Source organism: Microtus oregoni, unplaced genomic scaffold (assembly GCF_018167655.1).
Source record: "Microtus oregoni isolate MIOR12 unplaced genomic scaffold, Mior012 000054F_ref0000373, whole genome shotgun sequence".
Taxonomy (NCBI): Eukaryota; Metazoa; Chordata; class Mammalia; order Rodentia; family Cricetidae; genus Microtus; species Microtus oregoni.
The window spans coordinates 3,763,488-3,835,219 of record NW_024543830.1 but is presented as its reverse complement, the minus strand read 5'-3'; the positions used below and the strand labels follow the sequence as shown (position 1 = coordinate 3,835,219).

Here is a 71,732-nt window from a genome sequence, read left to right as displayed (position 1 = left end):
CTAGTAGTGTTTGATTTTATCCTAGGTCTCTGGACTGTCTACTACTGGGCTATCTACTATCTCTCTAACTATCTATCTATCTGAAAGACCTCTAGAGCAGGGAGACTCTCAAGTCTCAGGATAACATGACCCCCCAGGAACTCACGAGAGACCGTCCTTGCTGCAATCACACGAGGTTTATTCACAGGACAGGAACCAGTGCACTGGGGCCAAAACTCATTTCCCACACATGGGTAGAGAGTTTGAAACCGAGTAACTGGGAGAAGGAGTATTTAAGGGAAGAAACGATCCAAAAGGGATAGGGAGGGCGTCATTGGAAAATTACAAAAATACCAGTGGTCATTGAAGAATTTTGAAAATACCAGCGATAATCACAAGGCGGTAACTCCCTGTTTCTCAGGAATATAATCTAACTTTATCTTCACTGAAACGGTTAATCTAGATTTTTTGATTCTTCTCTCCCTGCTTAGATTTTTGGCTCTATTTTTTCTGTTAGAGGGTTCTGAATTTATCCAGGTTTTTCATATCTTTTTATCTCTCTATCATATATATATATATATATGTGTGTGTGTGTGTGTGTGTGTGTATAAACATATATATATATATATATATATATATGTAATAGCTACTCTGGTTCTTGGCTATACAAGCAAGTGCTGGATGTGGGTTCCTTCTTGTGGGGTGGGCCTTAAGTCAAATCAGACACTGGTTGGCTATTCACACAAGTTCTGTGCCCCGATTATCCTTCTTATTTTGGAGGCAGGACATTTTGTAGGTCGATGGTGTTGTGAATGGGTTGTTTGGTGTCTCCTTTTCTTTTTCTATAAAGACTAGAAGGTGGGATGCAGGATTCCTGTATGACTAAGCTTGACTTCCCCATGTTCCATGTGTGGATGTTACCTCAGCAATGGGACCCGCTGGCAGTTTCTGGAGAGCAGCCCTGTGTCTTAGCAGCAGCCTGGGTGGTTTGGAGATTTCCATGGGGCACCCTTGACCAACAACTGAATAGAATGCAGCCCAGTCCTACCACTGGAATCCTTGCCTGGTGAAGGAGATGGCCAGTTGAGACTCCATTACTAGGAGCCATCACTAGGAATGGGGAGGACACATAAAGGGAGGGCAGGACATAGAAAACAAGATTTCCCACTAACGTGTTATTACTAAGACAAATACCAGATAGGAACATTCAGACCCTGCATCATGCTGACATGACCAAAACCTGGGCTAGGGGTGTTGCTCAAAGATGGTGCTTACTACGCCCTGGGCCTAGGCTGATTGACAGTGAAGGTGGTTTTGTGAGTCCACCTGAGACAGCGTGACTGACAGTGAAGACTCCAAGCAGCAAACTGTACTAATAGTGTTTTAGTTCCTCCATGTCAGTGGGAGTTGAACTAGGGATGCTGGAGTCTGTGTCAAGACATTAGCAAGGCTTCGGTGCATGGGAGCAAGAAAGCAGCATTCCAGACCAGACAGGAAGGACGATAATTCCCATGACTCGGATTCAAACCATGGTTGCTCAGACCACAACACAGAGTACGACATGCCAAGCAATGAGCCCTAAAGTGGGTGCTCACACAAGCCTCAGTAAAACTCATCCTGGCCCGGACCGGTTTCCGAGGCTTCCTTCAACCGGCCTGTCCTGCAGAAGTGATTTCTCCAAAGCTGCTGGGCTTATGATGCTGCCAAGTGCTCGCGTCTGTGCCATGTTTGGGTGGTGAGGGCAGTCGCTAACTGTGAAGTCGGTGGGGCGCTGCCACTCTTGCAGGTGCAGTATTTCCTCCAACACCTGATAGCCCTCCATTGCCCTCTTCTCTGTGTTGGCTGTGGCAGGTGGGGAGGGGAAAAGCTGCTCTGGGGTCCTCCTAAAAAGCTGGGGAGCAAACCAGCTGTCCAGAGCCTTCCCTAGACGTCCCCGTCTACAGAGTCCAATGCCGTCACTGCCAGTCCCTGGACTCCTTACTAAACACGTCTTGGCCTGCGACTTTCTGTGGTTTATTTTGTTGTTTCCACAGTACATGATGTTTGAAATAAATCTGTTCTAGGGTTTTTGATTACGAATACGTTGTTGTTTCCCTTGTTATATGCATATCTTTAGCCAGTCGTGTAAAGTTTACCCGTTTTTTAAAAATCTGGTCCGTTTCCTGTGCTTTAGTGACTTGTTTTTCATAATTTTCTTTTATTAACAACGGATTCCCGCCAGATGGTGCTGTCTCACGCCTTTAATCCCAGCACTAGGGAGGCAGTGGCAGGCGGATTTCTGTGATTCAAGGCCAGCCTGGTCTACTAGAGCTAGTTCCAGGACATGCTCCAAAGCCACAGAGAAACCCTGTCTCGAAAACAAAAGAAAAAAAAAAGGTATTCCCATTCATTTCATCCCCAAATAGGCCAAAGACAGAAGGTGGGGGTTTTCACAGGTGTCCTCATCCCCACTCTACCATCCAAAATAAAAATTGCCTTTATTGATTACCCTGCCGCCGGACAGGCCATAAATAGACAGGGTGTGACAGAAAGGTAAGGCCTTAGGTACCTTAAGTCCTTAGGGGGTGTTTCTTATCTTTATATTTAATGGGCTTGCGGTATTTAGGGAAGTAGGGGAATTTCCATTTGCCAAGTCACCACACAAGGACTGTAAATTTAGAAAGCTGTTTGTTAAAAGCCTAAAAATTGTGGCGTCTGGGAGGGCTCGACCTCTCGATTAATAGCATAACACACTAAACTATTGCTCCACAGAGTCCTTAAAAAGATCAAACCCGGTCTCCTTGGTGAGCCAGACATCACCATGGCAGTCACACCTGTGATGTCCACTTTGTCGAGGCCAAGCTAAGGCAACCTGCCGGGCTCCCTGCCGGCCCCATGGCCGCTTCCAGATCTCGCGCGAACTTTATGAACCCGGCGCCTCCAGGACACTTTGACCCCTATGCCACCGGGGGTCGGGGCCGTCTAGGATTCCACACCTGTGGAGTAACGTTCCGGCCGACCATCAGGACGCTGCAAAGGAGCCCAAGTAAGCATTAGGGTCGGGTTTTTTACACACCCCAGCAACTGACGCGCGAGGGGTGGTCGCCCCAGGTGTGTGCTGGAACCTCAGCGGGGCACCAGTGGGAAAGGCGGCAAGTGAGGTGCCAGTGCTCAGGGAGTCAGGACAGGAGGGAGATGGACGAACTTGACCCGGAGTGGAGAGGGACCCACGGGGGGGGGGTGTTTTGGGGGTGGGATTGGGGGCTGTGCACCACGGAGACTGGGTCTCTCTATCTATCTCCATCGGTCTCTGGACAAAAGTTCAATGGTCATATTAAGATAGTCATCAGTCTGCCTACAGGACAACGCCAGTTGAGGCACCCTCTCCTCCACTGCCCAGGGTCCTAGCTGGGGTCATCCATGTGGACTCCTGGGAAACCCTCAAGAGCCAAGCCTCTTGCCAAACCCAAAATGGCTTCCTCAATTAAGATATCCCCTTCCCTGCTCCCATATATGTCCTTCCTCCATCTCAACCATCCCACTCTCCCAAGTTCTCCCCAACCTTCTCCTTCTCCCTTCTCTCTAACCCTCTCTCCTTCCCCCCACCCCACTCACACACCCATGCTCCCAACTTTTGCCTGGCAATCTTGTCTGCTTCCAATTTCCAGGAGAATCTATATATGTTTTTTGTGGGTTCACCTTATTTTTTAGCTTCTGTAGGATCAAGATCAATAGGCTCAATGTCCTTTGTTTATAATTAGAGTCTACTGATCATGAACTATAGGCTTAATGTCCTTTGTTTATGGCTAGAATCCACTAATGAGTGAGGAAATACCATATTCATATTTGGGGACTGTGTTATCTCAATCAGGAGAGTGTTTTCTATTCCCATCCATTTGCATGAAAAATTCAAGATGTCATTTTTTTTAACCACTGAGTAGTACTCTAATGTGTATATGTGCCACACATTCTGAATCCATTCTTCCATTGAGGGGCATCTAGGTTGTTTCCATGTTCTGGCTATTACAAATAATGCTGCTATGAACACATTTGAACAGATTCTTTTGTAGTATGATTGGGCATTCTTGGGTATATTCCCAAGAGTGGTATTGCTGGATCCTGAGGTAGGTTGACTCCCAACTTTCTGAGAAACTGCTACATTGATTTCCAAAGTGTTTGCACAAGTTTGCATTCCTACCAGCAATGGATGAGTGTTTTCCTTACTCCACATCCTCAACAACATAGGCTACCATTGGTGGTTTTGATTTTAGCCATTCTGACAGGTGTTAAGTTGTTCTGATTTGCATTTCCCTGATAGCTAAGGAAGTTGAACATGTCCTTAAGTATCTTTTGGCCATTTGAAATTCTTCTGTTGAGAATTCTCTGTTCAGCTCTGTACCCCATTTTTTATTTGGGTTAATTACAATTTTAATATCTAGTTTCTTGAGTTCTTTGTATATTTTGGAAATCAGACCTTTGCCTGATATGGGGTTGGTGAAGATCTCCCATTCAGTAGGTTGCCTTTTTGTCTTAATGACAGTGTCCTTTGCTTTACAGAAGCTTTTCAGTTTCAGGAGGTCTCATTTATTCATTGTTGCTCTTATTGACTGTGCTACTGGGGTTATACGTTGGAAGTGGTCTCCTGTGCCCATATATTGCCGGCTACTTCCCATTTCCTCTTGTATCGGTTTCAGTGTGGTCTCTAATCCATTTGGACTTGAGTTTTGTGCATGGGGATAGGTATGGATCTATTTTCATTCTTCTACAGGTTGACATCCAGTAATGCCAGCATCACTTGTTAAAGATGCTTTCTTTCTTCCATTGTATTGTATAATTTTAGCTTCTTTGTCAAAAATCAGATGTTCATAGGTTTTTGGAATAATATCGGGGTCTGTGAATTGATTTCATTGGTCAGTGTCTCTGTTTTTTGTGCTAATAAAAAGCTCTTTTCATTACTGTAGCTCTGTAATAGTGTTTGATGTCATGGATGGTAATTAGCCTCCAGATGATCCTTTATTGTATAGAATTGTTTTGGCAAGCCTGTGTTTTTAGTTTTTCCATATAAGTTGATTATTGTTCTCTCAAGGTCTGTGAAGAATTTTGTTGGGATTTTGATGGAGATTACATTGAATCTGTAGATTGCCTTTGGTAGACTTGCCATTTTTACTGTGCTGATCCTACCAATCCAAGAGCATGGGAGATCATTCCATTTTCTGGTATCCTCTTCAATTTCTTTCTTCAAAGACTTAAAGTCCCTGTCAAGTAGATCTTTCACTCTTTTGGTTAGTGTTACCCCAACATACTTTTTGCTATTTGTGGCTATCGTTAAAGGTGATGTTTCTCTGATTTCCCTCTCTGCTTCTTTATCGTTTGTGTATAGGGTTGCTATTGATTTTTTTTTGAGTTGATCTTGTATCCTGCCACATCATTGAAGTCACTTATGAACTGTAGGAATTCTCTGGCAGAGTTTTTGGGATCACTTATGTACACTATCATATCATCTGCAAATAATGAAAGTTTGACTTTTTCCTTTCCAATTCGAATCCCCTTGATCTCCTTATATTGTCTTATAAATATTGCTAGAACTTCAAGCACTGTGTTGAAGAGATATAGAGAGAGTGGATAGCCTGTCTTGTTCCTGACTTTAGTTTTTCTCCATTTAATTTGATGTTAGCTGTTGGGTTGCTGTATATTATATATATTATTTTGCTATTATATTATACATTCCTTGTATCCCTAATCTCTCCAAGACCTTTATCAAAAATAGGTGTTGAATTTTATCAAATGCTTTTCAGCATCTAATGAAATGATCATACGTTTTTTTTCTTTCAGTTTACTTATATGATGGATTACATTGATAGATTTTCGTATGTTGAAACAGCCCTGCATCTTGATCATAAGGGATGATTTTTTATATGTTCTTGGACTCGATTTTCCAGTGTTATAATGAGAAGTTTTGCATCGAAGTTTATGAGTGAGATTGGTCTGTAATTCTCTTTCTTGGTTGAGCCTTTGTGTGGTTTAGGTATCATGGTAACTGTAGCTTCATAAAAACAGTTTGGCAATGGCTCTTCTGTTTCTATTATGTGGAACACATTAAGGAATATAGGTATTAGCTCTCCCTAATTCTGGTAGAACTCAGCATCAAAACCACAACATCTATTTCCTCAAGACTTAGAGGTCTATTGAAATTGTTTAGCTGGTCTTGATTTAATTTTGGTGTATGGTATTTATCTAAAAAAATCTTCATTTCTTTTACATTTTCCAATTTTGTGGCATACAGGCTTTTTTAATAAGACCTAATGATTCTCTGAATTTCCTCCGTGTCTTGTTCTCTCTCTGCCTTTTGATTAGTTTGGATAGGGGTTTGTCAGTCTTGTTGATTTTCTCAAAGGACCAGCTCTGTATTTCACTGATTGTTTTGTGTGTGTGCGTGTGTTTTTTTTTTTTTTTTTTTTTTTTGGTTTTTCAAGACAGGGTTTCTCTGTGGTTTTGGAGCCTGTCCTGGAACTAGCTCTTGTAGACCAGGCTGGTCTCGAACTCACAGAGATCCGCCTGCCTCTGCCTCCCAAGTGCTGGGATTAAAGGCGTGCGCCACCACCGCCCGGCTGTGTGTGTGTTTCTATTTAGTTGATTTCAGCCCTCATTTTGAATATTTCCAGTCTTCTACTCCTCCTGGGTAAGTCTGCTTCTTTATATTCTAGATCTTTCAGGTATGCTATTAGTCTGTAATGTGACCTTTCTCTGTTTTCTTTATGGGGACACTTAGTGCTATGAACTTTCCTCTTAGCACTGCTTTCATAAAGCCCTATAGGTTTGGGTATATTGTGTCTTCATTTTCGTTGAATTCAAGAAAGACTTTAACTTCTTTCTTTATTTCTTCCTTGACCCAGGGGTGGCTCAGTAGTTGACTGTTCAGTTTCCGTGAGTTTGTAGGCTTTCTGGGGATTATATTGTTGTTAAATTTTAACATTACTCCATGGTGATCTGATAAGACACAGGTGGTTTACTCCAATATTCTTGTATCTGTGGATATTTGCTTTGTTAATGAGTATGTGATCAATTTTCGAGAAGATTTCAGGAGGTGCTGAGAAGACGGTATATTCTGTCCTGTTTGTGTGGACTGTTCTATAGCTGTCTGTTAAAGTCCATTTGATTCCTTACATCTATTAGTTCTCTTATTTCTCTGTTAAGTTTATGTCTAGTTGACCCTCCATTGGTGAGAGAGAAGTGTTGAAATCTCCTACTATTAGAGTGTGGGGTTTTGTATATGCTTTGAGTTCTAGTAATGTTTCTTTTACGTATGTGGGTGCTTTTAGTTTAGGGGCTTAGATATTCAGGATTGAGACTTCATCTTGATAAATTGTTCCTGTTATGAGTATAAATGTCCTTCTCCATCTCTTCTGATTGATTTTAGTGTGAAATCAATTTTGTTAGGTATTAGGATAGCCAAACCCGCTTGTTTCTTAGTTCCTTTTAATCAGAAAACCTTTTCCCAGGTCTTTACTCTGCGGTAGTGTCTGTCTTTCAGTTTAAGGTGTCTTTCTTATAAACAGCAGAATGTTGGATTCTGTTTTCGTATCCATTGTCTTAACCTCTGCCTTTTTATAGGTGAATTGAGTCCATTGATATAAAGCAATATTAATGACCAGTGGTTGTTAAATATGTTTTTGTTTTCGGTTTGTTTTTTTCTTTTTTGGTGTTAGTGTTTGTGTGTTTCCCTTCTTTAAGTGGTGTTGGTGGAGGGTTATCAGATGTCTGTGGGATTGTGGGTATTTTTGGCTTCCTTGGGTTGAGGTTTTCCTTCTAGTGCTTTCTAGTACTTTCTAGACCTTCTGTAGGTCTGGGTTTATGGATACATATTGCTTAAATCTGTTTTTGTCATGGAATATCTTGTTTTCTCCATCGATGGTGAAAGAAAGCTTTGCTGGGTTTAGTAGTCTGGACTAGCATCCATGGTCTATTTGTGTCTGCAGCACACCTATCCAAGACCTTCTGACTTTCATGGTTTCCATTGAGAAGTCAGGTTAAAATTCTGATAGGGTTACCTTTATATGTTACTTGACTGTTTTCCTTTGCAGCTCTTAATATTCTTTCTTTATTCTGTATGTTATGTGTTTTGATTATTATATGGCAAGGAGATTTTTTTTGATCCAGTCTATTTGGTGTTCTGTAAGCTTCTTATACGTTCGTAGAAATATCCTTCTTCAGGCTGGGAAAGTTTTCTTCTCTAATTTTGTTAAATATATTCTTTCAATATCAATTTTCTTAACAAATACCAGGGAAAAAGCAGGGTGTGTGTGAAGAGCAAAATAAAAAGTGTTCTTTGTTTATGGGATTTGTGGGATGACAAAATAAGTCTGGTGAGCTATATATTTCTCTTGTCTACCTCTGACTTTTTCCCGACATCTTAGGGAGGCTGCAGTGTCCTTTCCACTCTCCGAGCTCCATCATGCCGCCCAAGGGTGGCAAGAAGAAGATGACGGAAAGTCGGCCCAAAAGGACAAAGGCCCAGTAAATAAGTCTGGTGGCAAGGCCAAAACGAAGGAGTGGTCCAAAGGCAAAATTCAGGGCAGGCTCAACAATCTAGTCCTGTTTGACAAGGCTCTATATGAGAAACACTGTAAGGAAGTTCCTAACTGTAAGCTTATTACTCCATCTGTGGTCCCTGAGAGACTTGAGAGAGCAGTTCCCGATGTTTGTAGAGCAGAGGAGAGCTTTCTGGACTTTCTTCCTTGCTGAGAGCTGGATGGAGTGTTGCAGGACCAGAGACAAATCATCTTGATTTTTCTGTAACCCACAAATAACCAATGGATGCTCCCAGCCGTGTACTAACAGCCTTGTCGCTGGTTTTTCTATTGGCAGACCCCTATCTTCTGCCAATAGGAAGTCAGAGAAGCCAGGCAGCAAGAGAGCCAGAACTACAGCAGAGGTCTCTAGCTACCCTCGAACCAGCCTACCTCATGTCTCCACCACTGCATTTTACAAGGCTCTTGATGTATGGATTTCTCTGCTCTCTTCTACAGAAACACCATGAAACTGTCACTACCTTGGGACATGGCATTCGGAGTTACCCGAGTCTGTGTTCCTGGTCCAGGGGATCCACTCTGCCCTCTCTCGGCCTCCTCAGGCTCCTGCATGTGAGTCGTGCACACATACAGTCAGGTACAAACTCACATACAAAAATAAGTAAGTGCTTTTTTCTGTGTTGTGTATGTGTGGGAGGGGCAGGTGTGTGTGTGCCATGACTCGCGTGTGGAGGCCAGCGGACAGTTTGCAGCAGTCGGATCTCTTTCTGCTGTGCCTACTCCATGGATCAAGGTCTTGGATGATCAATCCTGACAGCAAGCCCTTGCCTGCAAGCCCTCTCTATGTCCCTTTAAAATCTCTCCCTCTCTGTCCTTCTCTGCCTCTCTGCATTCCCCCCACCAGACCCCACCCCCACCCCAGACAGGGTCTGTCTACATAGTGATGGCAATAAGCGCTTTGTGCCCCCTTAAAACCTCTTTAGCCCACGTGCAGACATAATACAGCAATTTATGGTTTTCAGATGATCGTATTGTTTATCAATGTATCATACACGGCAATTTCTCTTCTATAGTGTGTTTGGGTTGAGGCAACACCTCAGCCCCTGGCATCCATAGATACAAAATTCTGGAATATTTGAGTGCAAAGTTCTACCTCAAATCCCCTCCTCTGGGAGTTGCCTCTGTCCAGAATTCACCTCAGAGAAAGCCTGCCAAAGGCTGACCCCTCCCCAGAAATGCTCAAGACCACTCACACAGGGTGTTTAAACTGCCCCCCCTCAGGGACAAACTTGTGGTTTCTCTCTCTTATTTCCTCATCTCCCCTCTGAGGATCTGGAAGGCCACTGGGAGCATTAGCACTCATTCAAAAACATGGGTTTTTTCTGATACAGTTTGACTTGGTCTGATTATGGGTTATTGCATTAGTGGAGAGGTTTATTGGGTCCCAAAACCTTTTCACAATGTTTTTGAAACAAGAATTTATATGTAGCTTCACATGCAAATAAGTATAAAATGATTCAGCCGAAATACTCAAACAATGATGAACATACACATCACAAATAAGAAGTTACTGCATTAGAATCCCTGTAGGAGAAATTCTGGAAGGCAATATGACTAGGATGCAGCTAAGATTTGGGTTCACCCTATCCACATGTGCCTCCTGTAATTTTTCCTCAATCATTGTCAGTTCCTTTTCTGCTTCAGCTGTCAGTTTTCTTGGACTATTCAAATCTTTATCACCATCTAAGGTTTTGTTTAAATGAACTATTAGATCAGGTGTTATCCCAACAGCTGGTCGTAGACTGGAAATGTCTCCTAACAATCTTTGGAAGTCATTAAGAGTCTTTAACCGGTCTCTCCTAATTTGTGCCTTTTGCGTTTTAATTTTCTCTAACCCTATTCTGTAACCTAGGTAATTAATAGAATTTCCTCTTTGAATCTTTTCAGGGGCAATTTGTAATCCCCACCTAGGCAAGACTTTCTTTACTTCTTCAAACATCCTTTCTAAAGTATCTTTATTTGAATCAGATAACAAGATGTCATCCATGTAATGATAAATTATGGACTTGGGGAATTGTTTATGAATTATTTCCAATGGCTTACTTACAAAATATTGGCACAATGTAGGACTATTGAGCATACCCTGTGGGAGGACAGTCCATTGATATCTCCTATTAGGCTGAGAATTATTATAAGTAGGCACTGTGAAGGCAAATTTTTCTCTATCCTTTTCTTTAACGGTATAGTGAAAAAACAATCTTTCAAATCAATAACTATAAGAGGCCATCCTTTTGGTAACAGAGAAGGCAAAGGAATTCCAGATTGTAGTGGGTCCATAGGTTGAATTATTTTGCTGACAGCTCTTAGATCTGTCACCATTCTCCATTTACCAGATTTCTTTTTTACAACAAACATAGGAGAATTCCAAGGGCTGGTTGATTCTTCAATATAGTGAGCATCTAGTTGCTCTTGCACCAGCTGTTCCAATGCCTGTAGTTTATCTTCAGCTAGAGGCCACTGTTTGATCCATATTGGCTTCTCAGTTAGCCATTTATAGGTAAGGCTGTTGGTACCTCTAAAGGTTTGGTATTTGCTGTATGTTCTTGTACATCCTGAATGGCTGGTGACCTTTTTCCATAATACCTCATCATATCCTTCCCAGAATTATGAGTTCCTGGAACTACAGGAATGTTAATCTGGATATTCCATTGCTGTAGCAGGTAATGGCCCCATAAATTTATGGCAATAATGACTATATATGGCCTTAGTCTTCCTATTTGTCCTTCGGGCCCTATGCATTCAACCCATCTTGTGCTTTGTTTTACACGAGATAGGGTTCCAATTCCCAGGAACGGAACATCTACCTCTTGAAGAGGCCTATTTTGGATGCCAAGATTCTGGGGTAATGATACTTACATCCGCACCTGTGTCTAATAAGCCTTCAATAAAAGTGCCATTTATACAGACTCTTAGCTTTGGTCTTTGATCGTTAATAGAAGTCTGCCAAAATATACGTTTACTCTGTCCTACTGGGTTTTTTTTTTACTCATCCTCCACATGTAATTCATCATTTAGACCAGTATTACTTTTTACAGCAGAAATTGGAGCTTTTAATTTCCTTGGTGAGGCATGTTCTCCACTGTGACTGGGAATGACTGGGCCACTGTTGGCTTGGGGGCCTGCGAGAGGCCCTTCAAGGAGTTTCCCAATATTATCGGGTTGCCTTGTTTGTCTGTTGTTGACCTGCATTCGTTGGACCAATGTAGGCCATTACCGCATCTCCTACATATACCTGAAGGCCTAGGTCTCCTATTTTTGTCATTCCCAGAGGAGATATTATTTCTAGAAATTCTGTGCCTGCAATCCCTTTTCAGATGTCCTAATTTACCACAGTTTGATGTCTCCTCATTATTGTGGAAATCGCTTCTCCTACCCAAGATTCATCGTTATAGCTAAACGTCTCAACATTCATCGTATGCTGAATCCATTCATCCATAGGTGCTGATCTAGACTTTAAAGTCCCAATTATCTTTTTGCATTCTATGTTTGCATTCTCAAAAGCTAGAGATTCAAATAGTATTCGTCTAGCTTCTGGGTCTGTTACCCCTATGTCCAGAGCCTTAATTAATCTTTGCAAAAAGTCAATAAAGGGTTCTCTCTGTCCCTGCCTAATTCTGATATATGATTCAACCCTTTTTGCTGGATCTTGTATCCTATTCCAAGCATTTAGAGCTGCTTGGTGACATAGACACAGTACTTCATCGTCATAAAGAGCATGGACCTGTGGATCAGCATATTCTCCTGCACCAAGAATTTGATCTTGGGAAACCTCGACACCTTTTGTTCTTCCTTGCTGCTCCATATGTTTGGATTCTTCTCTGAAATAAATTCCAAACATCAAGGAAGGTCCATTATCTAAAACTGCAGACACTAACTGATGGAAATCATGGGGGGTAGCTCTAGCATTAGAAGCCAAAGTCCTTATCATTTCCTTTACATATGCAGAGTGCAAGCCAAAATTAACAATAGCTTGCTTAATTTCATTTAGCTCATTCATTGCTATTGGCGTCCATCTCACTTCTCTGACTCCCTTTGAGCCTTTAGAAGTTGATGCTTTGTCAGAATTAAGTATAGGGTATGCCGCTAAAACCTTGGGTAAGCGAGTTCTAATAGCTGGTGTTGGCATTGTATCCTGTCCTTGTGCCTTATTACTCTGTTCACCAGCTCCAATCATTTCTTCAATCATTTCAAGTCTTTTTATTATTGTCATTATTATTGTCTCTTTTGAATCCTGAATCTCCTGACCTGCATGAGTTTCTAGTAAAGATTGTATGGTTCTTAGGAGTGCCATATTCTTCCTAAATGATAGAATATGCAAAAGAATACTGAAACCTAGTAACTAGTAAATCAAGTTATCCCCATAGTCATATAAACCAAGCATGATATAACCCATTGTATTGGTAACCAGAACAGTAAAATTCGCGTTGGAAACGAAAACTGCCATATTACCTATTATCCAGCAGGTGGCGCTGTTGCCAAGTCGCGATAAACAGAGTCCTGTTTCAGAGTCTGCCTAGAATTTGTTAAAAACTGGAAAATGTAAGTTGCTCAACAAAGTAAATGTAATTGTATCAATTCCAGAGACCGAACCAGAAAAACAGAATCCAGAGGTAGAAAAGAGCAACCTGGAAGCCGCTTATGCCTCCACGTGACAGAGTCACCCTGAGGGGTTGCAGCTCTCGGTAACCGCATGCTCTGGTTCGCGCCACATAAGAGCTGTGCTTGCAAGGGAGATTTAAAAATGACTCAGAAAAGAGCAAACCATGCGGGCGGAGACTACGCAGGCCTGTGGAGTTTAAATCCATGTGGGGAGGCAGACGGTAGGGTGCGTGGAGACTGGAAGTCAATCTGAGGTGTCTAAAGAGAAAATATAAAGAACTGCAGCAATAAAAGCCAGTGTGTGATGATTGCTGTTAAGCTGCTGGCTCCAAGCCCAAGACACAGGCCACAAGGCCGCTTGCCGGCCGCGGCAGCTGAGGAAGGGAGGCTCGCACCAAGCCAAACTCACGGCCGGCAGCCGAGCGGGGTAAGGAGAGGTCCTAACACCAAACATTGGGTGCCAACTGAAGGCGTAAGTCATAAACAATGCCACACCAGTTTGGAATTAGGATTAATAGGGTGGTATTTATTTAAAGGGGAAAAAACTTACAGATCACTGTCAGCCCTCTGCGAAACCAGGAAGGGAGTCTAGTTGCCGGCGGAGCAGGGAGTGAAGAGAGAGAGGAGAGGGAAGTGGCCACTTTTTTAAAGAGAGAAAGAGACCACGCCCCAATGGGCTGGTATCTCAGCAGCTATAGGCTGGAAGAACGGGAGGACCTCCCGCAACAAGGGCCATTGATTTTTTTTTCTTAATCTTCTGTCCCACTACACTACTGAAAGTATTTTTGAGTTGTAGAAGTTCCTTGGTAGAACTTTTGGGGTCACTTATGTAAATTACCATATCATCAACAAATAGTGAGAGTTCGACTTCTTCTTTCCTGATTTGTAGCCCCTTGGTCTCCTTCTGTTGTCTTATTGCTCTAGCTATGACCACAAGAACTGTATTGAATAGATATGGGGAGAGTGGACAACCTTGTCTTGTTCTTGATTTCAGAGAAATTCCTGGGAGTGTCTCTACGTTTAGTTTGCTGTTTGCTGTTGGCTTTCGGTGTATAGCCTTTATTATGTTTAGGTTTGTTCATTGTATCCCTGCTCTCTCCACGACCTTTATCATGAAGGGATGTTGTATTTTGTAGAAAACTTTTTCTGCATCTAATAGTCCATCTAATTATCATGTGGTTTTCATTTTTGAGTATGTTATATGGTGGATTACATTGATAGATTTTTGTATGTTGAAGCATCCCTGCAACTCTGGGATGAAGCCGACTTGATGCTGGTGGATGATGGTTCTGATGTGTTTCTGGATTCGATTTTCCAGTATTTATTGAGTATTTTTGCATTAATGTTCATGAGTGAGATCGGTCTGTAATTCTCTTTCTTAGTGATGTCTTTATGTGGTTTGAGTATCAGGTAATTGTAGCCTCATAGAAAGGGTTTGGCAATGTTCCTTCTGTTTCTATTGTCCCACTTTAAGAACTTATTAGAGAGAGGAAAAGACCCATGCGCAGGTTGGGGAGACCTGGTGCTGAGAAGAAAACATGAAGTGGAAGAGTCCAGTTTTGAAACTGCTTAGTGCATGTGCATAGGGACTTGGCTTACATAGCTGTAACTTCTGCAGGGTAGATCAAGATCACACAGTGTTTGAGGCCCTGGATGACTATGTAAGTTGCTACAACACTTGATGGCGCATGCCTGGCTCTGGAACCCAGAAGTGCCAGTGCTTGGGGTAGCTAGACATTTTGGAAGAATGATGGTTGATGGAAATGATAACATTTCACCCTTATGTTTACTATAAAAATTCGGGGGTTAAGAGCAGCAGATGGGCAAGAATAGGGCATCACATGTATCGAGAGTGGTTCTTGCTGATTTGTGGACATCAGAAAGTTAGGGTCTTGGCCACATCTTGGGGTAGCGGGTTACTTCAGTGTGTTCTGGTCTTTGTGGAACTGGCTGACTAGCACGCCAGTACCAATCTATTCCGGAGAGAATGTTGAGCCTCGATGACACTCCACCTGGAGTTTGTTTTCTTCTTGACACAATTGGCCTTTGGGCAAGAAATTGCCCATGTCTCAACCACTGACAAGGTACATGATGTCTGGACTGGATAAGCAGGACACAAGGAAAAGGACTGCCAAAGCTTGCCAAGACAGGGGAAGACGGCTCTGAAAATTTTTCTACCTCTGAAAATGGTCTGTCAGTTATGCTTGGTCTTAGCCAAAAATTGATTGCTTCAACATTGCAAATGAGACTTTGGGTGATTGCTCAGGTAGCCAATTTCTCTGTCATATACTGCTTGCTTGGATTCTGCTTGATTACACTTCCTGCCTACTCAAGTAACATTATCTCCCTTCTCAGGCCTTCCATGGGGTTGAGGATTACATAGTCTTAGTCACCTTCTTCTTATGATTTGGTTAAGCCAATTTCCGATGCAAGACTTAGACTCTTTAAAATAGAATGTTTATTAAAACATTTATCATGTGTTCCTTGCTTAATATTGTATATGTTGGTTGTAATTTTGTACTTGATATCGGTTCATATTGTGTATAGTTTTGTATTGGGTTTGTATAGTTCTTATTTAGACAAAAGGGGGAGGTGATGGGGAATCTTTGTCAACCATTTATCTTTAAGAGGCGGGAACAAGTAAGGTTGTGACTTTCTGAGACCAGGAGAAAAATTCCACATGGCTCAGATGCACACACTTTGTGGTTCCCTGAAGAACAGCTGAGTTTGGACTTCTTATTCCTGTTTCGTGAGTTTGACCACTATAACAAATAAAAAATATAATTGTTTTATCTTTTAGATAGCCTAGTTATTTATCAATCCAAGAAAATTCAACAAGTAAAAGTTTTGCTATGAGATTAGTGAATCCACTAAGGGAGGCCGTCAGGCTTGGCACCTGTGGGAGTTACAAGAATTACCTTAAAGAGGCCATGCCATTTAGGGGAAAGGGATAAGGGAGGTTGGTCTGGAGGAGAGAGAAGGACCTGATCCCCGATGTTAACTGGAGGTGGACAGGGCTGGCGCATGGTTAGGGTAGTGAGTAAAGTCCCATAAGAGGGAGCCTAGGTGATGAAACAATAGGGTGAGCAGCTGAGCAGGGATGGCTGAAGATTTAGGTGAGAGGCCCGCAGTCAGGAGGGGTTGCCCATACATGAGTTCAAAGGGCAAGATGGAAAGGGGTCTTTTGGGGAGAGCCTGTGGCTTGAATAGAGCCAAAGGCAAAAGCTTTTCCCAGTCAAGAAGAACATTTTTTTGGGGGAGACAGGGTTTCTGTGTAGCTTTGGTGCCTGTCCTGGAACTAGCTCTTGTAGACCAGGCTGGCCTCGAACTCCCAGAGATCTGCCTGCCTCTGCCTCCCGAGTGCTGGGATTAAAGGCGTGAGCCACCACCGCTGGCCAAAGAACATTTTTTAAGAAATGCTTAGTTCATTCTAATTCCCTGAGGACCTAGGATGGTATGGGATATGAAAATGCCAGGGAATGTTAGGAGCCCTAGATAGTGTGAGAGATCTGGGAGGTAAACTCTTGACCATTATCCGACTGAAGCGAGGTTGGGATTAGAAACTTTGGACTAATTTCCTGGAGCAGGACTTCAGCAACTATCAGGACCCTCTTATTCGTGATGGGAAACCCTTCAGTCCACCCAGACATGGTATCTACCTAACCCGGGAGATATTTAACCCATCTGACTGTGGGCACATGAGTAAAATCAGGCTGTCACTCACTTCCTATAAGGGAGCTCATTTCCTGGTGGGTGTGAAAAGGGCAGCTACAATACCTGGACTTGGAATATGACTTTTGATAGATTTTATAAGAGGCAATGATAGTTTTTGAAACTTTAAGTTCTACGGGGTGTGTTAGAGGTGAGCTTTGACAAAGTAGACAGAGCCTGACTATGTGGATGAAGAGTTGACGTAGGTTGGGCAGAATTGGTCAAGTGTCAGTTGGTGACTGTGAGAATGTGGGCCGTACTGTATGAACCCCCTGAGGTGATTGAGGTAAGTCTGGGCCTGGAAGGCTGCTGCCTTGGCTGCTTGGTCAGCTCAGTTATTTCCCTTAAAGATGATGGAGTTTGATCCCTTAGAGATGATTAAAGTCTGATGAAACCAGCAGTTAATGATTCCAATAGCTCTGCGGAGATGGGAGGTCTTTAACATGGCCATAATGAGGTCTAGTTAGTTATGAATCCTCCTTTTGTTGTAAGAAGCCCTTGCTCTTTCCAGATAGCACCATTGGTAGGGAAAATAACAAAGCACATTTTTATCTGGTGTGGGAAGAGAGGGGACTTCTGTGGACAACCTCCACCTGCTGTCTGGTTTATTACGACAAGTAGAGAGTGGGAATCTATTCTTAATAAAGGAAAATTATGGACAAGTCACCAAAGCACAAGAAATAACCTGAATTTAAATAAACAGGTAAATTTTAAACCACTGGCTAAAGATATACATATGGCAGAATGACCAAAATGTAATTCATAATCATAAAACCCTAGAACCAAGTTATTTCAAAAACCACTTGGTGTGTAAACACCAAAATAAATCCAATAAACGGCCAGCCTCTGTCTTGTTTGCTAAGGAGTCCAGGGACTGGTAGTGACTGTTTTGGCCTCTGCAGGTGAGTAGCACCTGCGGAAGGTGCAAGATGGCTGGTTTGCTCCCCAGTTCTTCAGAAGGAACCAAGAGCAGTTCGCCTCCTCTCCAGGTACCCCATCCACCATGGAGAGAAGAGCCATAGAGGGTTCTCACGTGCTTGGGGAAAATACTGCACACCTACAAGAGTGGCAATGACCCATGGACTTCTCAGTAAGTGACTGCCCTCACCACCCTACCAAGGCACAGAGGCATTTACTCGGTGCAGCTCACAATGCATAGGCGTTGGAGAAATCACTTCTGCAGGACAGGCCAGTCAGAAGGAAGCCATCCGGTCTGAACAGGGCTGTACTTGACTGAGACTCTGGTGAGCACTGAACATCTGGTGCATGGCTGGCCGTGATCATACAGTGGTTAGTATACTCATCATTGTGGACGCAGCAACCTTGATTCGAATCCGAGTCATGGCAATCATTGTCCTTCCTGTCTGATGTGCTGCTTTCTTTCCCCATAAACCTACGCCTAGCTAATGTCTTGACACAGACTCCAGACTCTCTAGTTCAAGTCCCGCAGACATGGAGGAACTCAAACACTATTAGTACAGTTTGCTGCTTGGAGTCTTCACTGTCAATCACGCTGTCTCATGTGGACTCACAAAATCACCTTCATTGTCAGTCACCCTAGACCCAGGGCATAGTAAGCACCATCTTTGAGCAACACCCCTAGCCCAGGTTTTGGTCATGTCAGCATGATGCAGGGTCTGAATGTTCCTATCTGGTATTTGTCTTAGTAATAACACATTAGTGGGAAATCTTGTTTTCTATGTCCTGCCCTCCCTTTATGTGTCCTCCCCCATTCCTAGTGATGGCTCCTAGTAATGGAGTCTCAACTGGCCATCTCCTTCACCAGGCAAGGATACCAGTGGTAGGACTGGGCTGCATTCAATTCAGGTCAAGGGTGCCCCATGGAAATCTCCAAACCACCCAGGCTGCCGCTAAGACACAGCGCTGCTCTCCAGAAACTGCCCTCAGGTCCCATTGCTGAGGTAACATCCAAACATGGAACACGATGAAGTCAAGCTGGCTCATACAGGAAGCCTGCATCCCTATGTTCTAATATTTGGGTGTGGGAGGGTACTCTGTGGCCTATTGAAAGAGAAAAGCATACGCCAACCAACCGAATCACAAAGCCCTTGACCTTCAAAATGTCCTGCCTTCAAAATATGAAGGACAATGGTGGCACAGAACTTGTGAGAATAGGCAACCGGTGTCTGAATTGATTAAGGCCCACTCCACAAGAAGGATCCCACACCCAACACTTGCTTCTGTACCCAAGAACCAGAGTAGATAGCTAGATAGATTGATAGATAGATAGATAGATAGATAGATAGCCCAGTAGTAGACAATCCAGAGACCAAGGGAAAACCAAACACTACTGGTTTATAAAATATACATATATATATTACCATATGTCTCTGGATATCTACTGCTGGGCTATCAAATATCTATACATCTATCAATTCACCTATCTACTGGGCTATCATCTATGTATCTATCCACCTATCTATTGGGCTATCAACTATCTATGTACGTATCTCTTGGGCTATCAACTATCTATCTATCTATCTATCTATCTATCTATCTATACCTATCAACCTATGAATCATCTTTCTCCCTTTTTTATAGTCTTGCACAGAAACACTCTCCACAGGAGGTATGTGGCCACTGATACAGGCTCCTTTTACTCCAGCTAGTCATAAGGCTCCTCATAATATTGCTTAGTTAGACTATCAAGAGGGGTTCCTTATGCCTCCTCTACCCATAGAATGTTTGTCTCAAATTCTGCATGTGATTAGACAGTCCTAACCTGTATTGTTAACCTAGATGAAAGTGAAGAAATCCATTCCAATCAGACAGTCAGTGATGCTGGGGCTGGGTCCTGAACCTCTGTGAGCCCTGCATGGATATGTGGCAGCTTAAGACAATTAGCATGCCTACTTCATGAACCTGTCCCTACAGGTCTCAAGAAACTTGTGTCTTTGGTTGGAGCTGATTTAATCTATTGATGGAGCACACAGGACAGGGAGGACAACGTCAAGTGCAGGGACTGGAGAGATGGCTCATGCATTAAGAGCACCAGCTGTCTCCAGGGACCCACATGACAACAAACAAACCTCTTTAATGTGCTTTCCAGGTGGAATCCACTGTCCTCATCTGGTCACTTGGGGAATTGCATGTACGTGGTGGCAAAACACCCACAAGTAGAAATAAAAGCACCACAAAATGACCCAACATGTCTTGAAGGACATTAATTCTACTGTGCGGTTGTCATTTTTGCGTATCACTCACATTTCAAGAAAACCAGAGGCAGATTGCTTTGAATTTCCTGATTTCTGTTGTACATTCCTTTGTTGAATGTTCTCATTTCCTGAGAGGCCAGGAACAATGTAGTTGTGTGATATAAGACGCCCCATCTGTATATTGTGAATATGTTTTACTATCATTTCTTAATAAAGAGGCTGATTTGGCCAAGGGTAAGGGAGAATATAGCTATGCAAATCCTAACAGAGATACAGAGAGAAGGAAGGCAGAGTCCAGGAGATGTAATGAAGCCACCAGAGGAGTGGGATGTCAGAGAATTAGTGGTAAATCATAACCATGTGGCAATACACAGATTAATAGAAATGGGTTAAAGTAAGAACTAGCTAGTAATAATCTGAGTCACTGACCGAATAATTTTAATTAATATTAAGCCTCAGAGTATGCTTTATAAGCAGTCATGGGACCAAGCAGAACACAGAAAAGCTTCAGACTACAGTTAGTTGTGTTTCCCTTCAGTTTGCTCTGCATGATGATGTCATGAACATGTTGTACAGTGTGTACCACATTTTAATGGTAGCAAAATATATGACCTCAGGGATGCAGTTTGTCTAATTTTCTATAGACTAGTGGGAATACAAGGAGGAGGCCATGCCATCCGTATCCATATCCAAGGTGCCATCTGCCTGTGTAGACCATGGTTGGAAAATCATTGTGTATTCCAAATTGCCTGGAACTTGCTGATATTGATCCATGCTTGTGAGTTGTGTGTTTGCAGGATTGTGACAGCTTATCTGACCAAAAAGAGTCTTAAGAGTGAAAAGTTGAAAACTGTTTTTTATTCATAAAACATTCATTGTATTCTATGGGCGCTTCAAAACAGCGGTCATTACAGACAGTGTATAGCCTTAGCAAACTACTAAAACTATGGAAATAATAAAAGAAATGACAAAATATAACAAAAACTTACACTAAAATGGAGAAAACCAAAAAACTAATGCACAGATATCCCAAGATATAAACCAAACCCAAACAAAAACAATCTAAAACATAACAAAAACAACCAACCAAACAAAATGAAAAATTCCCACTTTCCCTTGAAATATTCTTTAAGAAAAAAACAAATCAATAACACGAGACACGAGGAAGTGGATTAGTCTCTGTAGTGAATTATCATCACCAACACTTGTGTGTGATATGGGGTCAGCGTCAGCTCTGCACTAGAGAGAGAATCCTGGGCTTTAGGGTGTGGTCTGTCTGGATAGCAGTGTGACAGAGTCTTCCTTGTCAGATTCCACATCACATACGCAGTCAGCTTACCAAAGCCCTTGACAGTAGCTGACAGAATGACTCTTGCTCACCCAAGTATCTCCCTCCATGTTGTTTTGCCAACACTGGGGCCACTTGGTGATGGATGTTCAGCTTCTGAGTAATTTGTGGGGTGTCGTCTGAATCTCAAGCTTATTTCTGATGCAGTCTTTTCTCTGGAAATCGTGAGCCAACAGAGGTGGATCAGATTGTGGCTGGATCCTCTAATGATTGGTTGATATTTGCATCAATGTTGTGCTCACAGCAGAAAGGGACATGGCTTTTTCAGAGGAGGCCTGGATCCTGGAGTGTAGAATGTCATGCCTTCAAGGTGTCTCTGGTTTCCCTCAGGCTTCTCAGTTCTTTTACGAGGTGCTGAAAGAAAAGAAGAAAAAGTCTCTCTGGGGCCCAGGCAAGAAGAATATCAGGGCCTATTCAGCCCTAGTAAGGAAAAATCAAGGAAGAAAACCCACACCGTGAATCCCCTGGTTGGTGGGAATGGGCTCAATGGTGGCTCGCTTGCCTGGCACATAGTGCTCCTGCTGCAGCAGCTCCATCTGCAGGAGGCTCTCCTCCTGGGCTGTGGCCTGTTCCAGTTCATGCTGGAGATGTTCAAACCTAGAGGAGGAAGGCAGCTGGGACACAGGCCTGGTGGGGCCCTGCCATGTCAGTTTTTGAGCCCCCACCAGCTAGAAAATCCACTGCCTTTTAGCTGAGCTCATTGACTGCTTCCCTAAGGAAAAAGTCGTAGTGTCCCTGGGATGGTTTTTTTTTCTCAATGTCTAAAAAATGCTGTTCGTTGAACCAAAAAATACACTGTGCTGGACCTGAAAAACACAGCATTTTTTCAACATTCCAAAAACATTATTTTGAAGAAATATCAATATCTGAGTCACAGTTCAGAAAACATATTCCTGGCTTTAATTAGATACCAGGTGAAAATGAGCAACCTGTCAAACTCTATGTCTGCCCTCTAGTGGAGCCCACACAACACTGCAGAGAAGGCTCTGATTATCCCTACAGCCCAGAACCTACATGGGGTTAATTTGACAACTCCTAATCTGTTGATGGCCAGAGTAAATCTTCTCACTGGAAACTGATGAACCCTGCAGAGAGCTTGCAGTCAGCAGGAGTGTGCTGCATCCAAGTTAGCAAGAAGACTAGAAACTTCTCTGTAAATGTGATGTTCCTGAAGGAAAATAAAGTGGCAGAGGACACACTGTCCCTCACAATTGACCTCCTGCTTCTCACAAGAGAAGAAGGGACACAATCCACAGGAGACTAATAACCAAGCATATTGTTTTGTGGACAAATGTTTCTGGAAATTAGCCAAATCATATTCTGAGGTATTTTGTACCAGGGTGTGGGTGTGAGCCTTGCCAAATAGACTAAAACCCAAACAGGTCAGAGACCCCGAAACAGAGAATCCACTAGACTACAACTGCTTCTGTCAGTCCGTGCTCCTACCTCGTCTGGGACTCAGTGAAGCGATGCTGCTGCTTTCCTGCCAAGTCCATTAGATGGGTAACCAGTTCCTTCTGCTTCAGCAGGAATTGAAGGTTTTCCTCCAGTCTTTGATGTTCCTATCATTAGAGGATTGTGTTCTTAGGGCAGGGTTGTCTGCGCACACGTACACATGTGTGCATGCATGTACACAAACACAAACAAATGTGTTTACACAGTCTTAATCATCACAAGGACATGGATGCTCACAAACAAGCACACTGCACATGTGTAGTTCCTAGCTAACAAGATGGAAGAAGAGATCACCTGGGATGCTATAAAGAAGAGAGTTAACTTTCATTAGCCCACACCCTCTCCCCCCGTATTCTAAACCAGGCACAGGGATGTGGTGATGTGGTGAGGATTCTGTACTTTGTCTCTGTTTTGATGAGTTTTCATTCTATTTCCACTTTATATGTGTGGGGGTTTTGCCTGCCTGTGTGTCTATGCACCACATGCACGCCTGGTCCCTGGGAGAAGAACACAGTGGGCAGAGCAGTCAATGTAGTGCTTGCCTTGTACACCCAGGCCACCAATGGTGGATGCCAGGGTTCCTTGATCTATTAATTAAGCTTGCATAGGTAGTTTTACAATCTGTACCTTATAGGCCTAATTCTGTGGTGCAGGACCACTGCCTGATGGTGGACCAGCTCCTTCCTCTCACTCAGTGTTTCCCCGTGGCTCCAAAGAGGGCAGCTTCCTCCAATAGGAGCGCTCTAAACTACAGGTTACATCATTTTCAGCCCAATGAGTTCAAGAAAAGAGTTCAGAAAACCAGAAAATCTCTACAACCAGATTCAAATAAATCTGTGCATCCAGTAAGATGATTATGTCAGGAATTTGTCTAAGTAAGAGAAGAAGGCTGACTCACGGCCTAATGAGGGCATGTATTGCTTCATGCTTAACAATATTCCATGGAAGGGCTTGACTTCATTGAATGTTTACTCATCAATGAAGGGCATTTGAATATTATCTGGTTTGGTGGTGCTATGAGGAATACTTCTATAATCTGGGTATCGCCTAGATTCTCTGTGCACCCTTACTTCTGCTTCTGGAATCACAGAGTCATCTTGGAATGCAATCCATGTTTCTGAAAAATTATACATAGCTCAGCATGGCTATGGGACTTTGGCTGGGGGGGGGGACACCTCGGCAGTTCAGAATATCTTAAATGATAAAATCCATGCTGAGCTGTGAGAACAGGCTGTCTTTGTGCAGCCCGCTCAGGCTCATCATCGTCTAAAGCACTCACTGAGTGTTGTGTCTGCAGCTCAGAAGCTGCTTTCATTCCAACCATCTTTACACTGTGTTTAAATTGGCCTGATGGGGGTTGGCAGAAATGAGGCTCCTCAGTTATTGCTAGTGGTGTAAAACGGTGCAGCCCTGTGAGAAACTATGTATAGTTTTTGAGAGAAGACCGCGATAGCACCAGAGAATGAGACTGACCCATGGTCATGACCCAACAACTTTGAACCATAACACAGAACATATAATATGAAAATAGCCCCAGATCAGTCAGTAGGAGCCCAGTGAGGTCAGCACAGTGTTGTTCTGAAATGCAGCTCTCTGTACAACTATGAGGGATCTGTACTAAGACATAAGCATGTGCATGATAGAGTGAGCATCGCATGTCAGGAAAGAGACTGACTGCAGGTTCTGTGTTGTGAAGCCAATGAGACAAACGAGACATTTCCTGGGAGGTTACCTCAGTTCAGTGAAAGGAAAGAAGTCTACTTTTTACTTTCAAAATAGCTCTGGGGATTGAATTTTTTTATTACAAAACTCATTAATTCCAAAGTAGTAAAAATGTGTAAAAATTGAGAGAAAACACCTAGTCCTTTCTCTTTCTTACCAAACACACCAGTTAGCATAAGATGAGAGAAAAAATGATAGGAGACAGAAGATCCAAAGAACTCTGGCCTAGTAGCTTAAGCCGAACAAAAATCTTATGTTCTAGCATTACAAATGATCCCCAGGCCCTTGTCCTCACTTCCTAACTCACACAAAGCTCTGTGATTCTCTCTTGTGGATCCCAGCATAGAACCCTTCCTACCATACTGACATGTAGGTGTGTGATATGTGATTTACCAATCTCCCTAATGGACTGCAGCTTCTACCAGAGCAAGATGGTTTGTTTGCCAGTCAGGTTGTGTCTTCCAAGAGGTGAACTCTCCAGAAAGACTTGTGAAGGATCCCAGAAATGAACTCTTAGATGAAATGGAGGTGGTCAGCTGGGTAACTGAGTGGATGGTTACATGACGGTGTACATGGGTGTGCGTGTTGTTAGATATGTGGGCAGCTTGCTCCTGCTGGCTCAGCTTACCTGCTGCTGCTTTGTCAAGAGGTCACAGATCTTCTCAAGGGCCTCCTCACAGAGCCTCTTTGTCTCCTCACAGGACTCTTGCAGGAGGATCTGCTCCTGCTGCAGCTTTCTGTTGTCCTCTCTCAACATGCCCACTTTTTCCTTCATCTGTGTCCTTTCCCTCAGAAGCCGGCTGTGGAGGGTGCTTAACCATCACAAACAATAATGAGCTCCAGTCCATCTCCATCTGCCACTCCTACCTACTAATACCACCTTCCCTGCAATGTTTCATGTTCTCAGCCAGCCCCAGACTGCAGCCCACATTAGCCATGAAAGTATCACAAGGTGATTTCCTCTGAGAACAGGATTCTGCACCCCAACATACACCGGTCCTACACTGATCATGGTATTGGGAGACCATCAACAGGTATAGAGCAAATATGGTCTGAGGGAGGACAGAGAATCCAAGAGGAATACATTCCACATCTGTGTCCCTTAACAAAAGGATCTGAAAGCCCCTGTCAGAGTCCCAGAGACCATTCATGGTGCAAACCATGTTTACTATCTAGAAGCTCAGGAAGCTGACAGGACAATGTTGAGATCAGACTCCTTGCACTGGGGGCACAAGGACAAGGTAAACAAGCTAGAAGTACAGCCCCCACTTTTGTTCAAAGAGAAATAAGTGCAGCAGCTGTCCTTTCAATGTGCGGGGTCCCATCCAATCAGACGACACTCACCTGTAGGAGTTGGTCTCAGTCAGCTCCTTGCACTTGGAAGAATCCTCACTAATTTCCTTGGGGAATTTCTCCAGCTCTGACATCTTCTGATGATCCATTTTCAGCTCCTCAAGCTCAGAATTCAGCCTGTGGTAGAACATGGGCCCAGGAACAAGGAACCTCATGAAAACATGAATTAAGGCTGTGTCTCGGATTATCCTAGTGCACTGGCTGTCACATCCTGAATCCCAGGTACTAGGACCTGTTGATGTTATTAGACTTACTAAGCTGCCCCAGTGGCAGAAAGGCAGAGCATCAAGAGGGAGAGAGACAGAGCTACGTGAGCTTCCACTTTAGGCCTGGAGGAACAAACTAGCTCTTTTTAAGATGTCCCAGGATTCTGTGTTATGGGTTTGGGCCTACCTGAAACCTGTGATGTCATGTCTCCTGTCTTCAGAAAAAAAAATGTTTATTCTGTGTTCCTTTTATCAAAAGGATACTCAGAACTCATAATCAGGATTTCCATGGAGGAGAGCGTACAGTACAATGACTTTATAAACTCTCCAGGGAATTCCATTCCATCACCAAGCATAGCACAAAGAATGAGGGCAGGGATGCTCAAAGTGAGACTCCAGGGCCTCATCACTCATATCACCTGAGACTCTGAGACAGACAAATTCTCAGCCCTGCCACCAATCTCTGACTCACAGGATGTGGATCTCTCTCTCTCTCTCTCTCTCTCTCTCTCTCTCTCTCTCTCTCTCAGAAGAGGAATCATGGAACTTGGTGGGGGAGGGGGCTTCCTCTGTATCAGGCAAGTGCTGAGAGCAAGCAATGGGTTTTATTTTTCAGCAGTGGGTTTTTAAGGAAACAAAGGGAAGTCTGTGCTAGGATGAGTTTCTGAGAGCTAATTGGACAACTAAGCCAGAATAGCCAAATAATGAATTTTAATTGCTGGACCTTAGTGTTTGTTTGGAGTCAAATAAGGGTATGAACCTTGGCGACAAATTTTAGGAATTCAATTTTATGTTTTATCAAGGGAAAAAGGAAGTGAAAAGGGCAAAACCCACCACTGCCATATTGGCAATGCTTGGGCCTGTTAGCTTTCACTCACATAAACCCATACACAAGTAGGATGCCAGAGACATGTAGGTAAGTCGCATTATTTCAGAGTATAAGGAAGAAGGGCAGAGACGTGCAGGGTTGAGATCCAGGTCCTCTGGTCACACATTGAGAAAAACCAAGTGGGCCCAGACCCTGCTCACAGAGAAACCAGCAAGAAATACCCCAGTTAAATACAAAGACTCCCATGAACTCAGCACCCAACATCTCCCACAAGCCAACACCTGTCAAGGCCTCTTTGAAATGCGTGTTGTGAGCTCACACACTGGTGCTCCATCCATAGAATGTGACTCAGGACGCAGGCTCTGCTTTTCATTGGGAGGAAGCAGAACAGCCTGTGTCCCCATCTCACTCCTACCCAGGCTTCAGTTCTGCCTCTCAGATGCACTTGGGAAAAGTAGTTTGGGCAGGAGAACACCTTGGAGGTGCAGCCTCAAGTGCCATGAGGAATGCTGGGGTGGACACAGGAGGGTCAAGACATCACCAGAGAACTGGACATAATGACTACCTGTTGTTCACATCATTGTTGGTATAATTGGCCAGGACTGCACGAAGTTCATTCCTCTCGTTGGTCATCATCTGAAGCTGAAGGCTCAGTTCATCAACCTTGTTCATCTGCTGCTCAGTGAGGGAGGCTGAGGTCCGTGCCTTTCCAGTACTTTCTGTAGGTAGACAAACATCAGTGAATTTGTACACTTAGATGGTACGGGGCCATGAGAGACCATGTTGAGTCCCTAGAAAAGGCCTGAGATGTGTTTCTTGTAGACAGCAGAATGTTGGATCCTGTTTTCGTATCCAATCCATTAGCCTGTGCCTTTTTATAGGTGAGTTGAGCCCATTGACATTAAGTGATATTAATGACCAGTGGTTGTTAACTCCGGTCACTTTTTTAGTAGTAGGGTTTGTGTGTTTCCCGTCTTTGAGTTGCGCTGGTGAAAGGTCTCTAGATGACTGAGTTATTGTGGGAGGAGGGGGAGGGAAATGGGAGGCTGGGAGGAGGTGGAAACTTGTTTTTTTTTTCTCCTTTTCTCAATAAAAAAAGAAAAAAGAAAGAAAAGGCCTGAGAAAGAGGGAATACATTAAACCCACTGAAGACCTCACAGAGTAGACAGCTATCCTCTAGTTGGGACCCATAAGCCAGGTCTCCTTTCCCAGTCACTGTTGCTATTGATGGACTAGATATGTCCATCAATATTGGGGATTATGATTTTCAGGTGTGGGACTTTTCTTTGTGCTGTATTTAACTCTGTGAAGTTGCGTTACTGTGCCTGTCTAAAACACCTGATGGTTCTAATAGAGAGATGAACAGCCAATAGCGAGGCAGGAGCAGGGATAGGTGGGACTACCAAGCAGAGTATAGATAGAAGGAGCGAATAAAGAGGAGCATAAGAAGAGGGGAGGGTTCAGTGGCCAGCCACCAACTCACTCAGCAGCCATGGAGTAAGAGTGAGTCCCACTCCTGAAAGAATCAGCTGAAGCCTTCATCCTTCAGGAATCCCTGTCCCCTGCCCAGGACTCACTGCGCTTTCTCCAGAACCATTTATTCCTTGATGTGTGGCTCGGAGACTGAAGGCCATCTTCCCTGTGCCTCTCTCTGGCCTCCCTGCGCTCTCCATCCTGTCTCCCAAGCAGCCTGTTCAGTCGTGTCAGCATGGCTGTGGGTGAACCACACAGGCACTGAACGAATGCCTCAAGGGCAGTTGGCGTTGCCACAACACAGGTGACATCACAGAATTCCAGGCTCTCCAGGATACAGTAGAATGTCCAGGTGGGGGACTGCTGATGTCATATGATACAGCTCTTCACCCCTGCTAACTACTTCACCCAAAAGTGACCTGAAACTAAGGTGCCATTTCCAAGAGCCTCTCGGGGGACACCGGGGAAGCCTTTAGGCACATTGTCTTCCTATGGTTGGAAATCTATCCCTATGCTGCTCACGTTTTATGTGAGAAGTTGAAAGCTCACTTCCCAACCGCTGCTCAGGGATGGCTTTTCCCTCCTGAAGATCCACACTCAAGTAACATGAGAAACAAAGGATGCTTAGAAATGAGGTCAGGATAAAGGGAGTAGAACAGCTGAGATCTCTGAAGTGAACGAGCACTGGTGCCGATCCTCAGACTTTTAGAGATTGGAGGGTTCAAAACAAAGAGAAGACACATAGGAAGTGATGAAAATTTCACTCAGAATGTCACTAGAGCTCACTCTGTTATGCCCAAATCCGAGGGTCCCCCCAAAAGCCAACGAAGGAGACCGAGTCCCGTATGTAAAAGCAAAAGGCCTTTATTTTAATCAAGTTTGCAAACTCGGTCTCTCTGCATGTCCAACATATTGGAATATCTGGAGAGCCCCGAGCTCAATTGGAATTGGGTTTTTATAGTAGTAAAGGTGGGGGTGAGGGGTCTCTGAGGTTCAGGACCCCTCATTGGCTGACATTTATCTAGGGGTGTCCTGGGGAAGTGCTGGTTGGTGTTTCCTATCTACAGTGCTTGGAATGCCAGGAATTTCCTTTGAATGGTCTGCTCTTGGGTAGGGGTCAGGTAATCTCTGCCTGCCAGGCATTGTCGCAGGGTAAACTATTAAAAAGACTCCAGACTCCATTTAAATTCATCGCTGGCCAGAGTCCCAGGTGATAATGGTTGGAGGAAGTAAAGAATTTCCTTTCTGCCCAGACTTAGATTATCATGGCTGGATCTCACAACTCAAGCTATGAGGTTGGTAGTGAAGATGTGACTAGCTCTTGGCAGGTCTACCTGGAGCCCAGGTGAGCCTTCAGATATTGAAAGCAAACAGTCGTAGAAAGAGTATGATGGCCCCAACCTTGAATCAATAGACTGAGGAGAGAGTAGTGGCACCCAGAGGTCAGTGTGCACCATCTAGAGGAGTCGTTAGCTATGCAGATGCAAGCACACACACACACACTCACACACATACATACAATTACAATTATGGTGCAAAACATGCTGTAGATCACTGCTATGCTGTGTAAACCAGCAAACAAAAGCCAAGTTCCCTGGTCTGGAGCCACCTGTTCCAATTCCCATGCTCTTCAATAGGTGGCGCTGCTAGCTTTGAGTGAGCATGGGAAGGGCAGGCAAGGGGAGAGACTCAGAGTTCTTGCACCATACAGGTGTTTTATAGCCATCACCAACTTTCTAAGTATCCTGACAGTCCTTGTAAGGGAAGCCAATCCGTGGTCAGCCTGAATTGCTTGTTCTCCAGATCTCGGGACGTTCTCCACCAAAATATGGTACTTGCATCTTAGGACTGATGAGTCTGTCAAGTGATCTGTGTTATTTCAGATGGTGAGCTCTAATTAATAAATGTCTACCTTCCTGGGCACCTAGAAGTGGGTGTTGGGTTGTCATAAGTGGCTCCAATCCACATCACTTAAAGCAACAGGGATGGATTTTCTGGTTCTGGTGACCCAAAGTCCCAAATCCTGGAGACTGCTTTCTTTAGAGGGTACAAGTAGAGGCTCCTTCCTGCCTCTTCCAGGATCTGGGACGTGGATGGCCTGAGTCTCAGGTCACATTCCACTAGTCTTCATCTCTGCCTTCCTCTGAATTTGTGTGTTCTTTATTATGTCTTCGTTTGAGACTTGGTCTTGATGAGTAGCCCTGCTAGTCCGAACTTCTAACCCCCTGCCTCAGCTTCGCTAGTGCAGGGTCAGTCGTGGGCTATAGCTCAGAGGTAGAGTGCCCAGTGTGTGTGAGGTTTGGTTTCCTTTCCCAGTGCTGGAGAAAATCCCAAAAGGTATGTTCCCTTATGTGACCTTTTCCCTTCTGAGGTTGACCACCCACCAAGGTCTAGCAATCAATTATTAAAGTCCCGTCATCCACAGCCCCCTTTTGCTCACCAAATCTACCTGCCCAATTAAAATTAAAGACCTCATCCTAACACACCCTCGGTCTTAGGGTGAATGACAGTGAAGGTGACTTTGTGAGCCTGCCTGAGAGAGAGAGAGCAAACTGTAATAATACTATCTTGAGTTCCTCCATGTCCACGGGACTTGAACTAGGGAGACTGGAGTCTGTGTCAAGACATTAGCTAGGCATGGGGTGCATGGGGCAAGAAAGCAGCACACCAGACTGACAGGACAACAACTGCCGTGACTCGGATTCGAACCGAGGTTGCTGCGGCCACAACGCAGAGTACTAACCACTATACGGTCACGGGCAGCCACGCGCCTGATAGTGGTAGGTGCTCGCTTGAGCCTCAGTCAAGCTCAGCCCGGCACAGACCGGTTTCCGAGGCTTCCTTCAACGGGTCTGTCCTACAGAAGTGATTTTTTTCCAAAGCCACTGAGGTTGGGAGCTGCACAGAGTGCAGGCGTCGGTGCCTCGGTTGGGTGGTGAGGGCAGTCGCTAACTGTGAAGTCGGTGGGTCGATGCCACTCTTGCAGGTGCAGTATTTCCCCCAAGCACTTGATAGCCCCCCATCGCCCTCCTCTCCGCGGTGGCTGGGGCACCTGCGGAGGGCACGCACTGCTCTGTGGTTCTTCCGAAGAGCTGGGGAGCAAACCAGCGGTCTAGAGCCTTCCGTAGACGCCGCCCGCCTACAGAGGCCAAAACCATCACTGCCAGTCCCTGGACTCCTTACTAAACACGGCTTGGCCTTAGGAATAAATCGGTTCTAGGGTTCGTGATTACGAATTACGTTGTCGTCGCCCTTGTCATATGCGTATCTTTAGCCGGTGGTGTAAAGTTTACCCGTTTTATTAAAATCTGGTCCGTTTCCTGTGCTTTAGTGACTTGTTTTCCATAATTTTCTTTTATTAAGAAAGGATTTCCACTATATCAATCCCCAAATAAACCAAAGACAGCAGGTGGGGGTTGCCACAGGTGTCCTCCTCCCCCTCTCCCCTCCAAAATAAAAATTGGCTTTATTGTTTACCCTGCCTCAGTACAGGCCATAAATAGCGTGTGACAGAAAGCAGAAAGGTAAGGCCTTAGGTACTTTAAGTCCATAGGGCTTTTTTTTTTCTTATTTAGTGGGCTTCCGGTATTTCAGAGAAGTAGGAGTGTTTCCATTGCCAAGTCAGCACACAAGGAACTGTAAATTTAGAAAGCTCTTTGTTAAACGCCCAAAGATCGTAGTCCCTGAGTGGGCTCGAACGACCAACCTCCCGCTTAACAGCATAACGCACTAACGCATTGCTCCACAGAGACTTTGACATGACAAAGCCGCCTCTCCTTGGTGAGTCAGACATCACCATGGCAGTCACACCTGTGATGTCCACCGTGTCGCGGCCGAGCATCCGGAACAGGAGCCCTCGAAGCCAACCTGCCGGGCTCCCTGCCGGCCCCACGGCAGCTTCCCGAGCTCGCGCGAACGTTATGAACCCGGCGCCTCCGGGACGCTGGGACGGGGCCGCCTAGGACTCCACGCTGGCAGAGTCTTGTTCAGGGCGCCCATCAGGACTCCGTGAAGGAGCCCAAGTGAACCTCAGGGTTCGGTCCTTTGCAGACCTCGAGCACGGACGCCCGACGGCTGGTCACCCCGGGTGTGTGCTGAAGCCTCCGCGTGGACGGCGTGGGAAAGGCGGCGAGTGCAGTGCCAGTGCTCAGGGAGTTCGGACGGGAGGAACTTGACCCCGAGTGGAGAGGGACAGACGGGGGCGAGGGTGGCCTGGGGGTGGGATTGGGGGATACGCACCGAAGAGACCTGCGGAGAAGCCAGGTGGAGCCCTAGGACACGTCAGATTGAATGGTGCATTTAAACTGAGCTGATGTAGTTTGAAGGCAATTTATGTTAGGAAGACAATAAAATCATGAGGGGTGTTTTGTTTTGAATGAATCAGAAGAATGAATTCCTAGCAACGATATCTGTCTTTCAGCTAGGGGTGTGCTGGTCCCGAGCCCGGGTCTGGTGCGGGTTAAGAGCAGAAAAGAATTAAGGAGAGTCTGGAGTCTCAAAGAAAAGTTTAAGACAAGTGCTCCTGGACTTTAAGACAAAAAGTTCAAAATTGAAGAAATGTTCTACTGAGTCTAAGGACCAACTTCCTAAAGATGTCACTTCAAAGGTTAAGACCTTAAGTTAACTTGGCACTTTTGACCACATATTTTGAAGCATAGAAAAGAATAAAAAAAGACCAAGAGGAAAAACAGCTGTAGGAAGAAAAAGGCCTTTTTTTAAAACAAGAGGTATCAGGGAAGAGCGCGAACGCAGTCCCCCACTAACAGAAATTATGCAGTCGAGTTTCCCGCATTTGGGGAAATCGCAGGGGTCAACACACCCCAAGTGCAATGGGTGAGCCTCGCCCTGGGAAAACCACCTACGTGATCATGGTATCTCCCCTGCCAGGTAAGTATGCTTTGCTGTCTTGCAGCCCAGACTCAGCTGCACCGGCCCTGCACTCTGAACACACGGTCACTTCGCCGCGCATACTCCAGGACCTTATTGGACGCGCACCCCATTCCTTCGACTCGATGCTCTCCGCGGGCCAAGGCACCCTTCCACGCCGCGCTGGAAATCCAGCGTGTTCCCGCAGAGTTTGCGGACAGGACAGCCCCTGCGCGCCCCTCATCTGCATAGACCACGCCTCCAACCGGCACCCACGGGTGACATCACACCCATCCTCTTTTCCCGTTTGCTTAGTGAATTTTTTTGCTTGCGGAGAGCTGGATGGAGTGTTGCAGGATCAGAGACAAATCATCTTGAATTATCTCCAATTCCCAAATAGTCGATGGCTGCTCACCGCCGTGACCTAACAGCCTTATAGCTGGTTTCCGTGTGTAGCGACAAACCCCTATCTTCAATCAACACCAAGTCAGAGAAGCCAGGCAGCAAGGGTAGCCAGCCCTGCAGCTGAGGTCTCCAGCTTCGCTGGAACCTGCCCACCTCATGTCTCCACCACTGCATTTTACAAGGCTCTTGATGTATGGATTTCTCTGTTCCTTCTACGGAAACACCATGAGACTGACACTAAGTCTGGACATGGAATTTGGGGTGACCCCAGTCTGTGTTCCTGGTCCAGGGGATCCACTCTGCCCTCTCTCGGACTCCTGCATGTGTGTCGTGCACACACATACAATCAGGCACAAACACACATACATAAAATAAATAAGCACTCCCTTTTCTGCGTTGTGTTTGTGGGGGAGGGACAGGTGCGTATGTGCCATGACTCGCATGTGGAGGCCAGCAGACAGTTTGCAGCAGTCGGATCTCTTTCTGCCATGCTTGCTCCGTGGATCAAGCTCTTGGATGGTCAGACCTGATGGCAAGTGTCCTCGCCCTTGTCTATAAGCCATCTATCTGTCCCTTTAAAACCTCTCCCTCTCTGTCCTTCTCTGCCTCTCTGCACTCCCCCTCAAGCCACCACCAACACCACTCCAGACAGGGTCTATCTACATAGTGATGCAATAAGAGCTTGGTACCACCCTGTCTGACCCCCTTAAAACCTCTTTAGCCCACGTGCAGACATAACACAGCATTTTAAGGATTACAGATGATCATACTGTTTATCATGACGTCATACATGCACTTTCTCTTCTACAATGTTTTTGGAACAAGAATTTAACTGTAGCTTCAGGTGCAAAGAAGGATAGAATGATTCAGCTGAAATACTCATCCAATGATGAACATACACATCACAAAGGTAAAATTACCGGCCGCAAGAACGGATCACAAGACATACAAGTGAATCCACTTTAAGAGTTTATTAGAGGGGGCTGGAGAGATGGCTCAGAGGTTAAGAGCACTGACTGCTCTTCCAGAACTCTTCCTGAGTTCAATTCCCAGCAACCACTTGGTGGTTCACAACCATCTGTAATGAGGTCCGGTGCCCTCTTCTGGCTTGCAGGCATACACACAGAATATTGTATACATAATAAATAAACAAATATTTTTTTTTAAAAAAAGAGTTTAAGAGAGATAGAGAGAGAGAGAGAGAGAGAGAGAGAGAGAGAGACGCGTGCGCGCAGGCCTGGGGAGAGCTGATGCTGAGAAGAAAACGTGGAGTGGGCGGTTCCAGTGGTTAGACACTGACACTGCCTGGCGCGTGCGCATAGGGTCATAGCGTTTGTTGCTGTAGCTTTGACAGGAGCAGATGAAGATCACACAGGGCTTGAGGGTCCTGGGTGGCTATGTAAGTTGCCAGAATGTTGGATGATGCATGCGTGGCCGTGGATCCCGGAAGTGCCTACTCTTGGGGTGGCTCGACATTTGCCATAACGCTAAGTGACAGAAATGCTGACATTTCACCCTTTTGTTTATTATAAAGATTCGGGGGTTAAGGGTAGCAGATGGGTGGGAATGAGGCGTCGCGTCTCTCAAGACTGCTTCCTGTTGGTTTGTGTGCATTGGGAAGTTGGGGTGCTTGGCCACATCCTGGGGGTAGCTGGTTACTTCAGTGTTTTCCAGGCTTTGTGGAACTGGCTGGCTGGCAGCTTGACCCTGACAAGATGCTGGCAATGCGGAAGATTACGTTTAGATCCTGGGGATAAAATCTGAGATCCTGGTGATCAGGGGAGGAAGGTTCCAAGATGGAAGGGGGTCCCCAGAGTCCCCAAGATAGAGGAGGGAGTTTCCCAGGAGTCCCAAGATCAAGGAAGGAAATGATACTTATTCTGGGCAAGTCTGGTCTGTTCATTTGGGTCCAATTTGGCTCTCTGGAGTTCGTGGGAATGTTTGCATTTTTAAAAAGAGATAAATTTCAGACACATTAAGAAGCTTGTGGTAATGATTCTATAGCATTGGAATTAGTTTATTAGGATTTTATTGGTTAGTGTTAAGATTGTGGACAGTTATATAGTGAGGGGGGAGAAAGGGGAGTTATATTTAGTTAAGCCCACAAACATACAAGTCTTGATATTTGACAGGTCTCACCTCTCATTGCTATCCATGCTATTAATATTTGGTACATTAAAAAAAGCAATTTTGTTAAAAGAAAATTTAAAACTACTGTATTGGGAGCTAGAGACGTGGCTCAGCTGTTCGGAGCAGTTGCTGTCTGCAGGGACCCAGCTATATTCTCCAGCATCCACACACTGTCCCGCAAAAGGCCACGACTCCAGTTCCAAGAAATCCAGACCCCTCTTCTGGCCTCTGCAGGCACTTGGCATATACTCGGTATGCTACACACCTCAGGCAAAACACTTGTACACGTAAAACAGAAATCACATAGCCCACAGGGTGTGCCCGGCCTTAATCCCAGCACTCAGAAGCAGAGGCAAGTAGATTTGTATGATTTCGAGGCCAGCCTGGTCTGTAGAGTGAGCTCCACGCTAGCCAGGGCTACAAAGTGAGATGCTGTCTCTAAAGCCAAAACAAGTCCTCTGTAAACAAAACAACAACCTAGCTATGTGATTTTTGTCTCTAATGTGACTTTCTCTTTATTCCCCAAACAAAGATTTGGTAATTCACACAATCACGTGGAAAGGTTACTAACTTCAGTACTTGGGAGAGACAGGATCGCCCATTCAGTCAGAGGATTTGTTAGAGGTAAGAACCAGGGGCTGTCTGCTCTGCTTCTTTGATCTTTCAGCATTTACTTCCATATCTGACTTGGGTTTTTATTTATTAAAACCAATTAGAATTTTGCTGTGTGTGTCATGTATATGTGTGCCCGTGGAGGCTGTGTGTCATGTACATGTGTGCCCGTGGAGGCTGTGTGTCGTGTACGTGTGTGCCCGTGGAGGCTGTGTGTCGTGTATGTGTGTGCCCGTGGAGGCTGTGTATCGTGTACGTGTGTGCCTGTGGAGGCTGTGTGTCGTGTACGTGTGTGCCCGTGGAGGCTGTGTGTCATGTACATGTGTGCCCGTGGAGCCTGTGTGTCGTGTACGTGTGTGCCTGTGGAGGCTGTGTGTCGTGTACGTGTGTGCCTGTGGAGGCTGTGTGTCATGTACGTGTGAGCCGGTGGAGGCTGTGTGTCATGTGCATGTGTACCCGTGGAGGCTGTGTGTCGTGTACGTGTGTGCCTGTGGAGGCTGTGTGTCGTGTACATGTGTGCCCGTGGAGGCTGTGTATCATGTGCATGTGTGTCTGTGGAGGCTGTGTGTCATGTGCATGTGTGCCCGTGGAGGCTGTGTGTCGTGTACGTGTGTGCCCGTGGAGGCTGTGTGTTGTGTACGTGTGTTCCCGTGGAGGCTGTGTGTCGTGTACGTGTGTGCCCGTGGAGGCTGTGTGTTGTGTACGTGTGTGCCCATGGAGGCTGTGTGTCGTGTACGTGTGAGCCGGTGGAGGCTGTGTGTCATGTGCGTGTGTACCCGTGGAGGCTGTGTGTCGTGTACGTGTGTGCCCGTGGAGGCTGTGTATCGTGTACGTGTGTGCCTGTGGAGGCTGTGTGTCGTGTACGTGTGTGCCCGTGGAGGCTGTGTGTCATGTACATGTGTGCCCGTGGAGCCTGTGTGTCGTGTACGTGTGTGCCTGTGGAGGCTGTGTGTCGTGTACGTGTGTGCCTGTGGAGGCTGTGTGTCGTGTACGTGTGAGCCGGTGGAGGCTGTGTGTCATGTGCATGTGTGCCCGTGGAGGCTGTGTGTCGTGTACGTGTGTGCCTGTGGAGGCTGTGTGTCGTGTACGTGTGTGCCCGTGGAGGCTGTGTATCATGTGCATGTGTGTCTGTGGAGGCTGTGTGTCATGTGCATGTGTGCCCGTGGAGGCTGTGTGTCGTGTACGTGTGTGCCCGTGGAGGCTGTGTGTTGTGTACGTGTGTTCCCGTGGAGGCTGTGTGTCGTGTACGTGTGTGCCCGTGGAGGCTGTGTGTTGTGTACGTGTGTGCCCGTGGAGGCTGTGTGTCATGTACGTGTGAGCCGGTGGAGGCTGTGTGTCATGTGCATGTGTACCCGTGGAGGCTGTGTGTCGTGTACGTGTGTGCCCGTGGAGGCTGTGTGTCATGTGCATGTGTGTCCGTGGAGGCTGTGTGTCGTGTACGTGTGTGCCTGTGGAGGCTGTGTGTCGTGTACATGTGTGCCTGTGGAGGCTGTGTGTCGTGTACTGAGCATGTAACTTAAACATGATCAGTTTTTATGACGTCCTGATTCTGCAGTGTGGGATCGAAGTAGGAGTGCTTCCCCTCCACAAGTCAGTGCCCTGTGCTGCATCCCGGCCACTGCCGAAGGGAAAGTTTTTGTGTTTGGCAGGTTTGATCCTCACCACAGGTTGTGCCTTATTATTGAGAGCTAAGGAGAGACAGACTCCAATAGACTCTGGGGCCCGAAAAAGTGAGCGTATTTTCACCTTGAGCAAAGGTCAGAGAGTTGGAACTTAGCTCTTTTCCTTCAAGGTGACCGTCTGATTCTACCTCAGATAAAGATCCCATCTAGATTTAGAGCCTTGAGTTCTGCTCTCTCAAGGTTATTGTCCGCAGGTGTGGCTAATATGCAGACCTTGTCTTTCATGAATAGAGAAATAGATGTGTTTCTATCCCAAACGAAAGTCTAAGGATCTGACTAAGGTCCTACCCTAAGGAGATAACAATGGATTCCACCCAGGGAGTGGTTTGCCTACAGAATATTTTGGTCTAGGGTGTGAGCTGAGCCTTCTTTGTCTTGTTCTAGCGTCAGAATGTTTACCTAAGAATGTAGCCCACGACCTTCAATTGGTGTGTTCTTTTTCTTGTTTCACAGTCTCTCATGAGTTCCTGGGGCGGGGTGGTCATGTTATCCCAGAATTGAGTGAGAGTCTCCCCGACCCAGAGGTCTTTCATTTGCTCAAAGATGATGTTTACTATGCCCTGGGTCTTATGGTGATTGACAGTGAAGGCGATTTTGTGAGTTCACCTGAGACGGTGTGATTGACAGAGAAGACTGCAAGCAGCAAACCATAATGATAATGTTTGAGTTCCTCGGTCAACTGGGCTTGAACAAGGGAGACTGGAGTCTGTGGCAAGACATTAAATTAGCGTGGCGTGGGGTGCAGGGGGTAAGAGAGCAGTATGCTGGGATGGGCAAGAGAGACAATAGTGCCATGACTCGGATTCGAACCCAGATTGCTGCAGCCACAACACAGAGTACTATAAGACCGTGGCTCAGTCCAGATGTGCATCTGTTCCCTTCTGGCATCGGTGCTGGGGCGGAGGTCAGCACTGAGCGCAGGCCAGCCTGAGCTGGTTTTCGAGACTTCTGACCGGCCTGTCCTGCAGAAGTGATTTCTCCAACGCAGCTGAGTTGGGAGCTTGGGAGCGGCGCCCGCACGAGTGAACGCATCTGTGCCTCAGTTGGGTGGTGAGGGCCGTCGCTAACTGTGAAGTCGGTGGGTCGATGCCACTCTTGCAGGTGTACTATTTTCCCCAAGCACCTGATAGCCCTCCATCGCCCTCCTCTCCACGGTGACTGGGGTACCTGGGTAGGGGGCGAACTGTCCTAGGGTCCTTCCGAAGAGCTGGGGAGCAAACCAGCGGTCCAGAGCCTTCCTAGACGCTGCCCGCCTACAGAGGCCAAAACCATCACCGCCAGTTCCCGGATTCCTGTACCAAACACCGCCGGGCCTGCCCGTTTCTGTGGTTTCTTTTGGTGTTTCCATACCACATGGTTTTCGAAATCGGTTCTAAGGTTTGTGATTAGGAATTACGATGAGCTCGCCCTTGTCGTACGCAAATCTTTAGCCGGTGGTGTACTTTATCTGTTTTATTAAAATCTGGTCCGTTTCCTGTGCTTTGGTGACTTGTTTTCCATAATTTTCCTTTATTAAGAAAGGGTTCCCATTCTACCCATCCCCAAGTCAACTAAAGACAGCAGGTGGGGGTTTTCCATAGGTGTCACCCTTCCCGCCCAAAATAAAAATTAGCTTTGTTGTTTTCCTTGCCAGCGGGCCAGGCCGTAAAAAACGAACGACAGGCACTTTAGTAAGGGATTTTCGGAGGCTTGCTGAGAAAGCGGTAGAAGCGTGCACTTTCAAACTAACAATCAACATGCTCGCACACGAGCGACTGACCTGTGTATTTAGACTGTTTAAAATCTGAGAGCCATCGTCCCTGGGTGGGCTCGAACCACCAACCTTTCGGTTAACAGCCGAACGCGCTAACCGATTGCGCCACAGAGACTATGCACAAGCGAATGCCCTGTCTCCTTAGTGAGTCCGGCGACACCGCAGCGGCCACACCTGGGAAGCCCGCCCGCCCGCAGCCGAGCAACCTGAGCTGGAAGATTCAAAGCCAACAGCCCGGACGCCCGGACGCCCCGCTTCCCGACCTCGCGCTTACGTTAAGACCCCGCCGCCACCCGGGGGTCGGGGAAGGAGCCCAAGTGTGCTTTAGGGTCCGGTCCTTTGCAGACCCCGAGCACGGACGTGAGAGGGGCTGGTGTGTGCTGGAACCTCGGCGGGGCCTGCGTGGGAAAGGCGGCGAGTGTGGTGCCCTTGCTCAGAAAGTCCGGACGGAAGAGGTGGACGAACTTGACCCGGAGTGGAGAGGGACCGGCGAGGCGAGGGTTGGTTGGGGGTGTACGTGTGGCTACGCACCGCGGGCATCAGAGGATCCGGAGCCCGGTGGAACCCCAAGGCATATCCGAGAGAATGGTGACTAGTAAGCGACTGGAGCGTGTTGGGAAGACGATATTCCACTAGGATGAGGGGTGTGTGTGTGTGACAGTAAAAACACCTGAGGAGGGACGGGGAGAGAGAGAGAGAGAGAGAGAGAGAGAGAGAGAGAGAGAGAGAGAGAGAGAGAAAGAGAAAGAGAGAGAGAGAGAATTGCTTCCTAACAACGGTATCAATTAGGGGTAATTTAAAACACTCTTTGAGAAGGGATGGGCTGTTCCCGAGTCAGGGTCTGGTGCATGTTAAGCACAAGAACCAAGGGGGAAAAAAAGGTAGAGTGGAGTACCAACCTAGATTTTGACAGTTGCCAAAAAGTACTCAGGCTTTCAGGTAAAAAAAACTCATAATTTCAAAGCTTTCGACGTTTTCTCATTAACATAGTACCTGATTTCCTAAGGATAACTTCTATAAAGCCAATACCAATTTTCTTATCAAATAGGAAAAAACAGGTGCATGCGTAGAGGAAAATAAAAATCCGGTAGTACATATTTGCCACGTCTATTTCAGTTAGCTAGAGGCACAAACGCTACTTATATACCCTTTTCTTTACGACAGTATCAGGGGAGAGCGCGAACGCAGTCCCCCACTAACAGAAATTATACAGTCGAGTTTCCCGCGTTTGGGGAAATCGCAGGGGTCAACACACCCCAAGTGCAATGGGTGAGCCTCGCCCTGGGAAAACCACCTACATGATCATGGTATCTCCCCTGCCAGGTAAGTATGCCTTGCTGTCCTGCAGCCCAGACTCAGCCCCACCGGTCCTGCGCTCTGAACATATGGTCCTTTCGCCGTGCATACTTCAGGACTTGCCCGGACGCGCACCCCATTCCTGGGCACCGCTGCTACTCGTGAACCCGCGGTGACTTCCACGCCGCGCTGGAAATCCCTCGCGTTTCCGCAGAGTTTGAGGATGTGACAGTCCCTGCGCGCTCCTCATCTGCATAGACCCTGCCTCCAACCTGCACCCAGGGGTGACATCACACTCCTCCCCTTTGCCCCGTTGGCTTGGTGAACTTTCTTGCTAGCGGAGAGCTGGATGGAGTGTTGCAGGATCAGAGACAAATCACCTAGAATTATCTCCAATCCCAAATAGCCGATGGTTGCTCGCCGCTATGGCCTCACAGCCTGTCGCTGGTTTTGGTGTGTACCAGCAGACCTCTATCTTCCACCAACACGAAGTACATGAGATCATTCGACCCCTGTAGAGAGAAAATTCTCTAAGTTGCTGGGCAGGTTTTACAAATCTCATTCACCTGTGATAAGTGGTTGCTGAGTTACAACACAGCAAAAATAGCTCCATAGGCCATTCTGAGAAATCTTGTACAACCAGGGCAATTCTTAAACTAAAATAAATAGCCACAGGTACCAGACCTATGTACCTTAAGATGGAGCCAGTGCTGTGCCCCAAGGCGCAGAGACGGAAGCTACTTGAACAGCAGATCTGTTTTCTTTACATGTGTTAGACGAGTTAAATTCCTCACCTGGGTCTGGATGACGCCCATGTTTGCCAAAGGAGTCAGTGAATCTCTCTAAGTAAAGCAGGAGATAAAACATTTGCTTTTGGGAAAACATGTAGTTATACTTTCTCATCAGGTTCAGCAGCCCTCAAGTAACTACATGAAGACTTATTAACACTTATAAAAAGCCTGGCTATTAGCTTAGACTTGTCCCACTAACTCTTATAACTTAAATTAACCTGTCTCTTTTCTTTTTTCTTTCTTTCTTTTTTTTTTTTTCTTTCGAGATAGGGTTTCTCTGTCGTTTACGAGGCTATCCTGGAACTAGCTCTCGTAGACCAGGCTGGTCTCGAACTCACAGAGATCAGCCTGCCTCTGCCTCTGGAGTGCTGGGATTCCTGTTTCTTTTAGTCTGCATTCTTCCACGTGGCTTGGTTACCTCTGATCTGTACCTTATGTCTGACTTTTTACGAGTCTTTGGTGAAATCCAGTTGCCTTGATTCCTCTTCCTCTCTCTCCCGGGAAATCCTCCTATCCTCTCCTGTCTAGCTATTGGCCATTCAACTCTCTCTTTCTTTTGTTTGGTTGATTGTTTTGTTTGTTTGTTTTCCGACAAGGTTTCTCTGTGTAGCTTTGGAGCCTGTTCTGTGCTAGGATTAAAAGCACGCTTCACCGCTGCCTGACTGGCCATTCAGCTCTTTCTTACACCGACCACAGCAATACACCTTCACACAGTGTACAGATATCCCACAACAGAAACATGGACTTGTAAAGTCTGTCATAGTGGGGTTGTAACCTTAGAGGTGGTTAAAAAGCATGAGGTTGTAAAACCTGTCACAATGATGATTAAGGAATGATACCAAGTGTGTCCTAGTCTTAAGGTTATAAACATACCGCCTATTCCAGTTGGCTGATCGTTCGCTAAACTCTTCTGTAAACAGGCAGTTCTGCTTTTGTGATGTTGTGGATATTCTGTCCGTCCTGATTGGCTGACCTATGGTTGACCCCTGCATCTCTGTATTCCCCGATCAATTGTGTGTGTATCCCAATATTGCTGCCACTCCCCCCCCTCTTCCAGTGGGGAGTTCCTAGGCCCGGTGCAATAATAAAGATTTTTACTTTGCAGCTCTACTGCTTCTAAGAGTTCTTTGATCTAAAATCGGGGACACAAGAGTTTATTGCAAAAATGTATTTAACTTGACAAGTATGGTGACCCACGTTGTAATCCCAGCGCTCAGGAGACAGAGGCAGGTGGATCAATGAGTTGAGGCCAGCCTGGTCAACCGAACAAGTTCCAGGATAATGGGGATCACACAGAGAAACCCTGCCTTGGAAAACATTAACAAACAAACAAAACCAAACATTTGCCACATATTGGGGTCACCATATTTACAAAAATAGAAAAAAAAGAATCGCATGTAAATGAAAACTATAAAGTGTCCTTCATTTATCTGCTGCTTCCAGTGACCTGTCTGCATGTGCCCATCGGTGTCCTCCAAAACCAGGTGTCCAGACGCAGGCCCTAAGTTCAGCTTGCTGAGTCTAGCTTATGCCTCCTCCTTGTATCTCAGCTCGCACCACTCACTTTCCTCACTGAAGTGACAAGGACCCGGCAGAGCACCCTAAGGGAAGAGAGGTTTCCTCTTGTTTGTTTCAGAGACTGCAGAGCATTGCAGGGGAGAAGGCAGGGCAGCTACAGTGGCTCAGTCCTTGCACTGTGCGTATCCACATCTTGGTGGGCGGAGAAAGACAAGCTCTCTGGATAGCCCCTTAACAGGGGAACATGTGCTCCATCCCGAGAGCCTGGAGCGGATATTTTATATTCACGCCGGAACATTCTGCTCCTCCTCCATCAGAGCCATTTCATATTGCAAAGGGCATTCAATTCACCTTCAAGAGTCCCGTAGTCTCAACAGTTCTAGCACCGTACAGCAGTTCAGTCACTTTTGAGACTCAAGACAATTCTTAACTATTGTTGGGCCCATAGGGGTAGCGCAAAGATGGGGACAGACCACCAAAGTCTAGTAAGCCAGAAGCAGACTTTATTCCAGGAAAAAAATTAAAAATTAAAAAAAAAATCTCCATGGGGCACAAAAGCTTACCAGCTAGCTGAGGCCACAGCCAGAGATGGCTGTGGTCATGGGCTGTTTCCGGGCTCCCCTTTTCATAACAAGAAGCAACAAGAAATTTTTACAATTGCGAGGTAAAACTCAGATACAAATTGCCCTTTTTTACTATTTCCATGGGCAGGGATTTTAGTTACAGGAGCGTTTGTCTTTAAGTTGTCGTTCTCCCTGGTGCTCCCCAACAGTGTCCACTGAAGTACTGCCCTCCTCCGATGCTGCCAGTTTTACAGAGCAGGGACAGTGTAAAACCGAAAAGTCACATACACCCCATCCTTTCAAGGCTAACTCGGCTCACATCAATTGTTGGTCATGAGTGGCTGGGGTTATCTAAAAGCTGACCCTTGGTTTGCAGAGGGCCGCTTCAGCCTTGCAGACAGAGCTATGGGTTGTAAAGCAAAGTACCCCACTGTTAACAATTAATCCTTAAGCTGTTAAAAAAGCTGCTAACATTCTTCTGGGCTTACAACTTTATACTTCTGTATTTCTACATTTTTACTTGTGGGACCTATATTTCTTTATTCTTTTTTTTTTTTTTTTTTTTTTTTTTTTTTTTTTTTTTTTTGGTTTTTGAGACAGGGTTTCTCTGTGGTTTTGGAGCCTGTCCTGGAACTAGCTCTTGTAGACCAGGCTGGTCTCGAACTCACAGAGATCCGCCTGCCTCTGCCTCCCAAGTGCTGGGATTAAAGGTGTGTGCCACCACTGCCCGGCTATTTCTTTATTCTTATTCTTGGATTCTTCACTATGAAATCAAAATCTCAAGTTACACACTTTCAATATACAATGGCAGACCATAAACATCCCCATTCCAAAAGGGTGAAATGAGTATAATTGACTGGACAGAGAAACTACCCAATTGGACTACTCTGTGGGTAGAAAAGATCTATTGGGGATCACCCTACCAAGGCCTACTGGGGAGGGGGGACAGAGAGAGGAGCAAAAAGGCAGAAAAGCAAGCAGATTTATATGACAGCAGGGTTGGAATCTGAGCTACTACAGGCTGCTGGATTGATCCGGAGCTTTGTGCCTGTCCTTGCTGGAGGTAGGCCTACAAGCCTGGCATCTCCAACATCTTCGGCTCTCCATTCCAACTTAGGATTCACCAATACAGCATTATATATTGGTCTGTAAGTGTGTTCCATGTTGTGAATGTTTTACTCTTGGGGGACCTGCCACCCAGCTCCTAAATAAATCACACATACACAGGCTTATTCTGAGTTATGAATGCCGGCCTTAGCTTGACTTTTTTCTTAAATTATTCTGACTACCTTTTGCCTCTGTGCTATTTCCTTTTCTTCTGTATATCTTACTTCCACTCTTACTCCATGGCTGGCTGGCCGTATAGCTGGCCTGATGTCCTCCTTCCCTTGTTCTCTCATTGCTCCTTTCCTTCCAGATTTCTCCTTCTATTTATTCTCTCTGCCTACCAGCCCTGCCGATCCTTGCTTCTGCCTCACTATTGGCCGTTCATCTCTAGAGAGCTTGTTTGGAGGTTCTAGCAGGGGAGCGCAGCTACTCATATACCCTTGATTGAAGACCCGTCCTCCTCTATTCAGGGAAGGTCGTCCTCTTTGACTGAGCGCAGGCAGCTTCTGGAGGGACGCACATGGAGCGGTGATGGAGGAAGGGGACACCCGCCTAGCCATCCAGATCAGCCGAATCAACCCTGGCGATCAAGGGGGTTACAGATGTCGCAGCCAGATCGCCCTTACATCCAGCTGTTCAGCTCTTTATTAGACTATCAGGTGTTTTACACAGGCAAAGAACCACAGCTTCACAGAGTTAAACAAATGCAGTATAAACAAAAGTCACACACCTGAAAATAATAATTCTCCAACAGTCCCTGCCTGGCCTACTGGAGTTTTTGGCCACAGGGGACAACCAGCCCATATTGGAAGGCATGTACTCACAATGATTGTGAAGGGTAAGATCCCAGAATATTTTGAACTATATAAGAAGATGAAATATAGGCAGACATAATGGCACAACTTTTTCCATACAATGTATTTTTATTGTTTTTCCCTCCCATGACTCCTCCCGAATCCTCCCAACCACTCACGTTCATGCCCTTTCTCTCTCACATTCTTCAAAACAAAACACTGAAAATAATAACAGATAAACACAATAAGACAAAAAAAACCACAATAAGACAAAAGATGCCAAAACAAAACAAAAAGTCCACAAAACAAATGAGAAATTCATTTTTGCTGGACAACTATTTCTGAACACGGGCCTGCTCAGGAGTGTGGTTGCTATGCCCAGTGGTGTGTCGTTGGAGGAAAAGGACAAACTACTTGACTTTAGAGTTAGTGAAAGCCACGTCAGACTAGACAATGGGTGAGTAGCAACAGGAGGCACAAATACATAAAGGATGAATAATGAGATTTGAAATCAATTCGTAGTTCTTTAATCAATTGGGTTTAAGCTGAAGTAGTTCAGAGAGGGAAAGAAAATAGCGTTAATACATGCTGTCAGAACAATTTAACACGGTGTCCATGGTGGAGAGCAAAATGTCATCAACTTTATTTCTGTAGAACACTATACATAAACATGAATTTGAGGCTGTGGGTATAAAGTAGTATAGCGCTTGCCTAGCATGTACAAGGTCCTGGGTTTGAACCCTAGTATCACCCAACTTAATTTGATGTGTCATAGACCAAACCTTAAAATTTTACTGATAAAGTACTTAAAGGAGATGGTGATACGTTGATATACAAATGTATGCTAAATAGCACCTAAGAAAATATAAATACAAAAAATGGAGCTGAATTTGGAAATCTGCCTGAATCTCAGATCTTGGGAGGTGATTCTAGGAACATCTGTGAGGCTGAGTGCCTGCTGGCCCTAGTGTAAGGTTGCCACCTGCTGGCCGCTATTGTAGATAATGGAGTGGAGGAAGTGGAGAGGGGGAATGTTGTCTCCCCTCCCAGAGCTTGAGAGAGCAGTTCCCCGTGTTTGTGCTCTGCAGAGCAGAGGAGAGCATTGGCAGGGACGAGCTCAGAGCTGGAGCAAAAGATCGCCGGGCAGAAGGACGATAGTGCCGTGACTCGGATTCGAACCGAGGTTGCTGCGGCCACAACGCAGAGTACTAACCACTATACGATCACGGCGAGCCACACACACGGAACAACAAGGACGTCACCGGCGCTTGTACAACTGGTCAAGCCTCGATTCAGTTCCGCCTAACACTGACCCTGGCGCCCGCTTCTCCCGGGATGCCTGCGCGGTAACTCGACTACCCGCTGCTCCGCTGGAAGCGAGCGGGACGCGGATGGATCTGTTTCTAGTTATCGTCTCCTTTGAGTGGCCTGTGACACCGAATGCTGTGGCTGTGGCTAGCATCGAGCTAGAGACTTCCTCTTGCTGCAATGACAGAAAATACTCCTGTTTTCTTCTGTGGTTCAGTTGGCTAGTGAGGGTGTGTGATGAGATGAAGGTAAAAAGTTCCGTCCTCGCCACTTTCATTTTCTTTTTGTGCTTTTGTTCGCAAGACATTTTCATTGCCTTCCAAGTCTTTGCTGTGTCTGGTGCACTTCGAGAAGCTACGACCAGCCTGGCCTACACAGTGAGTTCAGCCAGAGGTACACAGTAAGACCCTACTCAAAACAACAACGGGATAATCAAATAAAAAAGAAAAGTTAAAAGTCATTCCCTGGGATCCTTTCAAAGAGCCAACGAGGAAACCCGCTGCACACAGACTCTGAAATAACAAAACAGGCACCGCAGTCACTGGCAGTCTCGGAGTTCTTCACAATGGAGGCATTCTTTTTTTTTCTTTTTTCTCTTTTTTTTTTTGCCATTTTTCTGTGTCAATTTGAATTAATTTGGTTCTGACATGAGCTTTGGTTCCCATTCTTGTCCCCATGTCTTTGACCAATGATCTAAGTTTTTCTGGGGGTGAGGGAGCCCAGTTGCCCTATTTTAGTGTTTATATATTTTACTTTTTAAAACATTCATTAATTTTTTTCTCTCCTTTGGAGGTGTATTTTCTAAAACTCTTAATACTTGCTATAGGGTTGTCTGACATCCTTTTGTTTTCCACAGACCATGTTTAAGTGACATTCTTCCCTTTCCAATTTAAGCAGTGTGTCATCTCTCAGTGAAATATTTCAGCACCTCCGGAAATGCCCTTCTTTAGATGAATTATTTTTTAAAGTAGGACCTTATGTAGCCCAGGCTGGCCTCAGTTCCTTATGTGTAGAACATGGCCTTGAACTCCCCATCTTCCTGCCTCAGCTTTTCCAATGTTGGGATTTCAGGTTTATGCCTGAAATTTTTTTATCAATTTTTAGAAGATAAATATTATTTTAATAAGTCTTTTTCTATTCTGCCAGCCAGCTCCCAAATAATGATATGGGTTTATTCATTAGGAGAGCTCAGCCTACAGCTCAGGCTTGTCCCACTAGCTCTTAGAACTTAAATTAACCTACAATTGCCCTGTGACTTCTTACCTCTCTTCCATCTTGTACCTTCTATTTCCTCTCTATGTCCTCTGATGTCTCTCCAGAGCCTAAGTTCATCTCCTCTTCCTCTCTCTAGCTGGAAGTCCCATCTAACCTCTTCCTATATCTCTTTCCTTCTCTCCGCCCCCCACTCTTCCTGCCTAGCTAGCTACTGGCTCTTTATTAAAGCAATCAGAAGGCACCTCGGCAAAGACACATCTTCACAGTGGACAAAAAGATTATAGCATAAAAGATTATGTTATAGCATAGGTTTTCCTTGCTGTGTCCTCTTTTACATGCCGTCAGATGGAGTCTTAGGAATTGCAGAAAGAAATCTGACATGCGTTTCCTCTCTGTTCCTGTGCATATACAACACTGTTTTCCCTGGAGTTGACTACAGCCTGTCTGGGGCTTATTCCGCACAATGACTCCTGGACTGAGTTTCTCAAGTCTTTGCATCTCTTCCTTCAATTGCAACAGGCCCAGACCTCCGTTAGCCCACTCCGCTCGTAGACAGCTGCGCTTGCCAAAACGAAAACAATGACCTAGTCCATCAAAGTCCACAGGTCTGAGAAAGTCTCTAAATGTACTAACCTTGCTTTTCAGATTCTGTGGTTCTGCTTCTTGCAAACTGTTCTTGTTGACTTAGGCGTGTCACCCCCAGAATGAGGTTTTTGTGCTTAAAAGCTCACCCTGAGAAAGGTTCCATCTACACTGGGATCCTGAACACCCATCATGACTTCCTTTCTTGTTTTTGTTTTGTGAGACAGAGCTTTTCTTGTGTAACAATTGTTATGGAACTCATTCTATAGATCAGGTTGTCCTCAAACTCACAGAGACCCGCCTGGCTCTTTTCCCCAAGTACTATAATTAAAGGCCTGCACCACCATGCCTGGCTTACTAATGCCTTTCTATTGGTCTAAACCCACGTCTGAGTAGTGTTGGAGAAGGGGTTGCTTGTTGGTTCCCGGCTACCTGGCTAGCTTAGACCCGAAATAATCACGTAGAAACTGTATTAATTAAATCACTGCTTGGCCCATTAGCTCTAGCTTCTTATTGGCTAACTCTTATATTAATTTAACCCATTTCTTTTTATCTGTATATTGCCATGTGGCTGTGGCTTACTGGCTAAAGTTCTGGTGTCTATCTCTGGCAGCTCCATGGTTTCTCTCTGACTTTGCCCTTCTTTCTCCCAGCATACATCCTAGCTTTCCCTGCCTAGTTCTGTTCTTCCCTGCCATAGGCTCAAAGCAGTTCTTTATTCAATAAGCAATAAGAGCAACAAACTCTGGTGTTTGAGAAGGACCTCCCACACCAGAGTAATCTTCTCTGGCAGATACTCCACACTATAATCTTTGCCATGGCTGGGGTTTTCAGCCATTGTTTCTTCAAACATTTTTCCTTCTCCTCTACCCACAGTTTTCATGAGGCCCAGTTTTCCCATATTAGATCATTTAAGTTTGTCTTAGAATTCATGCATCTGTCCATTTTTAAAAATTCTTTTTTGTCCTTAAATCTCAGTTTGAATATTTTTTTTACATTTTTAAGTTTTTTATATATGTATAGGGTTTTGCCAACATATATAAATGCACAACCCATGTGTGCCTGATGCCCTAGGAGGCCGGAAGAAGGCACCAGACCCTGAGACTGGAGTAAGAGTTATGGGTGACTGTGTGGATGCTGGGAATTGAACATGGGTCCTTTGGAAGAGCAGTCAGTGGCCTTAACCCCTGAGCCATCTCCAGCCCCAGATTGGACATTCTCAATTGCTCAAGGATATATTTCCCTGATCAGGTGGTCTGCGATGTGTAACTTGCGACTAATCTCTCTAGGGAAGCTGCCTTCTCTAACATCTTACTTTTAATCTCTGCTGTCTCCCTTGGTTGATTTTACACATTCTGAATCTCGTTTTGAAGATCTGGACCTATGGAATTTAGGCATAATAACTGAAAGTCCTGTCTCCTAATGCTAACCCCAGGACATGTCTGATTCTGTTTCACTGATGGAAATGGCTCCCTGGGCCTTGGCATGCCTGGTATTCCATGGTTGCTTCCCAGTGATGATAACTGAGTCCTTGGGGTTGGCACAGGACCAGAGAAGACTGACTGAAGTCAGCCCACCTCCCTCCTGCAAACAGCTTGTCCAACAGAAAGGGGAAATTTGATGGTCCCAGACATTTGTTCCTCATCTTTTTCCTTTTTCTTTTCTCCTTTTTTTTTTTTTTTTTTTTTTTTTTGGACAAGGTCTCTCTATGTAGCCCTAGCCCTGACTGACCTTGAACTCATGGAGATCTGCTTCCCAAATTCTAGGATTAAAGATGTAAGCCATGCCCAGTGCTCTTCTGTTTTCTTTATGACTTGCTTTTGTCTGTGTTGGATGTGGGGATGCATGTTCTCTCCGTACAAGCAGAATTATCATGCTGACAACCTTCTCTATTATTCCTCGGATTGGTTATTGTCCTTGTTGCTTTGACCAAACACCTGACATTAGGAAAATTAAGAGAGGAAGGGTTCTTTTGGGCTTACAGTACAAGGGGACACAATTCCTAATAGAGGTGAGGGCAGGATGGTGCCTGAGATGTACTGAGTACAAACCAGGAAGCATATGCAGAGAGGAAGTAGGCTCAGGCTTCGTTCACACCTCTCCCTCTTCCTGTCTACTCCAGTGGACCGAGAGTGAGGCCTGCCCGAGAAGGGTGTTCCTCCGTCTATTCACACAGATAGGGTGTGGTATAGAATTGTCCCCAGGATCTACATCCAGGGTGTTTCCACGACGTCTGAACTGAGCATGGTTTGGACACTGGCAAACTTAAAAGGAGGCTTTTCAGAGCCACGTACGAGTTTGGAACCGGAATTAGCATTTCCTTTCTAATGAGCTGAAAGTCATGCCCCGAAAGTCCTTGAGTGGCAAATCTGGCCCAGATTTATCACAGTCTAGCATGTAGGAGGACATGTGTTTCCTTGTCAGGAATGGAAAATTCAAAAAGTCATGAGGAAAACGTTTACATAGCTGTTTTCAGTAAAAATTCACTGAGACACGTGGTTTCTCTCACGTTTTCTCAATGTGCTGTCACAAAGCCTTCTTGAGGATGCATTGGTGGTTCAATGGTAGAATTCTCGCCTCCCACGCGGGAGACCCGGGTTCGATTCCCGGCCAATGCAACTTGTTCTTTTCTCCTCTTCTGCCTGCCACCCTCGCAATTTTTCTGTGCGACCAGAGAATGGACCAGTACTCTATCCTTTCAGACTGATTTTGGAAATGTTACCAGTGAACTTAATTAGCAATGGCTCGAACAGCTAAGTACTCTCATTTGTCAATGAGTACCGGCACAAATTTGTGAATATCGAATATCGCTACCACAGCTGTAATTAAACAGAGTCTTCCTGTTTCCGTTCAGACACCTTACCCTGAGGTTTTTATTCTCATAGCAGAAGATGACTTCATACCGATATTCTGGGCAGGAAAAAGAGACTAGGATGGGCAGGCAGAAGGTATGCAAACAGTTTGTTCAGGGAAGAGTACCATCCCCAGAGGCTTCTGCCTATCTGCTCTAGACTGTAACTGAGTTATAGGGTAACACCAGGCTGCAAGAGATCCAGAAAAGGGAGGTGACTGTCAAGTTTATTGGGGTTAAAATGGACTGTAAATCTGGATGTGGTAGCACACATCTTTAGTTTCAGCATTCAGGAAATTTAAACTCAGCAGAGACAGGAGAATCTCTGTGAGTTTGAGATGATCCTTACCTACATAGTGAGCTCCAGGCCAGGAAAAACTGAAGAGTGAGACCTTGTCTTAAAAACCACAACAAAAGCCTTTCATGTCTAGGAACCCTGTCCCTAAAAAGGAAAAAAAAAAAATTCTCCACCACCACCACCCAAAAACAACAATAACAAAAAAGTAAGAAAAAAAGGAAAAGAAAAAGAAAAAAATAGTGGAATGATTTGGAAGGCTTTTCATGTCTGTGGATCCTGTCCTGGTTTTTCTCAGCATCCCTGAACTGCAGTTAATGGAGCCAAATAGAAGTCTCAGAGCTGGATGTCTCTCACTGCAACCATCCTTTCTGATGACAATTTTGTAGAGGACAGCAACTAAATAGTATCCTAAACGCAGACTTGGAAAAAAATAGGTTAGAAGACACAAACCGCAGAGCCCTAGGACTATTGTAATGCCAACTACACACTTGGTTAAAACTTACAGTCCCCACCAGGATTAACTCAGCATTCTCTCAACCCACATAAGGATTCTCTTCCGACCTCTACGGTACCAGTGTTACAACTGAGAAGTATTTCATGTACAAAGTAGGCAAAATATTCATACACGAAAGCTTCAAAAGCAAAACCTTTGTTGGCTTGTTTTATTACATTCTCATTCCAAGCGTTACAGACCGGAAAAGACAAACAAAAGCAGGCACTTGCCAGTGACAGAAACATCTTTACCGTCTTTGGGGGACGTTAGGATTGCTTTCGCTCCTTTTGTACACATCAAACGTACACCCACACAGGACGTTAGATGGAACTCGGATTAATATGACCACCGCAAGGAAAAGAAAGCAAGGAGAAGCGCATCCACAAGAGAACACGTATCGAGCAGTGCTGTAGTTAAACATCAGCCTCCCCCCCCCCCAAACAAAATCAGACCACCTCTTTTTAACTACAAGGAAAACTAGGGGAGAGAGCGAACACAGTTCCCCACGGCCACAAATTATGCAGTCCAGTTTCCCGCACTTGGGAGCTAAATCGCAGAGGTTAGAACACCCCAAGTGCAATGGGTGAGCCTCAGCCTGGGAAAGCCCACCCACCTGATCATGGTGTCTCTCCTGCTTTCCCCCTCCCCAGCCCCGACTCAGCCCCACCCACCCTGTGCTCTGAACACGCAGTCACTTCTCCGCATGCGTGTGCTAGCTTTCTCGGACGCACATTTATGTTCTAAGTCTATCTGCCACCTACAGCCCGGCTTTTCTTCCCGCGTCGTGAGAAATCTCCACGGTCTCCAAAGAGTTGCAGACCCTTGAGGCTCATGCGCGCCACTTACCTGCAAACATCATGCCCCTCTCGCAATGGGTCCTGCTTTTAGTTTGTGGGTTTACCCTCATGACATTTTCGCTATTTTATTGGCTCATTGGCCGTGATAAATTTTGAAATTTTGCTTTAAGGTTTACAGCACCACCTTTTACTTTCCCACAGCCTGTGCTCAAGGACTGTTCTTCCTTCCCCATGCTTATGCGGTTCTTACCGTGAAGTTTGCTTCTTCCAAGTTTGTAGACCCCACAATTTATTGTTACTATTTTTGTCTAAACAGTCAATTTCTAAACTTTTTGTTTTATTGTTTTAAGACAGGGTTTCTCTGTGTAGCCTCGGCTGTCCTGAAACTCTCTGTAGACCAGGCCATTCTCCTGCTTCTGCCTCCCGAGTGCTGGGATTAAAGGCCTGTATCACTACTTCCTGGCACCAGTAATTTCCCCCCCAAACAAAATTTCAGTAATACCCTCATTTTTTTCCTTTCTTTTTTCTTTTTTCCCCAGAGACAGGGTTTCTCTGTAGCTTCAGAGCCTGTCTGTCCTAGAACTAGCTCTTTTAGACCAGGCTGGCCTTGAACTCACAGAGATCCGCCCGCCTTTGCCTCCAAGTGCTGGGATTAAAAGCCTGCGCCACCACAAATGCTGCTAAGAGATGTGTAGCACCATGCCTGACTTCCAACAGTAATACTGGTGATAATAAATACAGGGACCACATTCATGTCTGTGATGAGAAAATATCTAGATAAATGTGCTTCGCTCTCACTACAAAAAGAACGTATTTATCTGAGAAGTTGTTGATGTCAATTCTCGAAACAGGAATGGCAGCACCCACATTAATAATAACGACAAATACTAAGAAAACATTTCTTCTACTGAGTCCTCAGACTCCACGTCTCAGCCTCAAGTATCCTTTAATATTTGGGACCCCGTGTGAAGCCAGCGCTCCTACGAGTCTGCTTTACAGTCTAGATCTTGTCTGTGATTTTTGCCGGGGAATAAGGCAAGTAGACAGAATGACAACCATATTTTTTTATCTGCAGATTTGTTAACCATTAAGGAAGCCAAATAAAAGAAAATTGAACTTGTCAAGCTAACAGACGCTCTCAGGACAGTTAGCAATGGACAGAGATCACCTCTGTTTCCAAGTCCTAACAATAAACTCAAACTGGGGCCATCCTCTCCTCGTGTTGTGGGTTTGAAACCACAGCTATACAATGTCTGGGCTTTCTCTGAGGGTGCGGGTAGGCGCGGGTAGGTGCAGGTAGGCGCGGGTAGGCGCGGGTAGGCGCGGGTAGGTGCGGGTAGGTGCGGGTAGGCGCGGGTAGGTGCGGGTAGGTGCGGGTAGGTCCTTATGGCCCGGAAATGTGTTGCTCCCTAAGGTGATGGCCATTGCTTGGTCCCAGCTCTGGGCCTGAGATCCTTTTCCTTGGCCCTGTTTCATCTCTGTTGTTAAAAGTCAGGCAGCAAGATGTGAGGCATGGAAATCACAGACATGACATCTGAAGCATCCCACAGCCGTGAATGTGTACACAGGAAGGATGTTTATTAGAGAGAGGAAAAGACACGTGCGTGCACAGGCCTGGGGAGAGCTGGTGCTGAGAAGAAAATACGGAGTGGGCGAGTTCAGCTTTGAAACCGCCTAGCATATGTGCATACTGACGTGGCTTACATAGCTGTAGCTTCTGCAGGGTAGATCAAGATCACACAGGCTTTGAGGCCCTGGATGGCTATGTACGTTGCCACAACACTTGATGGTGCGTGCCTTGCTTTGGAACCCAGAAGTGCCAGTGCTTCAGGTGTCTAGACATTTTGGCAGAACTACGGGTGATAGAAATGATAACATTTCACCCTTATATTTATTATGAAAATTGGGAGGTTAAAGGTAACAGATGGGCAGGAATGGGGCATCACGTCTAACAAGACTACTTTCTGCTGATGTGGGATGCTTGACCACGTCTTGGGGTAGCTGGTTACTTCAGGGTTTCCTGGTCTTTGGGGAACTGGCTGACAGGCAGCTTGGACCTGACAAGATGCTGGCAATGCTGAAGATTGTGTCTAGAAAAATTTTTTCTCCTGGTGATAAAATTTGAGATCCTGGTGATTGAGGGAGGAAGGTCCCAAGATGGAAGGGGGGGGGTCTCCAGAGTCCCCAATAAAAAATATATGGCACAGACCTAAACCAACAATTCTCAACAGATGAATCTTAAAATGTCTGAAAGACACTTAAAAATGCTCAAGTATAACATCCTTAACCATTAGAGAGATGCAAATCAAAACTCTGAGATTCCATCTTATCCCTGTAGGAATTGCCAAGATTAAAAACACTGTTGACAATTTGTGCTTAAGAGAATGTGCGGAGCCGGGCGGTGGTGGCGCACGCCTTTAATCCCAGCACTCGGGAGGCAGAGGCAGGCGGATCTCTGTGAGTTCAAGACCAGCCTGGTCTACAGAGCTAGTTCCAGGACAGGTTGCAAAGCCACAGAGAAACCCTGTCTCGAAAAACCAAAAAAAAAAAAAAAAAAAGAGAATGTGCGGTAAAGGAAAAAAAAAAACTTCTCCATTGCTGGTGGAAGTGCAAACTGGCACAGCCACTTTGGATACTAGTATGGTGATTTTTCAGAAAATTAGGCAACTATCTACCTTAAAACTCAGCAATACCAGTTTTGTGCCTATGCAACAAAGATGCTCAACCAATAAGGACATGCGCCAAACTATGTTTATAGCAAAATTACTTTGTCATAGACAGAATTTGGAAACTACCCAAAATGCACCTCTTCTACAATATGTTACCTGAGAGGCATCACCCTTTACAATAGCCATAAATACCATAAAATATCTTGGAGTAGCTTTAACCAAACAAGTAGAAAATTCTATATGATAAGAATTTTAAATCTTTCAAGAAGAAATTTCAGACACCAGAAAATGGAAAGATCTCCTATTCTCTTGTGAAGGTAGAACCAACACAGCAAAAATGACAATCTTACTGAAACCTACAGATTCAATGCAATGCCCATTAAAATTATAGCAAAATTCTTCACAGACCTCAAAAGAACAATCTTCAACGTTGTAAGAAAAAAATACTCAGGGTAGCCTAAACAATCTTATAAATCCTGTAAATCAAGGAACTTCTGAATGCATCACAATCCATGGTTTTAAACTTCACTACAGAGCCACAGTACTGAAAACACATTGAGAAGGTATGAGGATCAAAAGAACTGGTATCAGTTCACCTTGGGTATGAATCCACATGCCTACTAACAGCAGATTTTTGACAAAGAAGCAAAATTGTGAACTGGAAAAAGAAGCATATTTAACCTGCTTGTTTATTTTTAATTGTCCTGAAGCTGCAGCTTTCTGAGGCTACTTTTTCAAACCTGCCTTTCAACTCCCTGCTGAAGCCAGGCCACTTGGCAGGGGGCAGGACACAGGCTCCCTCCGTCTGCCAGCCTGCCATCACAAGCTCTGGTGTGTATAGTCATACCGATTTTAAACTTTGTTTTTTTAATTTTAACTTGTAATCGTAAAATTAGGAGAATTCCTGAATCCTCTCCGCTGTTCTATTAGACGACTCTGGGCTACCAACTGTGTGGGGTAAAATTTGTTCTCTAAACGTACTCCCGCAGGTGGGTTAGATTCAGCTGGTTACTGTGTGCCCCCGGCACCTGGCGTCTCAATCTTAGCAGTAACCTAGGCGATTCTTGGGCCAAATGCCATAGTTCCTTTACTTCTCCTACCTGTTTAGCTAGCGATAAAAGTTGCATTTCTGCGGCTAGCATGCTTACAGGCTCTAAATCTCTCTGCCTCTGTTTCTGCTCCAGTTTAACTCCCTTTAGCTATCAACATAGCTACTGAATACTCCTTCCTTATCCCATATATGAAACTTATTATTTACAAATTTTTGCTCCTGATTTAAACTTCCCACTTCTCTATACTTCTTGAAACTCTATTCTTTATTTCTGAGTGCACATTATTCACATATGCACCTATACTGCAATTTTTTTCTCGTGGGTTCCTCACGTTCTCCTCTGTACGTTTGGTCACTTCTTCCATGTTTTTTGGGGTTCACCAATCAGTCTTGCATACGGGCACCATTATGTCAGGGTCTGGTGCTAGCCCGGAGCCTAAATTATTTCTCCTGGACCTGAGGAGAGGCGTGGGAATAAACTCACAACTCAAATGGCTTTATCGGGAAGGAGATTCTCAGGAATCCCTCATGAAATCTTGAGTTCACATCCTGAAAATTCCTCTGCATTTTTTCTCCAAATAGACTTATATACCAGAACATAAACTGAGGGGGAAATTCATTGGCATTCTGCTTCCGAGGTAACCAGGCGAATGTCTCTGGTCTCGTCCCCACCTTTGACCACACCTTTCTATGCCCATTTTGTCTCCCTATCTTCCTGCACTGATGCCAGCTCTGTCACATAGGTCAAATTAGCATCTCTATCCCAAGCATCCTCCACATTACAAAGAAGGAGCAGAACAACATTAGCATATCCTGACCCTTTGTTAGGGAGGTGACCACCTCCTGTGCTGCAGGTGCAAACTGTGGCCTGGGATTCTGGTCGCCATACCATGTAGAAATATGGGTCTACAGTATGGAATATGAGAATGCCAGGGAATGTTAAGAGCCTTAGATAAAGTTTGAGAGATCTGGGAGGTAAACCCTGGACCATTATCTGACTGAAGAGAGGTTTGGATTCCAATCTGGGGCTATTTTCCTGGAGAAGAACATCAAAAGCTATCTGGACCCTCTTGTTAGTGGCAGGAAACACTTCAATCCACCCAGACATGGTATCTAACAAAACCAAGAGTTATTTAACCCATCTGACTGTGGGCATATGAGTAAAATCAAGCTGCCACTCAGTCCCTAGAAGGGAAACCCTGACCTGGTGGGTGGGAAAAGGGAAGTTACCATACTTGGACTTGGAATCTAACCTTTGACAGATTTTATAAGACACAGTGATCATTTTTAAGAACTTTAAGTCTTCCAGGTGGATTGGAGATGAGCCTTGACAAAGTGAGACAGAGCCTGACTATTTGGATGAAGAGTTGATGTAGGTAGGACAGAATTGGCCGAGTGTCAGGTGGTGACTGTGAGAATGTGGGCCGTACTGTATGAACCCCCTGAGGTGATTGAGGTAAGTCTGGGCCTGGAAGGCTGCTGCCCTGGCTGCTTGGTCAGCTTGGTTGTTTCCCTTAGAGATGATGGAGTCTGATCCCTTAGAGATGACTAGATTCTGATGAGACCATCAGTGAATAATTCCTATAGCTCTGCGGAGATGGGAGGCCTTTAACATGGCCATAATGTAGCCTAGTTAGTTATGGATCCTCCTTTTGTTGTAAGAAGCCCTTGCTCTTTCTAGATAGCAGAGTGGGCAGGGAAAATAACAAAGCCAATTTTTATTTGGTGTGGGAAGAGAGGGGACCCCTGTGGAAACCTCCACCTGCTGTCTGGTTTATTTGGGAATGGGGAGAATGGGACTCCTTTCTTTTTTTCTTTCTTTCTTTTTTTTTCAAGACAGGGTTTCTCTGTGGCTTTGGAGCCTGTCCTGGAACTAGCTCTTGTAGACCAGGCTGGCCTTGAACTCACAGAGATCCGCCTGTCTCTGCCTCCCGAGTGCTGGGATTAAAGGCGTGCGCCACCACCGCTCAGCTGAGACTCCTTTCTTAATAATAAAAAAAAAAATGATTATGGACAGCAAGTCACCAAAGCACAGGAAAAAACGGGTAAACTTTACACCACTGGCTAAAGATATACATATCACAGGGCAACCAATATGTAATTTATAAACACAAAACCCTAGAACCAAGTTATTTAAAAAAACCCATTTGGTGTGGGAATACCAAAATAAATCCAAGAGATGCAGGTAAGCAGCATCGATGGAAGGAAGGCTTGGGGCCACTGGTTTGCTCCACAGTTCTTCAGAAGGACCACAGAGCAGTGCGTGCCCTACCCAGGTGCCCCAGCCACCGCGGAGAGGAGGGCGATGGAGGGCTTTCATGTGCTTGGGGGAAATACTGCACCTGCAAGAGTGGCATCGACCCATGGACTTCTCAGTTAGTGACTGCCCTCACCATCCAACCAAGGCACAGATGCCTGCACTCGGTACTGCTCACAGTGCATAAGCTTTGGAGAAATCACTTCTGCAGAACAGGCTGGTCTAAAGAAAGCCACCCGGCATGAGCCAATCTGAACTTGACTGAGACTCTGGTGAGCACCCACCATCAGGCGCGAGGCTCATTGCGATACTATGAGTAGTTAGTACTCTGCATTGTAGCCACAGCAACCTCGGTTCGAATCCGAGTCACAGCAATCAACATCCTTCCCATCTGGCATGCTGCTTTCTTGTCCCCTGCACCCCACACCTAGCTAATGTCTTGACACAGACTCCAGCCTCCCTAGTTAAAGTCCCGCAGACATGGAGGAACTCAAAAACTATTAGTACAGTTTGCTGCTTGGAGTCTTCACTGTCAGTCATGCTGTCTCAGGTGGACTCACAAAATCACCTTCACTGTCAATCAGCCTAGGCCCAGGGCATAGTAAGCACCATCTTTGAGCAACACCCCTTCCCCTGATTTTGGTCATGTCAGCATGATGCAGGGTCTGAATGTTCCTATCTGGTATTTGTCTTAGTAATAACACGTTAGTGGGAAATCTTGTTTTCTTTGTCCTGCCCTCCCTTTATGTGTCCTCCCCCCATTACTAGTGATGGCTCCTAGTAATGGAGTCTCAACTGGCCATCTCCTTCACCAGACAAGGATTCCAGTGGTAGGACTGGACTGCATTCAATTCAGTTGTCGGTCAAGGGTGCCCCATGGAAATCTCCAAACCACCCAGGCTGCTGCTAAGACACAGGACAGGGCTGCTCTCCAGAAATTGCCAACAGGACCCATTGCTGAGGTAACACCACACATGGAACATGGGGAAGTCATCTGGGTCATACAGGAAGCTGCATCCCGACCTTCTAGTCTCTTGGGTGAGGGAGGGTACTCTGAGCGCTATTCAAAGAGAAAAGCAGACATCAACCAACCCAGTCACAAAACCCTTGACCTACAAACTGTCCTGCCTACAAAATATGAAGGACAACGGTGGCGCAGAACTGTGGGAATAGCAAACTAGTGTCTGAATTGACTTAAGGCCCTCTCCACAAGAAAACCCACACCCAACACTTGCTTGTGTAGCCAAGAACCAAAGTAGATAGATAGATAGATAGATAGATAGATAGATAGATAGATAGATAGTAGTTAACCCAGAAGTAGATAGTCCAGGCACATAGGGTAAAACCTTTTTGTTTTTTTAATGAACCAGTACTGTTTGGTTATTGAACTTAAGTCTTCAGCCTTAATGGAAACTTTACTATTTTTTTCTGACACAATATGAACACACACACACACACACACACACACACACACACACACCACATAGCATGTATGCAATCTTCATGGTTATTTTGGTACCTGAGGAGATCAGAAAAGGGATGAGGACCCCCAAGGTCTGGAGTTAGATAGGTGTGAGCCTCCATGTAGGTGATGGGATTCAAACATGGATCCTCTGCAAGAGCAGCCAGTGCTCTTAACCAAAAACCTGTCTCTTTAGTTGTTTAATATGAAGGCTTTTTCCCCTCTGTGTCGCCCTAGCTAACCCATAACTCACTATGCAGACCAGGCTGGCCTGGAATTTAGAGATCTGCCTGTTTCTGTCTCCTGAGTGAAAGATGTATATCCCCAGGATTCTGATGAACATAAATGTTTTTATGGTTGTGAAGGGTGCCTCTAAAAATAGCTGATAGTTTAATTGTGTGTTTATCACAATTGAAATAACTGTGTGTGGGACAGGGCCTTGCTATGTAGCCCAGGCTAGTATCAATTTCCTGCCCCTGCAGCCATCGCATTTTGTGTGCTGGGCTGACCTGTCCACACCTCCACAATCAGACTCATTCTCAAGGACCACCTGGGTGTATGGTAAAGCAAACATCACACAAGACAGACTTGACACTCATGGGGCCCATGAGAACCCCATTTCTTCTGCAGTGTCTGAACACCCACTGAAAGGTAAAGTTTCAACTCAGGACCCTCAAGACCAAGTTCTTAGCAAACAAGAGACTTATTTACCCCAGAGGAACAGACGGCAGGAAAAAGAACGAGATATAGGAGATAGGGAATGAGGGAGAAGGGGACAGGGGCAAGGGAAGGAGACAGGCATGCTTTCTGGAAGCACAAAGGACTGGCTCTTGATGGAGAGGAGACAGACATGGCACATAGGAAAATGGTGATTAATGAGGGTAAAATGGGAACCCCTATGTTAGGATGAGGTCTTTAATTTTAATTGGGCAGGTAGATTTGGTAAGCCAACTGGGGCTTTGGATGACTGGACTTCAAGACTTTGATTGCTGGACCTTGGTGGGTGCTCAGCCTCAGAAGGAGGAAAGGTCCTGGAGACAGCAGCCCTCCAAGACTGTGCTGGGCCACCCTAATTATCATCTGCCACCGACTCTGCCACCCATCTCTCCATCTCTCATGGCAGATCTCCCGTCTGGGGTCACCTGCCTGTGTCCTGAAAAGCCAGCTCCCCTCTTTAAATCTCTGTATCTCGACAGCTCCCATGTAGCCCAGGCTGGCCTCCATCTCACCATACAGCTAAGGCTAACATGCAAGCTGTGATCTTTTTGCCTAGATGGCAAGGCATGTTTACATGGTGCTGAATTGGAGCTTGGGGTTTAATGTCCTAGGGAAGCCCTCTACCACCTGAGCTCCCATCCTGGTCTGTCTGTCTTCTTTGAACCAAAGTTTCTTAGTCCAGGATGGTCTGGAACTCCTGATCTTCCTGTGCTGTTACCCCCAACACTGGCATGACAGGCTAGTGTCTCACACATCTTCCTTCCGGTCAATGAACAGCTCTCCAGCATCCCAGGGTCTGGTGTTGGGTCACTACCATGAGAATGTGTCCACGAGGAAGGTGAATGACACTAACCACCTGGGGTGCCAGGAAAAGGTGCATTCCCACAGTCACACAGTTATTAGGCAGCCTGGACAGGACTGATTTGTTCAGACCATTTTTGACTGCAAATTCTTGCATGGAACACTAGTGGCATGGATGAGGCCAGGCCCTCGGCATTGCTCGGGGTCCTCCGGTGTCGGGAAAACCATCTGCTATAGCAAAGAAGGACTCGTCAGAAATATCTGAGGACTGGAGAGACCCACAAATCTATATGTCACAATGTGTCTTTGACGTGTGGAAGTGGAAAAGCATGGAATCTGCAAGAACCAGACACAGCTGGAAGGATCCAGGAATACGAGGAACATTGTGGTTGGACCAATGTGAGGGGAATGTGAGCCACAGGCCAGCTGGGGCTAGTTTGGTAACAGACCATCCAGTGTGGACATGAGAGGAAGCAAAAAGACAGGGTCAGATCCTGAGACTCCACAAAAGTGGGAAGGAGCTGGACAGCCACTACTATCAGATAGGGACACTGTGGGAATTGATGGAGAGTCTGGGAGGGGCAAGGTCCCATGTAGTGGTATCTGCAGATGTCAACAGTGGCAGAGGTTATATCTGAAGAACATGCATTCCAGGCTGACCATGGACTGGCTTCTCTTTACAGGGATGGTCAGGATACGTAGAAAGGTGGTGATGGCTATAAAATACCTGTATGGTGCAACAACTCTGAGTCTCTCCCCTTGCCTGCCCTTCCCATGCTCTCCTAATGTATCTTGCACCAAAGCTAGCAGCGCCACCTATGGAAGAGCATGGGAATTGGAGTAGGTGCCTCCAGAGAAGGAATTTGGCTTTTGTTTGCTGGTTGACACAGCATAGCAGTGATCTACATCTTGTTCTGCAACGGAATTGTGTGATTATGTACAGGTTTTTCTATTTACATATGTGTGTGAGTGTGCCGGTTTTCCTATTTATGTATGTGTGTGTGCTTGTGTCTCCATCGCTAATGCCTCCTCTAGATGGCGCACACTGACCTCTGGGTGCTACTCCTCTCTCCTCAGTCTATTGATTCAAGGTTGGGGCAATCATACTCTTTCTCCAACTGTTTGCTTTCAATATCTGAAGGCTCACCTGGGCTCAGTGGTTCCAGGTAGACCTGCCAAGAGCTAGTCTCACCCTCTCTATCAACTTCATAGCTTGAGTGAGCTCTAGTGACACTCTGAGTGAAATTTTCATCACTTCCTATGTGTCTTCTCTTTGTTTTGAATCCTCCAGTCTCTAAAAGTCTGAGGATCTGCACCAGTGCTCGTTCACTTCAGAGACCTCATCTGTTCTACTCCCTTTATCCTGACCTCATTTCTAAGCATCCTTTGTTTCTCACGTTACTTGAGTGTGGATCTTAAGGAGGGAAAAGCCATCCCTGGGCAGCGGTTGGGAAGTGAGCTTTCAATTTCACATAAAACGTGAGAAGCAGAGGGCTAGATTTCTGGCTTTAGGAAGAAAATGTGCCTAAAGGCTTCCCCGGTGTCCCCAGAGAGGCTCTTGGAAATGGCACCTTAGTTTCAGGTCACTTTTGGGTGAAGTAGTTAGCAGGGGTTAAGAGCTGTATCATATGACATCAGCAGTCCCCCACCTGGACATTCTACTGTATCCTGGAGAGCCTGGAATTCTGTGATGTCACCTGTGTTGTGGCAACGCCAACTGCCCTTGAGGCATTCGTTCAGTGCCTGTGTGGTTCACCCACAGCCATGCTGACACGACTCAACAGGCTGCTTGGGAGACAGGATGGAGAGCGCAGGGAGGCCAGAGAGAGGCACAGGGAAGATGGCCTTCAGTCTCCAAGTCACACATCAAGGAATAAATGGTTCTGGAGAAAGCGCAGTGAGTCCTGGGCAGGGGACAGGGATTCCTGAAGGATGAAGGCTTTAGTTGATCCTTTCAGGAGTGGGACTCAGGAGGTGGGAGTTCCTGGGAAGCGATGTCCTCTTCTGCTTTTCTGAGTTACTAAAGAGCAGGCCCAAAGTCGAGGATGTCGGATGGTGTGTGTGGCAGAGAGCCAGGGATGGACAAGGCTTCCACTGCTGTGCTGAGGGCCCTCTGCTTTCCCTCGGCCTCTGCGTGGGAAGCACCGAGGGACCACAGTGGTTCCAGTTCCAGCCCTGCCCTTCACCGTCACTGGATTTCTTTTGCTTGTGTTTCACTAGAAAGAGGGAGAGTAACGTCCCCCAGACAAGCTCCCAAATAAATCACACACAGAAGCTTCTTCTTTCTTCTGAATGCCTGCCCTTAGCTTGACGTGTTTCTTCTCAGCTCTCCTTGACTTAAATTACCCAGACTACCTTTTGCCTCTGGGCTTTTATCTCTCTCTTCTGTAAATCTTATTTCCACTCTTATTCCATGGCTGCTGAGTGAGCTGGTGTCTGACCCCTGGAGTCCTCCACTCTTGTTCTTGGGCTCCTTCTTCTTCTCCTCTCAGAGTTCACCTACTATTTATACTCTCTGCCTGCTAATACCACCTATCCCTGCTCCTATCTCACAATTGGCTGTCCATATCTTTATTAGGACCATCAGGTATTTTAGAAAAGCACAGTAACACAGCTTCACAGAGTTAAACAAATGAAGCATAAAGGAAAGTTATACACCTGAAAATAATATTTCCCAACATTGATGGACATATCGAGCAATAGTGATTGGGGATGGAGACATGGCTTATGGGTCCCAACTTGAGGATAGTTGTTCTGCTCTCTGTGGACTTCAGTGGGTTCCATGCGTTCCCTCTTCCTCAGGCTTCTTCTGGGGACTCAACATGGTCTCTCTTGGTCCTGTACCATCTAACTGTACAAATTCACTGATGTTTATCTACCTACAGGGAGTACTGGAAAGGCACGGACCTCAGCCTCCCTCACTGAGCAGGAGCAGCAGATGAACAAGGTTGATGAACTGAGCCTTCAGCTCCAGATGATGACCAATGAGAGGAACGAACTTCGTGCAATCCTGGCCAACTATACCAACAATGATTTGAACAACAGGTAGTCATTATGTCCAGTTCTCTGGTGACTGTCTTGACCCCCCTATGTCAACCCCAGCATTCCTCATGTCACCTGAGGCTGCACCTCCAAGGTGTCCTCCTACCCAGTGTGCTTTTCCCGAGTGCATCTGAGAGGCAGAACTGAAGCCGGGGTAGGAGTGAGATGGGGGCACAGGCTGTTCTGCTTCCTCCCAATGAAAAGCAGAGCCTGCGTCCTGAGTCACATTCTATGGATGGAGCACCAGTGTGTGAGCTCACAACACGCATTTCAAAGAGGCCTGGACAGGTGGTGGGAGATGCTGGGTGCTGAGTTCATGGGAGTCTTTGTATTTGACTGGGGGATTTCTAGCTGGTTGCTCTGGGAGCAGGGCCTGATCCCACTTGGTTTATCTCAGTGTGTGACTGGAAGACCTGGAGCTCATCCCGGCATCTCTCTGCTCTTGTTCCTTATACTCTGAGATAATGCCACCTACCTGCATGTCTCTGGCATCCTACTTGTGTATGGGTTTATGTGTGTGAAGAGCTAACAGGCCCAAACATTGCCAATATGGCAGTGGCAGATTTTGCCCTTTTCACTTCCCTCTCACTTGATATAACGTTAATTCGAATTTCTGAAATTTGTCCTCAAGGTTCATACCATTATTTGTCCTATGACTCATTCCTGAAGCCAAACACCAAGGTCCAGCAATCAAAATTCACTATTTGGCTATTCTGGCTAAGCTGTCCAATCAGGTCTCACCAACTCATCCTAGCACAGACTTCCCCTTATCTTCTTAAAAATCCACTGCTGAGAAAAATACCGGTTGTTTGCTCTCAATTCTTGCCTGATTCAGAGGCAGGTACCTATTCCATGATTGCTCTTCTGAGTCAATAAATCTCCTTTGTGCTGTGGTGTCTGGTGTGTTCTGTACTGTCTCTGAGGGGTTCCCTGACAGTGTGTGTGTTCATGTGTGTATCTGTTCAGATCCTGTGAGTCAGAGATTGGTGGCAGGGCTGAGGATCTGTCTGACTCAGAGTCTCAGGTGATATAAGTGCTGAGGCCCTGGAGTCTCACTTTGAGCATCCCTGCCCTCATCCTTTGTGCTCGCCTTGGTGACTGAATGGAATTCCCTGGGGGAGTTTATAGAGTCATTGTACTGTACGGTCTCCTCCATGGAAATCCTGATTATGAGTTCTGAGTATCCTTGTGATAACAGGAACACAGAATAAATATTTTTTTTCTGAAGACAGGAGACATGACATCAGAGTTTTCAGGTAGGCCCAGACCCATAGCACAGACTCCTGGGACATCTTATAAAGAGCTAGTTTGTTTCTCCAGGCCTATGAGGAAGCTCATGTAGCCCTGTCTGTCTCCATCCTGCTGCTCTGCCTTTCTGGCCCTGGAGCAGTTTATCAAGTCTAATAAATATCAACAGGTCTTAGTACCTAGGATTCGGGACATGACATCTAGTGCACTAGGATAATCCAAGACCCAGGCGTAATTCATGTGTTCATGGGGTTCTGATGACTGTGTTCATGGGGTTCTTTGTTCCTGGTCCCATGCTCTACCACAGGCTGAATTCTGAGCTAGAGGAGCTGAAAATGGATCATCAGAAGGAGACATCAGAGCTGGAGAAAGTCCCCAAGGAAATTAGTGAGGACTCTTGCAAGTGCAAGGAGCTGACTGAGAAGACAATCTCATACAGGTGAGTGTCTGATTGGATGGGACCCCGCACTTGGGAAGGACAGCTGCTGCACTTATTTCTCTTTGAACCGGAGTGAGGGCTGTGCTTCTAGCTTGTCCTCCAAGACTGATTTCTCCCAATTGCAAGGAGTCTGAGAGCCCCTCCCAACACTATCCTGTCACCTCTCAGAACTTCTAGATAGAAAACATGGTTTGCACCATGAATGGTGTCTGGGACTTTAACAGGGACTTAAAGAGCCTGTTGATATGGGACACAGATGTGGAATGTATTCCTCTTGGGTCCTCGGTTCACCCTCAGAAGATTTGCTCTATACCTGATAATGTTCTCCCAAAACCATGATCAGTGTAGGACCGGCATGTGTTAGGGGTGCAGAATCCTGTTCTCAGAGGTACATCATCTTGGTGATACTGGCATGGCTAATGTGTTCTGCACTCTGGGACTGTCTGAGGACATAGAACCTTGCAGGGAAGGTGGTATTAGTAGGTAGGAGTGGCAGATGGAGGTGGACTGGAGCTCATCATTGTTTGTGATGGTTAAGCACCCTCCACAGCCGACTTCTGAGGGAAAAGACACAGATGAAGGAAAAAGTGGGCATGTTGAGAGAGGACAACAGAAAGCTGCAGCAGGAGCAGATCTTCCTGCAAGAGTCCTGTGAGGAGACAAAGAGGCTCTGTGAGGAGGCCCATGAGAAGATCTATGACCTCTTGACAAAGCAGCAGCAGGTAAGCTGAGCCAGCAGGAGCAAGCTGCCCACCTATCTAACCACACACACATATATGTACACTGTCATGTAACCGTCCACTCAGTTACCCAGCTGACCACCTCCATTCCATCTAAAAGTTCATTTCTGGGATCGTCACAAGTCTTTCTGGGGAGTAACCTCTGGGAAGACACAACCTGACTGGAAAACAAACCATCCTGCTCTGGTAGAAGCTGCAGTTCTTTGGGGAAACTTGTAAATCACATATCACACACCTACATGTCAGTATGGTAGGAAGGGTTTTATCCTGGGAGCCACATAGGGAGAATCACAGAGCTTTGAGTGAGTGAGTGAGTGAGTGAGTGAGTGAGTGAGTGAGGACAAGGACCTGGGGATCATTTGTTTGCTAGAACATAATATTTTTGTTCTGCTTAAGCTACCAGGCCAGAGCTCTTTGGATCTCCTGTCTCCTCACAGATAGAGATTCCTATCTTTTTCTGTCTCATCTTATTGCTAACTGCTTTGTTTTATAAGGAAGACAAAGAACTATTTTGGAACTAATGTGTTTTGTAAAAGAAAATTCAAACCCCAGAGCTATTTTGAAAATAAAAAGTAGATCTTTCCTTTCACCGAACTGAGGCAACCTCCCAGGAAATGTCTCGTTTGTCTCATTGGCTTCACAACAAGGAACCTGCAGTCTGTCTCTTTGCTGACATTGTGATGCTCACTCTATCATGCGCATGGTTATGTCTTAGTACAGATCCCCTCATAGTTGTACAGAGAGCTGCATTTCAGAACAACACTGTGCTGACCTCACTAGGCTCCTACTGACTGATCTGATTCTATTTTCATATTTTATGCCCCGTGTTATGGTCCAAAGTTGTTGGGTCATGACCATGGGTCAGTCTCATTCTCTAGTGCTATCAAGGTCTTCTCTGGAGTAGCCTGGGTAAGGTCCCTTAGGAAACTAGAATGGGTCAGCTTAGAGCTATCGAGAGGCTTCATGTGCAGCTTCTTCCTTTGGGACTTGGTCTTTTGTGGTCAAGCTCAGGTGTGCAGATGTTTTTCACTCACCTGTATGATCAGTGAGTCTTGAGATGAAGAACTTTCCTGGAAGGGGAAAGAAGTTCTGACTAGGGCAGAAGCCAGTGCTAAGTGCACTGAGAGACAGCACTGAGGACCGCTGCCTCCCCCTGCAGCAGGAAAGGTGCTGCAACATTGTAGGCTTTTCCTTTGCTTTTCTGGGTTCAGGAGGAGTGTGTGTGTGTGTGTGTGTGTGTGTGTTATTGTGTGTGTGTTGTGTTTATATGTATCTTTGTGGGTTTGAGAATATGTGTTTAAGCTTCTATATGTGTGTCCACTCATGGAATGATGGACATCTTTAAGGATGACGGAGACCAGTGTTAATAGAAAGTACTGTTCCTGCTCTGGTCAGCATCAGTTTGCATCAGTCACAGAGTACATGGAGCTCCCATCTTTGGCATGTCCACCCAGCTAAGTAGAACAAAGGACCACAAAACTCATGCAGCTAAAAGTTTGTCAGGTGTTTGTAGAGACATAAATGTTCATCTGCAAAGAAATCCTTTCTAGAAATCCAAGGTAATGCAGGACATGGAGGTGAGAAAGATGGTGCTGAGGCAAATCAAGGTGCCTGAGAGCAGGAGAGCCTGGTTGAGGATGTGTGTCGTTCTCTGCTCTGGGTGAAAGGTGACTGCCCACTAACGACTTCTGCATCCTGTTTTCTTCTCCTCATCATTGCCTGCTGCCATTTTCCTTTCACCTTTGTCCAATCTTGAGTTGGTTCACTTTGTTTCTGGATCTTGGCGTGGATTTTGTCATTTAGGAGATGCTGAACTGCAGAGGTGTCTCCCCCAGCAGAAGTCCCATAGCCATGCTGAGCTGTGAGAACAGGCTGTCTTAGTGCAGCCCACCCAGGCTCATCATCGTCTAAAGCACTCACTGCATGTTGTGTCTGCAGCGCTCAGAAGCTGCTTTCATTCCAAGCTTCTTTACGCTGAGTTAAAGTTGGCCTGATGGGTGTTGGGAGAAATGAGGATCCTCAGATATTGCTAGGAGGGAAAATTGTGTAGCCCTGTGAGAAGCTATGTATAATTTTTCAGAAACTTGAATTGCAGTCTCCAAATGATGCAGTAATCTCAAAATGAGAATTAAGGGTCACAGAGTATCTAGGGGACATCTGGGTTATAGAAGCATTCCTCAGAGCAAACCAATCCAGAAAATATTCAAATGCCCAACATTGATGAGTGAAAATTCAATGAAGTCAAGTCCTTCCATGGAATATTGCTAAGTATGAAGTAATAGATGTACTATTTGACCTTCAGTCAGCCTTCTGTTACTTAGAGAAATCCCTTACACAATCATCTTACTGGACGGAAAGGTTTATTTTGACTTCTGCTTGTAGAGATTTTCTGGCTTTCTGAGCTCATTGCTCAAACTCCTTGGGCAGAAAATGAGGTAACCTGTGGTTTAGAACATTCTTGTGGGAGGAAGCTGCCCTTCTTGGAGCCATGGGAAAGCACTGAGTGAGAGGAAGGGGCTGTTCCACCATCAGGCAGTGGTCCTGTACGACGGAACTAAGACTTTAATGAACAGACTGGAAAATTTGTATGCAAGCTTAGATAACTGATCAAGGAACCCTGGCATCCATCATTTGTGGCCTGGGTGCACAAGGCAAGCACTGCATTGACTGCTCTGCCCACTGTGTTCTTCTCCCAGGGACCAGGCGTGCATGTGGTGCATAGACACACAGGCAGGCAAAACCCCCACACATATAAAGTAGACATATAATGAAAATTATCAAAACAAAGACAAAGTACACATTCCTCATCATATCAACACATCCCTGTACCTGGTTTATAATTCGGGGGGAGAGGGTGTGGGCTAATGAAAGTTAACTCTCTTCTTCATAGATTCCCAGGTGATCTCTTCTTCCATATTGTTAGCTAGGAACTACACATGTGGATGCAATGCAGTGTGCTTGTATGTGAGCATCCATGTACTTGTGATGAACACGACTGTGTAAGTGTGTTTGTGTTTGTGAACATGCATGCACACTTGTGTACGTGTGCGCAGACAACCCTGCCCTAAGAACACAATCCTCTAATAATAGGAACATCAAAGACTGGAGGAACACCTTCAATTCCTGCTGACGTGGAAGAAACTGGTTACCCAGCAAAGGGACTTGGCAGGAAAGCTGCAGCATCACTTCACTGAGTCCCAGATGAGGTAGGAGCACGGACTGACAGAAGCAGTTGTAGTCTAGTGGATTCTCTGTTTCGGGGTCTCTGACCTGTCTGGGTTTTAGTCTATTTGGCAAGGCTCCCATCCACATTCAGGGAAAAAATATCTCAGAGTATCGAGTTGGCTAATCACCGGGAAGTTTTGTCCAGAAAACAATATGTTTGGTTTTGGTCTTCTGGGGTTTGTGTCCCCTTCTTCTCCTGTGAGAAGCGGCAGGTAAATTGTGAAGGACAGTGTGTCCTCTGCCACTTTATGTTCCTTCAGAAACATCACATTTAGAGATAAATTTCTAGTCTTTGACTGATTTGAACGTAGCGCACCCCTGCTGTATGCAGGCTCTCTGCAGGGTTCGTCAGTTTCCTGTGAGAAGATTTACTCTGCCATAAACAGATTAGGAGTTGACAAATTAGCCCATGCAGGTTCTGGGCTGTAGGAATAATTAGAGCCTTCGCTGCAGTGTTGTGTGGGCTCCACTAGAGGGCAGACATAGAGTTTTACAGGTTGTTCACATTTCACCTGGTATCCAATCAAGGCCAGGAATATCTAACTCAGACATTGAGACTCCTCCAAAATAAAGTTTTTGGACTGTTGGAAAATATGTTGTTA

The 71,732-nt window shown here is 45.6% G+C and overlaps 6 non-coding genes across 6 annotated transcripts; 1 reads left to right on the top strand and 5 right to left on the bottom strand.

Annotated features, from left to right (window-relative positions):
• Positions 1–33,149: 33,149 nt before the first annotated feature.
• Positions 33,150–33,313, bottom strand: LOC121438091. Its single transcript, XR_005973038.1, has one exon. It is a non-coding gene; the product is annotated as a U1 spliceosomal RNA (small nuclear RNA).
• Positions 33,314–39,907: 6,594 nt separating this feature from the next.
• Trnan-guu lies at positions 39,908–39,981 on the bottom strand. The gene has a single exon. It is a non-coding gene; the product is annotated as a tRNA-Asn (tRNA).
• A 1,052-nt stretch (positions 39,982–41,033) lies between these two features.
• Positions 41,034–41,197, bottom strand: LOC121438133. The gene has a single exon (XR_005973074.1). It is a non-coding gene; the product is annotated as a U1 spliceosomal RNA (small nuclear RNA).
• Positions 41,198–47,093: 5,896 nt separating this feature from the next.
• Trnah-gug lies at positions 47,094–47,165 on the bottom strand. The gene has a single exon. It is a non-coding gene; the product is annotated as a tRNA-His (tRNA).
• A 4,422-nt stretch (positions 47,166–51,587) lies between these two features.
• Trnag-ccc lies at positions 51,588–51,658 on the top strand. Its single transcript has one exon. It is a non-coding gene; the product is annotated as a tRNA-Gly (tRNA).
• A 1,503-nt stretch (positions 51,659–53,161) lies between these two features.
• On the bottom strand, positions 53,162–53,320 carry LOC121438105. The gene has a single exon (XR_005973052.1). It is a non-coding gene; the product is annotated as a U1 spliceosomal RNA (small nuclear RNA).
• Positions 53,321–71,732: the final 18,412 nt, after the last annotated feature.